Source organism: Rhinoderma darwinii, chromosome 2 (genome assembly GCF_050947455.1).
Source record: "Rhinoderma darwinii isolate aRhiDar2 chromosome 2, aRhiDar2.hap1, whole genome shotgun sequence".
Taxonomy (NCBI): Eukaryota; Metazoa; Chordata; class Amphibia; order Anura; family Rhinodermatidae; genus Rhinoderma; species Rhinoderma darwinii.
In genome coordinates this window covers 345469762-345541850 of record NC_134688.1, presented here as the reverse complement: position 1 = coordinate 345541850, position 72089 = coordinate 345469762, and positions in this window count along the sequence as shown.

Below are 72089 nucleotides of genomic sequence, written 5' to 3'. Positions count from 1 at the left end.
ACAGTAAATTTCCCATAGCCTAAGACCTCATCATCCAGGAAACCAGTCATTCCAGAATTCTTAAAAAAATAGTTTCAAATCCCTGCCTATGAGATATCACATACTACTCTGGGACAAATAAGTAGAGACTGGTGGCAAATTTAATCAAAAAACAAGTCCCTGTGGAGTCACTGGCTTCAAAGACTAAAATAACATAATGAACACAATCATGTAAAATAAACTCATATGACTTCCTAACAAGCAAATGGTGCCATACCACGACACCTACATGGAATTTTGAAAAAAAAATATGTCTCTATTCCCAATACCTTCCTATGGGAAACTTACTAGATAAAACTTTTGAACATAACAACACAAGAATTGTTATCTTCAAATAAAGGCCTCCTCCTCCCCTTCAGCCTTGCCTCTCCATCTCCAAAATTGGTGTCTTTACCAATCTTATGTGTCACTTATTGTAAATAGCAGCAAATACTAAAGTTCCTATAGCCTAGGACCTCATAATCCGGAAATCCAGTCAGTACAGAATTCTTAAAAAAATAATTTCAAACCCCTGGCTATCAGATATCACATACTACTCTGGTACACAGAAGTAGAGACTGGTGACAAATTTACCAAAACCAAGTCCCTGTGGAGTCACTAGTTTCAAAGACTAAAAAAAAAACAGTGAACACCATCACTAAAATCAAATCAGATGACTTCCTAACCAGCAAATGGCGCCATACTATGACACCTACACAGAATTTTGAAAAAAGCAGACCTCTTTATTCCCAATACCTTTTAAGGTTATTGGTCTGTGGTATTTCTCCAAAACAAACATGATACCATCTCAGACCACACAATTTTACCTTGAGAGAGAGGAGCAATAACATAAGCATTACATCTCTCTTTATTGCCTTGACCAAATCCAGCAAAAGGGACCTACCCTAAGTTATTCCACTTCGCATGAAGCACCAATATCCAAGGAGGGCCCAGCAACTGAACCAAACAAACCACTTCTGACCAGACATCTCCATTGGAAATTAGATGAACATAATGGAAATGACACAGTGATATGATAGCAATCTCACCATATTACCAATGTAACTACTATGATTTGAGGTACATCTAACTTCAATGTAACAGAATAACATATAAAATATAGTAAAATAATCTAGATAAAATCTCCATGATTATACACAGCCAATCAAAATCAAATGAGAGTACAACATTAACATGAAATGTGTGCAAGTATAAAACAAAATTGAAAACTATACCAAAAAATCCCAACTTTTTTACAGTAAACAGGAAAACAGAATTAATTCACCCAGAAGTGTATACCCCTTTACAAGCACTTTTTTTTTACAAAATGTATCGATTCTATAGTACAACACATGATAGCTATGCATTGGAAAACGTACAAGGTCTGGATATCCTAAGTCTACACAATTTATCATCACACAAAAGCTCTCAAAATCTGCTTCAGTCCTGGTTCTTTATCTAAACCTATGGCCCCACTACAGGCATTGGCTTTAAGCCCAATATACATATGAGTCTCCAACCATTTGTAAAACAGCTCTTGGAATATTAGGTGAGTAAATAATGCTACTTCAATTATATTTGTCAGATAGTGGGTACATGAAGAATTTGGAAAAAAAGATAGCGAGCTATGGGAAACTTACTAGATAAGACTTTTGAACATAACAACACAAGAATTGTTATCTTCAAATAAAGGCCTCCTCCTCCCCTTCAGCCTTTCCTCTCCAACTCCAAAATTGGTGTCTTTACCAATTCTTTGCGTTACTTATTATAAAAATCAGCCGACAGTAAATTTCCCATAGCCTAAGACCTCATCATCCAGGAAACCAGTCATTCCAGAATTCTTAAAAAAATAGTTTCAAATCCCTGCATATGAGATATCACATACTACTCTGGGACAAATAAGTAGAGACTGGTGGCAAATTTAATAAAAAAACAGTCCCTATGGAGTCACTGGCTTCAAAGACTAAAATAACATAATGAACACCATCATGTAAAATAAACTCATATGACTTCCTAACAAGCAAATGGTGCCATACCACGACACCTACATGGAATTTTGAAAAAAAAATATGTCTCTATTCCCAATACCTTCCTATGGGAAACTTACTAGATAAGACTTTTGAACATAACAACACAAGAATTGTTATCTTCAAATAAAGGCCTCCTCCTCCCCTTCAGCCTTGCCTCTCCATCTCCAAAATTGGTGTCTTTACCAATCTTATGTGTCACTTATTGTAAATAGCAGCAAATACTAAAGTTCCTATAGCCTAGGACCTGATAATCCGGAAATCCAGTCAGTACAGAATTCTTAAAAAAATAGTTTCAAACCCTTGGCTATCAGATATCACATACTACTCTGGTACACAGAAGTAGAGACTGGTGACAAATTTACCAAAACCAAGTCCCTGTGGAGTCACTGGTTTCAAAGACTAAAAAAAAACAGTGAACACCATCACTAAAATCAAATCAGATGACTTCCTAACCAGCAAATGGCGCCATACTATGACACCTACACAGAATTTTGAAAAAAGCAGACCTCTTTATTCCCAATACCTTTCAAGGTTATTGGTCTGTGGTATTTCTCAAAAACAAACATGATACCATCTCAGACCACACAATTTTACTTTGAGAGAGAGGAGCAATAACATAAGCATTACATCTCTCTTTATTGCCCTGACCAAATCCAGCTAAAGGGACCTACCCTAAGTTATTCCACTTCACATGAAGCACCAATATCCAAGGAGGTCCCAGCAACTGAACCAAACAAACCACTTCTGACCAGACATCTCCATTGGAAATTAGATGAACATAATGGAAATGACACAGTGATATGATAGCAATCTCACCATATTACCAATGTAACTATAATGATTTGAGGTACATCTAACTTCAATGTAACAGAATAACATATAAAATATAGTAAAATAATCTAGATAAAATCTCCATGATTATACACAGCCAATCAAAATCAAATGAGAGTACAACATTAACATGAAATGTGTGCAAGTATAAAACAAAATTGAAAACTATACCAAAAAATCCCAACTTTTTTACAGTAAACAGGAAAACACAGAATTAATTCACCCAGAAGTGTATACCCCTTTACAAGCACTTTTTTTTTTACAAAATGTATCGATTCTATAGTACAACACATGATAGCTATGCATTGGAAAACGTACAAGGTCTGGATATCCTAAGTCTACACAATTTATCATCACACAAAAGCTCTCAAAATCTGCTTCAGTCCTGGTTCTTTATCTAAACCTATGGCACCACTACAGGCATTGGCTATAAGCCCAATATACATATGAGTCTCCAACCATTTGTAAAACAGCTCTTGGTATATTAGGTGAGTAAATAATGCTACTTCAATTATATTTGTCAGATAGTGGGTACATGAAGAATTTGGAAAAAAAGATAGCGAGCTATGGGAAACTTACTAGATAAGACTTTTGAACATAACAGCACAAGAATTGTTATCTTCAAATAAAGGCCTCCTCCTCCCCTTCAGCCTTTCCTCTCCATCTCCAAAATTGGTGTCTTTACCAATTCTTTGCGTTACTTATTATAAAAATCAGCAGACAGTAAAGTTCCCATAGCCTAAGACCTCATCATCCAGGAAACCAGTCAGTCCAGAATTCTTAAAAAAATAGTTTCAAATCCCTGCCTATGAGATATCACATACTACTCTGGGACAAATAAGTAGAGACTGGTGGCAAATGTAATCAAAAAACAAGTCCCTATGGAGTCACTGGCTTCAAAGACTAAAATAACATAATGAACACCATCATGTAAAATAAACTCATATGACTTCCTAACAAGCAAATGGTGCCATACCACGACACCTACATGGAATTTTGAAAAAAAAATACGTCTCTATTCCCAATACCTTCCTATGGGAAACTTACTAGATAAGACTTTTGAACATAACAACACAAGAATTGTTATCTTCAAATAAAGGCCTCCTCCTCCCCTTCAGCCTTGCCTCTCCATCTCCAAAATTGGTGTCTTTACCAATCTTATGTGTCACTTATTGTAAATAGCAGCAAATACTAAAGTTCCTATAGCCTAGGACCTCATAATCCGGAAATCCAGTCAGTACAGAATTCTTAAAAAAATAGTTTCAAACCCTTGGCTATCAGATATCACATACTACTCTGGTACACAGAAGTAGAGACTGGTGACAAATTTACCAAAACCAAGTCCCTGTGGAGTCACTGGTTTCAAAGACTAAAAAAAACAGTGAACACCATCACTAAAATCAAATCAGATGACTTCCTAACCAGCAAATGGCGCCATACTATGACACCTACACAGCATTTTGAAAAAAGCAGACCTCTTTATTCCCAATACCTTTCAAGGTTATTGGTCTGTGGTATTTCTCAAAAACAAACATGATACCATCTCAGACCACACAATTTTACTTTGAGAGAAAGGAGCAATAACATAAGCATTACATCTCTCTTTATTGCCCTGACCAAATCCAGCAAAAGGGACCTACCCTAAGTAATTCCACATCACATGAAGCACCAATATCCAAGGAGGGCCCAGCAACTGAACCAAACAAACCACTTCTGACCAGACATCTCCATTGGAAATTAGATGAACATAATGGAAATGACACAGTGATATGATAGCAATCTCACCATATTACCAATGTAACTATAATGATTTGAGGTACATCTAACTTCAATGTAACAGAATAACATATAAAATATAGTAAAAGAATCTAGATAAAATCTCCATGATTATACACAGCCAATCAAAATCAAATGAGAGTACAACATTAACATGAAATGTGTGCAAGTATAAAACAAAATTTAAAACTATACCAAAAAATCCCAACTTTTTTACAGTAAACAGGAAAACAGAATTAATTCACCCAGAAGTGTATACCCCTTTACAAGCACTTTTTTTTTACAAAATGTATCGATTCTATAGTACAACACATGATAGCTATGCATTGGAAAACGTACAAGGTCTGGATATCCTAAGTCTACACAATTTATCATCACACAAAAGCTCTCAAAATCTGCTTCAGTCCTGGCTCTTTATCTAAACCTATGGCACCACTACAGGCACTGGCTATTAGCCCAATATACATATGAGTCTCCAACCATTTGTAAAACAGCTCTTGGTATATTAGGTGAGTAAATAATGCTACTTCAATTATATTTGTCAGATAGTGGGTACATGAAGAATTTGGAAAAAAAGATAGCGAGCTATGGGAAACTTACTAGATAAGACTTTTGAACATAACAACACAAGAATTGTTATCTTCAAATAAAGGCCTCCTCCTCCCCTTCAGCCTTTCCTCTCCATCTCCAAAATTGGTGTCTTTACCAATTCTTTGCGTTACTTATTATAAAAATCAGCAGACAGTAAAGTTCCCATAGCCTAAGACCTCATCATCCAGGAAACCAGTCAGTCCAGAATTCTTAAAAAAATAGTTTCAAATCCCTGCCTATGAGATATCACATACTACTCTGGGACAAATAAGTAGAGACTGGTGGCAAATTTAATCAAAAAACAAGTCCCTATGGAGTCACTGGCTTCAAAGACTAAAATAACATAATGAACACCATCATGTAAAATAAACTCATATGACTTCCTAACAAGCAAATGGTGCCATACCACGACACCTACATGGAATTTTGAAAAAAAAATATGTCTCTATTCCCAATACCTTCCTATGGGAAACTTACTAGATAAGACTTTTGAACATAACAACACAAGAATTGTTATCTTCAAATAAAGGCCTCCTCCTCCCCTTCAGCCTTGCCTCTCCATCTCCAAAATTGGTGTCTTTACCAATCTTATGTGTCACTTATTGTAAATAGCAGCAAATACTAAAGTTCCTATAGCCTAGGACCTCATAATCCGGAAATCCAGTCAGTACAGAATTCTTAAAAAAATAGTTTCAAACCCTTGGCTATCAGATATCACATACTACTCTGGTACACAGAAGTAGAGACTGGTGACAAATTTACCAAAACCAAGTCCCTGTGGAGTCACTGGTTTCAAAGACTAAAAAAAAACAGTGAACACCATCACTAAAATCAAATCAGATGACTTCCTAACCAGCAAATGGCGCCATACTATGACACCTACACAGAATTTTGAAAAAACCAGACCTCTTTATTCCCAATACCTATCAAGGTTATTGGTCTGTGGTATTTCTCAAAAACAAACATGATACCATCTCAGACCACACAATTTTACTTTGAGAGAAAGGAGCAATAACATAAGCATTACATCTCTCTTTATTGCCCTGACCAAATCCAGCAAAAGGGACCTACCCTAAGTTATTCCACATCACATGAAGCACCAATATCCAAGGAGGGCCCAGCAACTGAACCAAACAAACCACTTCTGACCAGACATCTCCATTGGAAATTAGATGAACATAATGGAAATGACACAGTGATATGATAGCAATCTCACCATATTACCAATGTAACTACTATGATTTGAGGTACATCTAACTTCAATGTAACAGAATAACATATAAAATATAGTAAAATAATCTAGATAAAATCTCCATGATTATACACAGCCAATCAAAATCAAATGAGAGTACAACATTAACATGAAATGTGTGCAAGTATAAAACAAAATTGAAAACTATACCAAAAAATGTCCAACTTTTTTACAATAAACAGGAAAACACAGAATTAATTCACCCAGAAGTGTATACCCCTTTACTAGTACTTTTTTTTTACAAAATGTATTGATTCTATAGTACAACACATGATAGCTACGCATTGGAAAACGTACAAGGTCTGGATATCCTAAGTCTACACAATTTATCATCACACAAAAGCTCTCAAAATCTGCTTCAGTCCTGGTTCTTTATCTAAACCTATGGCACCACTACAGGCATTGGCTTTAAGCCCAATATACATATGAGTCTCCAACCATTTGTAAAACAGCTCTTTGAATATTAGGTGAGTAAATAATGCTACTTCTATTATATTTGTCAGATAGTGGGTACAAGAAGAATTTGGAAAAAAAGATAGCGAGCTATGGGAAACTTACTAGATAAGACTTTTGAACATAACAACACAAGAATTGTTATCTTCAAATAAAGGCCTCCTCCTCCCCTTCAGCCTTTCCTCTCCATCTCCAAAATTGGTGTCTTTACCAATTCTTTGCGTTACTTATTATAAAAATCAGCAGACAGTAAAGTTCCCATAGCCTAAGACCTCATCATCAAGGAAACCAGTCAGTCCAGAATTCTTAAAAAAATAGTTTCAAATCCCTGCCTATGAGATATCACATACTACTCTGGAACAAATAAGTAGAGACTGGTGGCAAATTTAATCAAAAAACAAGTCCCTATGGAGTCACTGGCTTCAAAGACTAAAATAACATAATGAACACCATCATGTAAAATAAACTCATATGACTTCCTAACAAGCAAATGGTGCCATACCACGACACCTACATGGAATTTTGAAAATAAAAAAAGTGTCTCTATTCCCAATACCTTCCAATGGGAAACTTACTAGATAAGACTTTTGAACATAACAACACAAGAATTGTTATGTTCAAATAAAGGCCTCCTCCTCCCCTTCAGCCTTGCCTCTCCATCTAAAAAATTGGTGTCTTTACCAATCTTTTGTGTCACTTATTGTAAATAGCAGCAAATACTAAAGTTCCTATAGCCTAGGACCTCATAATCCGGAAATCCAGTCAGTACAGAAGTCTTAAAAAAATAGTTTCAAACCCCTAGCTATCAGGTATCACATTCTACTCTGGTACACAGAAGTAGAGACTGGTGACAAATTTTCCAAAACCAAGTCCCTGTGGAGTCACTGGTTTCAAAGACTATAAAAACACAGTGAACACCATCACTAAAATCAAATCAGATGACTTCCTAACCAGCAAATGGTGCCATACTATGACACCTACACAGAATTTTAAAAAAAGCAGACCTCTTTATGCCCAATACCTTTCAAGGTTATTGGTCTGTGGTATTTCTCCAAAACAAACATGATACCATCTCAGACCACACAATTTTACCTTGAGAGAGAGGAGCAATAACATAAGCATTGCATCTCTCTTTATTGCCCTGACCAAATCCAGCTAAAGGGACCTACCCTAAGTTGTTCCACTTCACATGAAGCACCAATATCCAAGGAGGGCCCAGCAACTGAACCAAACAAACCACTTCTGACCAGACATCTCCATTGGAAATTAGATGAACATAATGGAAATGACACAATGATATGATAGCAATCTCACCATATTACCAATGTAACTATAATGATTTGAGGTACATCTAACTTCAATGTAACAGAATAACATATAAAATATAGTAAAATAATCTAGATAAAATCTCCATGATTATACACAGCCAATCAAAATCAAATGAGAGTACAACATTAACATGAAATGTGTGTAAGTATAAAACAAAATTGAAAGCTATACCAAAAAATCTCAGCTTTTTTACAGTAAACAGGAAAACACAGAATTAATTCACCCAGAATTGTATACCCCTTTACAAGCACTTTTTTTTTTACAAAATGTATTGATTCTATAGTACAACACATGATAGCTATGCATTGGAAAACGTACAAGGTCTGGATATCCTAAGTCTACACAATTTATCATCACACAAAAGCTCTCAAAATCTGCTTCAGTCCTGGTTCTTTATCTAAACCTATGGCACCACTACAGGCATTGGCTTTAAGCCCAATATACATATGAGTCTCCAAACATTTGTAAAACAGCTCTTGGAATATTAGGTGAGTAAATAATGCTACTTCTATTATATTTGTCAGATAGTGGGTACATGAAGAATTTGGAAAAAAGATAGCGAGCTATGGGAAACTTACTAGATAAGACTTTTGAACATAACAACACAAGAATTGTTATCTTCAAATAAAGGCCTTCTCCTCCCCTTCAGCCTTTCCTCTCCATCTCCAAAATTGGTGTCTTTACCAATTCTTTGCGTTACTTATTATAAAAATCAGCAGACAGTAAAGTTCCCATAGCCTAAGACCTCATCATCCAGGAAACCAGTCAGTCCAGAATTCTTAAAAAAATAGTTTCAAATCCCTGCCTATGAGATATCACATACTACTCTGGGACAAATAAGTAGAGACTGGTGGCAAATTTAATAAAAAAACAAGTCCCTATGGAGTCACTGGCTTCAAAGACTAAAATAACATAATGAACACCATCATGTAAAATAAATTCATATGACTTCCTAACATGCAAATGGTGCCATACCACGACACCTACATGGAATTTTGAAAAAAATATATGTCTCTATTCCCAATACCTTCCTATGGGAAACTTGCTAGATAAGACTTTTGAACATAACAACACAAGAATAGTTATCTTCAAATAAAGGCCTCCTCCTCCCCTTCAGCCTTGCCTCTCCATCTCCAAAATTGGTGTCTTTACCAATTTTATGTGTCACTTATTGTAAATAGCAGCCAATACTAAAGTTCCTATAGCCTAGGACCTCATAATCCAGAAATCCAGTCAGTACAGAATTCTTAAAAAAATAGTTTCAAACCCCTGGCTATCAGATATCACATACTACTCTGGTACACAGAAGTAGAGACTGGTGACAAATTTACCAAAACCAAGTCCCTGTGGAGTCACTGGTTTCAAAGACTAAAAAAACACAGTGAACACCATCACTAAAATCAAATCAGATGACTTCCTAACCAGCAAATGGCGCCATACTATGACACCTACACAGAATTTTGAAAAAAGCAGACCTCTTTATTCCCAATACCTTTCAAGGTTATTGGTCTGTGGTATTTATCCAAAACAAACCTGATACCATCTCAGACCACACAATTTTACCTTGAGAGAGAGGAGCAATAACATAAGCATTACATCTCTCTTTATTGCCCTGATCAAATCCAGCTAAAGGCACCTACCCTAAGTTATTCCACTTCACATGAAGCACCAATATCCAAGGAGGGCCCAGCAACTGAACCAAACAAACCACTTCTGACCAGACATCTCCATTGGAAATTAGATGAACATAATGGAAATGACACAGTGATATGATAGCAATCTCACCATATTACCAATGTAACTATAATGATTTGAGGTACATCTAACTTCAATGTAACAGAATAACATATAACATATAGTAAAAGAATCTAGTTAAAATCTCCATGATTATACACAGCCAATCAAAATCAAATGAGAGTACAACATTAACATGAAATGTGTGCAAGTATAAAACAAAATTGAAAACTATACCAAAAAATCCCAACTTTTTTACAATAAACAGGAAAAACACAGAATTAATTCACCCAGAAGTGTATACCCCTTTACAAGCACATTTTTTTCCCAAAATGTATTGATTCTATAGTACAACACATGATAGCTATGCATTGGAAAACGTACAAGGTCTGGATATCCTAAGTCTACACAATTTATCATCACACAAAAGCTCTCAAAATCTGCTTCAGTCCTGGTTCTTTATCTAAACCTATGGCACCACTACAGGCATTGGCTTTAAGCCCAATATACATATGAGTCTCCAACCATTTGTAAAACAGCTCTTGGAATATTAGGTGAGTAAATAATGCTACTTCTATTATATTTGTCAGATAGTGGGTACATGAAGAATTTGGAAAAAAAGATAGCGAGCTATGGGAAACTTACTAGATAAGACTTTTGAACATAACAACACAAGAATTGTTATCTTCAAATAAAGGCCTCCTCCTCCCCTTCAGCCTTTCCTCTCCATCTCCAAAATTGGTGTCTTTACCAATTCTTTGCGTTACTTATTATAAAAATCAGCAGACAGTAAAGTTCCCATAGCCTAAGACCTCATCATCCAGGAAACCAGTCAGTCCAGAATTCTTAAAAAAATAGTTTCAAATCCCTGCCTATGAGATATCACATACTACTCTGGGACAAATAAGTAGAGACTGGTGACAAATTTTATCAAAAAACAAGTCCCTATGGAGTCACTGGCTTCAAAGACTAAAATAACATAATGAACACCATCATGTAAAATAAACTCATATGACTTCCTAACAAGCAAATGGTGCCATACCACGACACCTACATGGAATTTTGAAAAAAAAATATGTCTCTATTTCCAATACCTTCCTATGGGAAACTTACTAGGTAAGACTTTTGAACATAACAACACAAGAATTGTTATCTTCAAATAAAGGCCTCCTCCTCCCCTTCAGCCTTGCCTCTCCATCTCCAAAATTGGTGTCTTTACCAATCTTATGTGTCACTTATTGTAAATAGCAGCAAATACTAAAGTTCCTATAGCCTAGGACCTCATAATGCAGAAATCCAGTCAGTACAGTATTCTTAAAAAAATAGTTTCAAACCCCTGGCTATCAGATATTACATACTACTCTGGTACACAGAAGTAGAGACTGGTGATAAATTTACAAAAACCAAGTCCCTGTGGAGTCACTGGTTTCAAAGACTAAAAAAACACAGTGAAAACCATCGCTAAAATCAAATCAGATGACTTCCTAAGCAGCAAATGGCGCCATACTATGACACCTACACAGAATTTTGAAAAAAGCAGACGTCTTTATTCCCAATACCTTTCAAGGTTATTGGTCTGTGGTATTTCTCCAAAACAAACATGATACCATCTCAGACCACACAATTTTACCTTGAGAGAGAGGAGCAATAACATAAGCATTACATCTCTCTTTATTGCCCTGACCAAATCCAGCTAAAGGGTCCTACCCTAAGTTATTCCACTTCACATGAAGCACCAATATCCAAGGAGGGCCCAGCAACTGAACCAAACAAATCACTTCTGACCAGACATCTCCATTGGAAATTAGATGAACATAATGGAAATGACACAGTGATATGATAGCAATCTCACCATATTACCAATGTAACTATAATGATTTGAGGTACATCTAACTTCAATGTAACAGAATAACATATAAAATATAGTAAAAGAATCTAGATAAAATCTCCATGATTATACACAGCCAATCAAAATCAAATGAGAGTACAACATTAACATGAAATGTGTGCAAGTATAAAACAAAATTGAAAACTATACCAAAAAATCCCAACTTTTTTACAATAAACAGGAAAACACAGAATTAATTCACCCAGAAGTGTATAACCCTTTACAAGCACTTTTTTTTTCCAAAATGTATTGATTCTATAGTACAACACATGATAGCTACGCATTGGAAAATGTACAAGGTCTGGATATCCTAAGTCTACACAATTTATCATCACACAAAAGCTCTCAAAATCTGCTTCAGTCCTGGTTCTTTATCTTAACCTATGGCACCACTACAGGCATTGGCTTTAAGCCCAATATACATATGAGTCTCCAACCATTTGTAAAACAGCTCTTGAAATATTAGGTGAGTAAATAATGCTACTTCTATTATATTTGTCAGATAGTGGGTACATGAAGAATTTGGAAAAAAAGATAGCGAGCTATGAGAAACTTACTAGATAAGACTTTTGAACATAACAACACAAGAATTGTTATCTTCAAATAAAGGCCTCCTCCTCCCCTTCAGCCTTTCCTCTCCATCTCTAAAATTGGTGTCTTTACCAATTCTTTGCGTTACTTATTATAAAAATCAGCAGACAGTAAAGTTCCCATAGCCTAAGACCTCATCATCAAGGAAACCAGTCAGTCCAGAATTCTTTAAAAAATAGTTTCAAATCCCTGCCTATGAGATATCACATACTACTCTGGAACAAATAAGTAGAGACTGGTGGCAAATTTAATCAAAAAACAAGTCCCTATGGAGTCACTGGCTTCAAAGACTAAAATAACATAATGAACACCATCATGTAAAATAAACTCATATGACTTCCTAACAAGCAAATGGTGCCATACCACGACACCTACATGGAATTTTGAAAATAAAAAAAAGTGTCTCTATTCCCAATACCTTCCTATGGGAAACTTACTAGATAAGACTTTTGAACATAACAACACAAGAATTGTTATCTTCAAATAAAGGCCTCCTCCTCCCCTTCAGCCTTGCCTCTCCATCTCCAAAATTGGTGTCTTTACCAATCTTATGTGTCACTTATTGTAAATAGCAGCAAATACTAAAGTTCCTATAGCCTAGGACCTCATAATCCGGAAATCCAGTCAGTACAGAATTCTTAAAAAAATAGTTTCAAACCCCTGGCTATCAGATATCACATACTTCTCTGGTACACAGAAGTAGAGACTGGTGACAAATTTACCAAAACCAAGTCCCTGTGGAGTCACTGGTTTCAAAGACTAAAAAAACACAGTGAACACCATCACTAAAATCAAATCAGATGACTTCCTAACCAGCAAGTGGCGCCATACTATGACACCTACACAGAATTTTGAAAAAAGCAGACCTCTTTATTCCCAATACTTTTCAAGGTTATTGGTCTGTGGTATTTCTCCAAAACAAACATGATACCATCTGAGACCACACAATTTTACCTTGAGAGAGAGGAGCAATAACATAAGCATTACATCTCCTCGTTACTGCCCTGACCAAATCCAGCTAAAAGGACCTACCCTAAGTTATTCCACTTCACATGAAGCACCAATATCCAAGGAGGGCCCAGCAACTGAACCAAACAAACCACTTCTGACCAGACATCTCCATTGGAAATTAGATGAACATAATGGAAATGACACAGTGATATGATAGCAATCTCACCATATTACCAATGTAACTATAATGATTTGAGGTACATCTAACTTCAATGTAACAGAATAACATATAAAATATAGTAAAAGAATCTAGATAAAATCTCCATGATTATACACAGCCAATCAAAATCAAATGAGAGTACAACATTAACATGAAATGTGTGTAAGTATAAAACAAAATTGAAAACTATACCAAAAAATCCCAACTTTTTTACAGTAAACAGGAAAACACAGAATTAATTCACCCAGAAGTGTATACCCCTTTACAAGCACTTTTTTTTTTACAAAATGTATTGATTCTATAGTACAACACATGATAGCTATGCATTGGAAAACGTACAAGGTCTGGATATCCTAAGTCTACACAATTTATCATCACACAAAAGCTCTCAAAATCTGCTTCAGTCCTGGTTCTTTATCTAAACCTATGGCACCACTACAGGCATTGGCTTTAAGCCCAATATTCATATGAGTCTCCAACCATTTGTAAAACAGCTTTTGGTATATTAGGTGAGTAAATAATGCTACTTCTATTATATTTGTCAGATAGTGGGTACATGAAAAATTTGGAAAAAAAGATAGCCAGCTATGGGAAACTTACTAGATAAGACTTTTGAACATAACAACACAAGAATAGTTATCTTCAAATAAAGGCCTCCTCCTCCCCTTCAGCCTTTCCTCTCCGTCTCCAAAATTGGTGTCTTTACCAAATCTTTGCGTTACTTATTATAAAAATCAGCAGACAGTAAAGTTCCCATAGCCTAAGACCTCATCATCCAGGAAACCAGTCAGTCCAGAATTCTTAAAAAAATAGTTTCAAATCCCTGCCTATGAGATATCACATACTACTCTGGGACAAATAAGTAGAGACTGGTGGCAAATTTAATCAAAAAACACGTCCCTATGGAGTCACTGGCTTCAAAGACTAAAATAACATAATGAACACCATCATGTAAAATAAACTCATATGACTTCCTAACAAGCAAATGGTGCCATACCTCGACACCTACATGGAATTTTGAAAAAAAAATATGTCTCTATTCCCAATACCTTCCTATGGGAAACTTACTAGATAAGACTTTTGAACATAACAACACAAGAATTGTTATCTTCAAATAAAGGCCTCCTCCTCCCCTTCAGCCTTGCCTGTCCATCTCCAAAATTGGTGTCTTTACCAATCTTATGTGTCACTTACTGTAAATAGCAGCAAATACTAAAGTTCCTATAGCCTAGAACCTCATAATCCGGAAATCCAGTCAGAACAGAATTCTTAAAAAAATAGTTTCAAACCCCTGGCTATCAGATATCACATACTACTCTGGTACACAGAAGTAGAGACTGGTGACAAATTTACCACAAGTAAGTACCTGTGGAGTCACTGGTTTCAAAGACTAAAAAAACACAGTGAACACCATCACTAAAATCAAATCAGATGACTTCCTAACCAGCAAATGGCGCCATACTATGACATCTACACAGAATTTTGAAAAAAGCAGAAATCTTTATTCCCAATACCTTTCAAGGTTATTGGTCTGTGGTATTTCTCCAAAACAAACCTGATACCATCTCAGACCACACAATTTTACCTTGAGAGAGAGGAGCAATAACATAAGCATTACATCTCTCTTTATTGCCCTGACCAAATCCAGCTAAAGGGACCTACCCTTAGGTTATTCCACTTCACATGAAGCACCAATATCCAAGGAGGGCCCAGCAACTGAACCAAACAAACCACTTCTGACCAGACATCTCCATTGGAAATTAGATGAACATAATGGAAATGACACAGTGATATGATAGCAATCTCACCATATTACCAATGTAACTATAATGAATTAAGGTGCGTCTAACTTCAATCTAACAGAATAACATATAAAATATAGTAAAATAATCTAGATAAAATCTCCATGATTATACACAGCCAATCAAAATCAAATGAGAGTACAACATTAACATGAAATGTGTGCAAGTATAAAACAAAATTGAAAACTATACCAAAAAATCCCAACTTTTTTACAATAAACAGGAAAACACAGAATTAATTCACCCAGAAGTGTATACCCCTTTACAAGCACTTTTTTTTCCAAAATGTATTGATTCTATAGTACAACACATGATAGCTACACATTGGAAAACGTACAAGGTCTGGATATCCTAAGTCTACACAATTTATCATCACACAATAGCTCTCAAAATCTGCTTCAGTCCTGGTTCTTTATCTAAACCTATGGCACCACTACAGGCATTGGATTTAAGCTCAATATACATATGAGTCTCCAACCATTTGTAAAACAGCTCTTGGTATATTAGGTGAGTAAATAATGCTACTTCTATTATATTTGTCAGATAGTGGGTACATGAAGAATTTGGAAAAAAAGATAGCGAGCTATGGGAAACTTACTAGATAAGACTTTTGAACATAACAACACAAGAATTGTTATCTTCAAATAAAGGCCTCCTCCTTTCCTTCAGCCTTTAATCTCCATCTCCAAAATTGGTGTCTTTACCAATTCTTTGCGTTACTTATTATAAAAATCAGCAGACAGTAAAGTTCCCATAGCCTAAGACCTCATCATCCAGGAAACCAGTCAGTCCAGAATTCTTAAAAAAATAGTTTCAAATCCCTGCCTATGAGATATCACATACTACTCTGGGACAAATAAGTAGAGACTGGTGGCAAATTTAATCAAAAAACAAGTCCCTATGGAGTCACTGGCTTCAAAGACTAAAATAACATAATGAACACCATCATGTAAAATAAATTCATATGACTTCCTAACATGCAAATGGTGCCATACCAAGACACCTACATGGAATTTTGAAAAACAAATATGTCTCTATTCCCAATACGTTCCTATGGGAAACTTACTAGATAAGACTTTTGAACATAACAACACAAGAATTGTTATCTTCAAATAAAGGCCTCCTCCTCCCCTTCAGCCTTGCCTCTCCATCTCCAAAATTGGTGTCTTTTCCAATCTTATGTGTCACTTATTGTAAATAGCAGCAAATACTAAAGTTCCTATAGCCTAGGACCTCATAATCCGGAAATCCAGTCAGTACAGAATTCTTAAAAAAATAGTTTCAAACCCCTGGCTATCAGATATCACATACTACTCTGGTACACAGAAGTAGAGACTGGTGACAAATTTACCAAAACCAAGTCCCTGTGGAATCACTGGTTTCAAAGACTAAAAAAACACAGTGAACACCATCGCTAAAATCAAATCAGATGACTTCCTAACCAGCAAATGGCGCCATACTATGACACCTACACAGAATTTTGAAAAAAGCAGACCTCTTTATGCCCTATACCTTTCAAGGTTATTGGTCTGTGGTATTTCTCCAAAACAAACATGATACCATTTCAGACCACACAATTTTACCTTGAGAGAGAGGAGCAATAACATAAGCATTACATCTCTCTTTATTGCCCTGACCAAATCCAGCTAAAGGGACCTACCCTAAGTTATTCCACTTCACATGAAGCACCAATATCCAAGGAGGGCCCAGCAACTGAACCAAACAAACCACTTCTGACCAGACATCTCCATTGGAAATTAGATGAACATAATGGAAATGACACAGTGATATGATAGCAATCTCACCATATTACCAATGTAACTATAATGATTTGAGGTACATCTAACTTCAATGTAACAGAATAACATATAAAATATAGTAAAAGAATCTAGATAAAATCTCCATGATTATACACAGCCAATCAAAATCAAATGAGAGTACAACATTAACATGAAATGTGTGCAAGTATAAAACAAAATTGAAAACTATACCAAAAAATCCCAACTTTTTTACAGTAAACAGGAAAACACAGAATTAATTCACCCAGAAGTGTATACCCCTTTACAAGCACTTTTTTTTTACAAAATGTATTGATTCTATAGTACAACACATGATAGCTATGCATTGGAAAAAGTACAAGGTCTGGATATCCTAAGTCTACACAATTTATCATCACACAAAAGCTCTCAAAATCTGCTTCAGTCCTGGTTCTTTATCTAAACCTATGGCACCACTACAGGCATTGGCTTTAAGCCCAATATACATATGAGTCTCCAACCATTTGTAAAACAGCTCTTGGTATATTAGGTGAGTAAATAATGCTACTTCTATTATATTTGTCAGATAGTGGGTACATGAAGAATTTGGAAAAAAAGATAGCGAGCTATGGGAAACTTACTAGATAAGACTTTTGAACATAACAACACAAGAATTGTTATCTTCAAATAAAGGCCTCCTCCTCCCCTTCAGCCTTTCCTCTCCATCTCCAAAACTGGTGTCTTTACCAATTATTTGCGTTACTTATTATAAAAATCAGCAGACAGTAAAGTTCCCATAGCCTAAGACCTCATCATCCAGGAAACCAGTCAGTCCAGAATTCATAAAAAAAATAGTTTCAAATCCCTGCCTATGAGATATCACATACTACTCTGGGACAAATAAGTAGAGACTGGTGGCAAATTTAATCAAAAAACAAGTCCCTATGGAGTCACTGGCTTCAAAGACTAAAATAACATAATGAACACCATCATGTAAAATAAACTCATATGACTTCCTAACAAGCAAATGGTGCCATACCACGACACCTACATGGAATTTTGAAAATAAAAAAAAGTGTCTCTATTCCCAATACCTTCCTATGGGAAACTTACTAGATAAGACTTTTGAACATAACAACACAAGAATTGTTATGTTCAAATAAAGGCCTCCTCCTCCCCTTCAGCCTTGCCTCTCCATCTAAAAAATTGGTGTCTTTACCAATCTTTTGTGTCACTTATTGTAAATAGCAGCAAATACTAAAGTTCCTATAGCCTAGGACCTCATAATCCGGAAATCCAGTCAGTACAGAATTCTTAAAAAAATAGTTTCAAACCCCTAGCTATCAGGTATCACATTCTACTCTGGTACACAGAAGTAGAGACTGGTGACAAATTTTCCAAAACCAAGTCCCTGTGGAGTCACTGGTTTCAAAGACTAAAAAAACACAGTGAACACCATCACTAAAATCAAATCAGATGACTTCCTAACCAGCAAATGGTGCCATACTATGACACCTACACAGAATTTTTAAAAAAACAGACCTCTTTATGCCCAATACCTTTCAAGGTTATTGGTCTGTGGTATTTCTCCAAAACAAACATGATACCATCTCAGACCACACAATTTTACCTTGAGAGAGAGGAGCAATAACATAAGCATTACATCTCTCTTTATTGCCCTGACCAAATCCAGCTAAAGGGACCTACCCTAAGTTGTTCCACTTCACATGAAGCACCAATATCCAAGGAGGGCCCAGCAACTGAACCAAACAAACCACTTCTGACCAGACATCTCCATTGGAAATTAGATGAACATAATGGAAATGACACAGTGATATGATAGCAATCTCACCATATTACCAATGTAACTATAATGATTTGAGGTACATCTAACTTCAATGTAACAGAATAACAAATAACATATAGTAAAAGAATCTAGATAAAATCTCCATGATTATACACAGCCAATCAAAATCAAATGAGAGTACAACATTAACATGAAATGTGTGCAAGTATAAAACAAAATTGAAAACTATACCAAAAAATCCCAACTTTTTTACAATAAACAGGAAAAACACAGAATTAATTCACCCAGAAGTGTATACCCCTTTACAAGCACATTTTTTTCCCAAAATGTATTGATTCTATAGTACAACACATGATAGCTATGCATTGGAAAACGTACAAGGTCTGTATATCCTAAGTCTACACAATTTATCATCACACAAAAGCTCTCAAAATCTGCTTCAGTCCTGGTTCTTTATCTAAACCTATGGCACCACTACAGGCATTGGCTTTAAGCCCAATATACATATGAGTCTCCAACCATTTGTAAAACAGCTCTTGGAATATTAGGTGAGTAAATAATGCTACTTCTATTATATTTGTCAGATAGTGGGTACATGAAGAATTTGGAAAAAAGATAGCGAGCTATGGGAAACTTACTAGATAAGACTTTTGAACATAACAACACAAGAATTGTTATCTTCAAATAAAGGCCTTCTCCTCCCCTTCAGCCTTTCCTCTCCATCTCCAAAATTGGTGTCTTTACCAATTCTTTGCGTTACTTATTATAAAAATCAGCAGACAGTAAAGTTCCCATAGCCTAAGACCTCATCATCCAGGAAACCAGTCAGTCCAGAATTCTTAAAAAAATAGTTTCAAATCCCTGCCTATGAGATATCACATACTACTCTGGGACAAATAAGTAGAGACTGGTGGCAAATTTAATAAAAAAACAAGTCCCTATGGAGTCACTGGCTTCAAAGACTAAAATAACATAATGAACACCATCATGTAAAATAAATTCATATGACTTCCTAACATGCAAATGGTGCCATACCACGACACCTACATGGAATTTTGAAAAAAACATATGTCTCTATTCCCAATACCTTCCTATGGGAAACTTACTAGATAAGACTTTTGAACATAACAACACAAGAATAGTTATCTTCAAATAAAGGCCTCCTCCTCCCCTTCAGCCTTGCCTCTCCATCTCCAAAATTGGTGTCTTTACCAATTTTATGTGTCACTTATTGTAAATAGCAGCCAATACTAAAGTTCCTATAGCCTAGGACCTCATAATCCAGAAATCCAGTCAGTACAGAATTCTTAAAAAAATAGTTTCAAACCCCTGGCTATCAGATATCACATACTACTCTGGTACACAGAAGTAGAGACTGGTGACAAATTTACCAAAACCAAGTCCCTGTGGAGTCACTGGTTTCAAAGACTAAAAAAACACAGTGAACACCATCACTAAAATCAAATCAGATGACTTCCTAACCAGCAAATGGTGCCATACTATGACACCTACACAGAATTTTGAAAAAAGCAGACCTCTTTATTCCCAATACCTTTCAAGGTTATTGGTCTGTGGTATTTCTCCAAAACAAACATGATACCATCTCAGACCACACAATTTTACCTTGAGAGAGAGGAGCAATAACATAAGCATTACATCTCTCTTTATTTCCCTGATCAAATCCAGCTAAAGGCACCTACCCTAAGTTATTCCACTTCACATGAAGCACCAATATCCAAGGAGGGCCCAGCAACTGAACCAAACAAACCACTTCTGACCAGACATCTCCATTGGAAATTAGATGAACATAATGGAAATGACACAGTGATATGATAGCAATCTCACCATATTACCAATGTAACTATAATGATTTGAGGTACATCTAACTTCAATGTAACAGAATAACATATAACATATAGTAAAAGAATCTAGATAAAATCTCCATGATTATACACAGCCAATCAAAATCAAATGAGAGTACAACATTAACATGAAATGTGTGCAAGTATAAAACAAAATTGAAAACTATACCAAAAAATCCCAACTTTTTTACAATAAACAGGAAAAACACAGAATTAATTCACCCAGAAGTGTATACCCCTTTACAAGCACATTTTTTTCCCAAAATGTATTGATTCTATAGTACAACACATGATAGCTATGCATTGGAAAACGTACAAGGTCTGTATATCCTAAGTCTACACAATTTATCATCACACAAAAGCTCTCAAAATCTGCTTCAGCCCTGGTTCTTTATCTAAACCTATGGCACCACTACAGGCATTGGCTTTAAGCCCAATATACATATGAGTCTCCAACCATTTGTAAAACAGCTCTTGGAATATTAGGTGAGTAAATAATGCTACTTCTATTATATTTGTCAGATAGTGGGTACATGAAGAATTTGGAAAAAAAGATAGCGAGCTATGGGAAACTTACTAGATAAGACTTTTGAACATAACAACACAAGAATTGTTATCTTCAAATAAAGGCCTCCTCCTCCCCTTCAGCCTTTCCTCTCCATCTCCAAAATTGGTGTCTTTACCAATTCTTTGCGTTACTTATTATAAAAATCAGCAGACAGTAAAGTTCCCATAGCCTAAGACCTCATCATCCAGGAAACCAGTCAGTCCAGAATTCTTAATAAAATAGTTTCAAATCCCTGCCTATGAGATATCACATACTACTCTGGGACAAATAAGTAGAGACTGGTGACAAATTTTATCAAAAAACAAGTCCCTATGGAGTCACTGGCTTCAAAGACTAAAATAACATAATGAACACCATCATGTAAAATAAACTCATATGACTTCCTAACAAGCAAATGGTGCCATACCAGGACACCTACATGGAATTTTGAAAAAAAAATATGTCTCTATTTCCAATACCTTCCTATGGGAAACTTACTAGGTAAGACTTTTGAACATAACAACACAAGAATTGTTATCTTCAAATAAAGGCCTCCTCCTCCCCTTCAGCCTTGCCTCTCCATCTCCAAAATTGGTGTCTTTACCAATCTTATGTGTCACTTATTGTAAATAGCAGCAAATATTAAAGTTCCTATAGCCTAGGACCTCATAATGCGGAAATCCAGTCAGTACAGTATTCTTAAAAAAATAGTTTCAAACCCCTGGCTATCAGATATTACATACTACTCTGGTACACAGAAGTAGAGACTGGTGATAAATTTACAAAAACCAAGTCCCTGTGGAGTCACTGGTTTCAAAGACTAAAAAAACACAGTGAAAACCATCGCTAAAATCAAATCAGATGACTTCCTAAGCAGCAAATGGCGCCATACTATGACACCTACACAGAATTTTGAAAAAAGCAGACGTCTTTATTCCCAATACCTTTCAAGGTTATTGGTCTGTGGTATTTCTCCAAAACAAACATGATACCATCTCAGACCACACAATTTTACCTTGAGAGAGAGGAGCAATAACATAAGCATTACATCTCTCTTTATTGCCCTGACCAAATCCAGCTAAAGGGTCCTACCCTAAGTTATTCCACTTCACATGAAGCACCAATATCCAAGGAGGGCCCAGCAACTGAACCAAACAAATCACTTCTGACCAGACATCTCCATTGGAAATTAGATGAACATAATGGAAATGACACAGTGATATGATAGCAATCTCACCATATTACCAATGTAACTATAATGATTTGAGGTACATCTAACTTCAATGTAACAGAATAACATATAAAATATAGTAAAAGAATCTAGATAAAATCTCCATGATTATACACAGCCAATCAAAATCAAATGAGAGTACAACATTAACATGAAATGTGTGCAAGTATAAAACAAAATTGAAAACTATACCAAAAAATCCCAACTTTTTTACAATAAACAGGAAAACACAGAATTAATTCACCCAGAAGTGTATAACCCTTTACAAGCACTTTTTTTTCCCAAAATGTATTGATTCTATAGTACAACACATGATAGCTACGCATTGGAAAATGTACAAGGTCTGGATATCCTAAGTCTACACAATTTATCATCACACAAAAGCTCTCAAAATCTGCTTCAGTCCTGGTTCTTTATCTAAACCTATGGCACCACTACAGGCATTGGCTTTAAGCCCAATATACATATGAGTCTCCAACCATTTGTAAAACAGCTCTTGAAATATTAGGTGAGTAAATAATGCTACTTCTATTATATTTGTCAGATAGTGGGTACATGAAGAATTTGGAAAAAAAGATAGCGAGCTATGAGAAACTTACTAGATAAGACTTTTGAACATAACAACACAAGAATTGTTATCTTCAAATAAAGGCCTCCTCCTCCCCTTCAGCCTTTCCTCTCCATCTCCAAAATTGGTGTCTTTACCAATTCTTTGCGTTACTTATTATAAAAATCAGCAGACAGTAAAGTTCCCATAGCCTAAGACCTCATCATCAAGGAAACCAGTCAGTCCAGAATTCTTTAAAAAATAGTTTCAAATCCCTGCCTATGAGATATCACATACTACTCTGGAACAAATAAGTAGAGACTGGTGGCAAATTTAATCAAAATACAAGTCCCTATGGAGTCACTGGCTTCAAAGACTAAAATAACATAATGAACACCATCATGTAAAATAAACTCATATGACTTCCTAACAAGCAAATGGTGCCATACCACGACACCTACATGGAATTTTGAAAATAAAAAAAAGTGTCTCTATTCCCAATACCTTCCTATGGGAAACTTACTAGATAAGACTTTTGAACATAACAACACAAGAATTGTTATCTTCAAATAAAGGCCTCCTCCTCCCCTTCAGCCTTGCCTCTCCATCTCCAAAATTGGTGTCTTTACCAATCTTATGTGTCACTTATTGTAAATAGCAGCAAATACTAAAGTTCCTATAGCCTAGGACCTCATAATCCGGAAATCCAGTCAGTACAGAATTCTTAAAAAAATAGTTTCAAACCCCTGGCTATCAGATATCACATACTTCTCTGGTACACAGAAGTAGAGACTGGTGACAAATTTACCAAAACCAAGTCCCTGTGGAGTCACTGGTTTCAAAGACTAAAAAAACACAGTGAACACCATCACTGAAATCAAATCAGATGACTTCCTAACCAGCAAGTGGCGCCATACTATGACACCTACACAGAATTTTGAAAAAAGCAGACCTCTTTATTCCCAATACTTTTCAAGGTTATTGGTCTGTGGTATTTCTCCAAAACAAACATGATACCATCTGAGACCACACAATTTTACCTTGAGAGAGAGGAGCAATAACATAAGCATTACATCTCCTCTTTACTGCCCTGACCAAATCCAGCTAAAAGGACCTACCCTAAGTTATTCCACTTCACATGAAGCACCAATATCCAAGGAGGGCCCAGCAACTGAACCAAACAAACCACTTCTGACCAGACATCTCCATTGGAAATTAGATGAACATAATGGAAATGACACAGTGATATGATAGCAATCTCACCATATTACCAATGTAACTATAATAATTTGAGGTGCATCTAACTTCAATGTAACAGAATAACATATAAAATATAGTAAAATAATCTAGATAAAATCTCCATGATTATACACAGCCAATCAAAATCAAATGAGAGTACAACATTAACATGAAATGTGTGCAAGTATAAAACAAAATTGAAAACTATACCAAAAAATGTCCAACTTTTTTACAGTAAACAGGAAAACACAGAATTAATTCACCCAGAAGTGTATACCCCTTTACAAGCACTTTTTTTTTTACAAAATGTATTGATTCTATAGTACAACACATGATGGCTATGCATTGGAAAACGTACAAGGTCTGGATATCCTAAGTCTACACAATTTATCATCACACAAAAGCTCTCAAAATCTGCTTCAGTCCTGGTTCTTTATCTAAACCTATGGCACCACTACAGGCATTGGCTTTAATCCCAATATACATATGAGTCTCCAACCATTTGTAAAACAGCTCTTGGAATATTAGGTGAGTAAATAATGCTACTTCTATTATATTTGTCAGATAGTGGGTACATGAAGAATTTGGAAAAAAAGATAGCGAGCTATGGGAAACTTACTAGATAAGACTTTTGAACATAACAACACAAGAATTGTTATCTTCAAATAAAGGCCTCCTCCTCCCCTTCAGCCTTTCCTCTCCATCTCCAAAATTGGTGACTTTACCAATTCTTTGCATTACTTATTATAAAAATCAGCAGACAGTAAATTTCCCATAGCCTAAGAACTCATCATCCAGGAAACCAGTCAGTCCATAATTCTTAAAAAAATAGTTTCAAATCCCTGCCTATGAGATATCACATACTACTCTGGGACAAATAAGTAGAGACTGGTGGCAAATTTAATCAAAAAACAAGTCCCTATGGAGTCACTGGCTTCAAAGACTAAAATAACATAATGAACACCATCATGTAAAATAAACTCATATGACTTCCTAACAAGCAAATGGTGCCATACCACGACACCTACATGGAATTTTGAAAATAAAAAAAAGTGTCTCTATTCCCAATACCTTCCTATGGGAAACTTACTAGATAAGACTTTTGAACATAACAACACAAGAATTGTTATCTTCAAATAAAGGCCTCCTCCTCCCCTTCAGCCTTGCCTCTCCATCTCCAAAATTGGTGTCTTTACCAATCTTATGTGTCACTTATTGTAAATAGCAGCAAATACTAAAGTTCCTATAGCCTAGGACCTCATAATCCGGAAATCCAGTCAGTACAGAATTCTTAAAAAAATAGTTTCAAACCCCTGGCTATCAGATATCACATACTACTCTGGTACACAGAAGTAGAGACTGGTGACAAATTTACCAAAACCAAGTCCCTGTGGAGTCACTGGTTTCAAAGACTAAAAAAACACAGTGAACACCATCACTAAAATCAAATCAGATGACTTCCTAACCAGCAAGTGGCGCCATACTATGACACCTACACAGAATTTTGAAAAAAGCAGACCTCTTTATTCCCAATACCTTTCAAGGTTATTGGTCTGTGGTATTTCTCCAAAACAAACATGATACCATCTCAGACCACACAATTTTACCTTGAGAGAGAGGAGCAATAACATAAGCATTACATCTCTCTTTATTGCCCTGACCAAATCCAGCTAAAGGGACCTACCCTAAGTTATTCCACTTCACATGAAGCCCCCATATCCAAGGAGGGCCCAGCAACTGAACCAAACAAACCACTTCTGACCAGACATCTCCATTGGAAATTAGATGAACATAATGGAAATTACACAGTGATATGATAGCAATCTCACCATATTACCAATGTAACTATAATGATTTGAGGTACATCTAACTTCAATGTAACAGAATAACATATAAAATATAGTAAAAGAATCTAGATAAAATCTCCATGATTATACACAGCCAATCAAAATCAAATGAGAGTACAACATTAACATGAAATGTGTGTAAGTATAAAACAAAATTGAAAACTATACCAAAAAATCCCAACTTTTTTACAGTAAACAGGAAAACACAGAATTAATTCACCCAGAAGTGTATACCCCTTTACAAGCACTTTTTTTTTACAAAATGTATTGATTCTATAGTACAATACATGATAGCTATGCATTGGAAAACGTACAAGGTCTGGATATCCTAAGTCTACACAATTTATCATCACACAAAAGCTCTCAAAATCTGCTTCAGTCCTGGTTCTTTATCTAAACCTATGGCACCACTACAGGCATTGGCTTTAAGCCCAATATACATATGAGTCTCCAACCATTTGTAAAACAGCTCTTGGTATATTAGGTGAGTAAATAATGCTACTTCTATTATATTTGTCAGATAGTGGGTACATGAAGAATTTGGAAAAAAAGATAGCGAGCTATGGGAAACTTACTAGATAAGACTTTTGAACATAACAACACAAGAATTGTTATCTTCAAATAAAGGCCTCCTCCTCCCCTTCAGCCTTTCCTCTCCATCTCCAAAATTGGTGTCTTTACCAATTCTTTGCGTTACTTATTATAAAAATGAGCAGACAGTAAAGTTCCCATAGCCTAAGACCTCATCATCCAGGAAACCAGTCAGTCCAGAATTCATAAAAAAAATAGCTTCAAATCCCTGCCTATGAGATATCACATACTACTCTGGGACAAATAAGTAGAGACTGGTGGCAAATTTAATCAAAAAACAAGTCCCTATGGAGTCACTGGCTTCAAAGACTAAAATAACATAATGAACACCATCATGTAAAATAAACTCATATGACTTCCTAACAAGCAAATGGTGCCATACCACGACACCTACATGGAATTTTGAAAAAAATATATGTCTCTATTCCCAATACCTTCCTATGGGAAACTTACTAAATAAGACTTTTGAACATAACAACACAAGAATTGTTATCTTCAAATAAAGGCCTCCTCCTCCCCTTCAGCCTTTCCTCTCCATCTCCAAAATTGGTGTCTTTACCAATCTTATGTGTCACTTATTGTAAATAGCAGCAAATACTAAAGTTCCTATAGCCTAGGACCTCATAATCCGGAAATCCAGTCAGTACAGAATTCTTAAAAAAATAGTTTCAAACCCCTGGCTATCAGATATCACATACTACTCTGGTACACAGAAGTAGAGACTGGTGACAAATTTACCAAAAGTAAGTACCTGTGGAGTCACTGGTTTCAAAGACTAAAAAAACACAGTGAACACCATCACTAAAATCAAATCAGATGACTTCCTAACCAGCAAATGGTGCCATACTATGACACCTACACAGAATTTTGAAAAAAGCAGACCTCTTTATGCCCAATACCTTTCAAGGTTATTGGTCTGTGGTATTTCTCCAAAACAAACATGATACCATCTCAGACCACACAATTTTACCTTGAGAGAGAGGAGCAATAACATAAGCATTACATCTCTCTTTATTGCCCTGACCAAATCCAGCTAAAGTGACCTACCCTAAGTTATTCCACTTCACATAAAGCACCAATATCCAAGGAGGGCCCAGCAACTGAACCAAACAAACCACTTCTGACCAGACATCTCCATTGGAAATTAGATGAACATAATGGAAATGACACAGTGATATGATAGCAATCTCACCATATTACCAATGTAACTATAATGATTTGAGGTACATCTAACTTCAATGTAACAGAATAACATATAAAATATAGTAAAAGAATCTAGATAAAATCTCCATGATTATACACAGCCAATCAAAATCAAATGAGAGTACAACATTAACATGAAATGTGTGTAAGTATAAAACAAAATTGAAAACTATACCAAAAAATCCCAACTTTTTTACAGTAAACAGGAAAACACAGAATTAATTCACCCAGAAGTGTATACCCCTTTACAAGCACTTTTTTTTTTACAAAATGTATTGATTCTATAGTACAACACATGATAGCTATGCATTGGAAAACGTACAAGGTCTGGATATCCTAAGTCTACACAATTTATCATCACACAAAAGCTCTCAAAATCTGCTTCAGTCCTGGTTCTTTATCTAAACCTATGGCACCACTACAGGCATTGGCTTTAAGCCCAATATACATATGAGTCTCCAACCATTTGTAAAACAGCTTTTGGTATATTAGGTGAGTAAATAATGCTACTTCTATTATATTTGTCAGATAGTGGGTACATGAAAAATTTGGAAAAAAAGATAGCCAGCTATGGGAAACTTACTAGATAAGACTTTTGAACATAACAACACAAGAATAGTTATCTTCAAATAAAGGCCTCCTCCTCCCCTTCAGCCTTTCCTCTCCGTCTCCAAAATTGGTGTCTTTACCAAATCTTTGCGTTACTTATTATAAAAATCAGCAGACAGTAAAGTTCCCATAGCCTAAGACCTCATCATCCAGGAAACCAGTCAGTCCAGAATTCTTAAAAAAATAGTTTCAAATCCATGCCTATGAGATATCACATACTACTCTGGGACAAATAAGTAGAGACTGGTGGCATATTTAATCAAAAAACACGTCCCTATGGAGTCACTGGCTTCAAAGACTAAAATAACATAATGAACACCATCATGTAAAATAAACTCATATGACTTCCTAACAAGCAAATGGTGCCATACCACGACACCTACATGGAATTCTGAAAAAAAAATATGTCTCTATTCCCAATACCTTCCTATGGGAAACTTACTAGATAAGACTTTTGAACATAACAACACAAGAATTGTTATCTTCAAATAAAGGCCTCCTCCTCCCCTTCAGCCTTGCCTGTCCATCTCCAAAATTGGTGTCTTTACCAATCTTATGTGTCACTTACTGTAAATAGCAGCAAATACTAAAGTTCCTATAGCCTAGGACCTCATAATCCGGAAATCCAGTCAGAACAGAATTCTTAAAAAAATAGTTTCAAACCCCTGGCTATCAGATATCACATACTACTCTGGTACACAGAAGTAGAGACTGGTGACAAATTTACCAAAAGTAAGTACCTGTGGAGTCACTGGTTTCAAAGACTAAAAAAACACAGTGAACACCATCACTAAAATCAAATCAGATGACTTCCTAACCAGCAAATGGTGCCATACTATGACACCTACACAGAATTTTGAAAAAAGCAGACCTCTTTATGCCCAATACCTTTCAAGGTTATTGGTCTGTGGTATTTCTCCAAAACAAACATGATACCATCTCAGACCACACAATTTTACCTTGAGAGAGAGGAGCAATAACATAAGCATTACATCTCTCTTTATTGCCCTGACCAAATCCAGCTAAAGTGACCTACCCTAAGTTATTCCACTTCACATAAAGCACCAATATCCAAGGAGGGCCCAGCAACTGAACCAAACAAACCACTTCTGACCAGACATCTCCATTGGAAATTAGATGAACATAATGGAAATGACACAGTGATATGATAGCAATCTCACCATATTACCAATGTAACTATAATGATTTGAGGTACATCTAACTTCAATGTAACAGAATAACATATAAAATATAGTAAAAGAATCTAGATAAAATCTCCATGATTATACACAGCCAATCAAAATCAAATGAGAGTACAACATTAACATGAAATGTGTGTAAGTATAAAACAAAATTGAAAACTATACCAAAAAATCCCAACTTTTTTACAGTAAACAGGAAAACACAGAATTAATTCACCCAGAAGTGTATACCCCTTTACAAGCACTTTTTTTTTACAAAATGTATTGATTCTATAGTACAACACATGATAGCTATGCATTGGAAAACGTACAAGGTCTGGATATCCTAAGTCTACACAATTTATCATCACACAAAAGCTCTCAAAATCTGCTTCAGTCCTGGTTCTTTATCTAAACCTATGGCACCACTACAGGCATTGGCTTTAAGCCCAATATACATATGAGTCTCCAACCATTTGTAAAACAGCTTTTGGTATATTAGGTGAGTAAATAATGCTACTTCTATTATATTTGTCAGATAGTGGGTACATGAAAAATTTGGAAAAAAAGATAGCCAGCTATGGGAAACTTACTAGATAAGACTTTTGAACATAACAACACAAGAATAGTTATCTTCAAATAAAGGCCTCCTCCTCCCCTTCAGCCTTTCCTCTCCGTCTCCAAAATTGGTGTATTTACCAAATCTTTGCGTTACTTATTATAAAAATCAGCAGACAGTAAAGTTCCCATAGCCTAAGACCTCATCATCCAGGAAACCAGTCAGTCCAGAATTCTTAAAAAAATAGTTTCAAATCCCTGCCTATGAGATATCACATACTACTCTGGGACAAATAAGTAGAGACTGGTGGCAAATTTAATCAAAAAACATGTCCCTATGGAGTCACTGGCTTCAAAGACTAAAATAACATAATGAACACCATCATGTAAAATAAACTCATATGACTTCCTAACAAGCAAATGGTGCCATACCACGACACCTACATGGAATTCTGAAAAAAAAATATGTCTCTATTCCCAATACCTTCCTATGGGAAACTTACTAGATAAGACTTTTGAACATAACAACACAAGAATTGTTATCTTCAAATAAAGGCCTCCTCCTCCCCTTCAGCCTTGCCTGTCCATCTCCAAAATTGGTGTCTTTACCAATCTTATGTGTCACTTACTGTAAATAGCAGCAAATACTAAAGTTCCTATAGCCTAGGACCTCATAATCCGGAAATCCAGTCAGAACAGAATTCTTAAAAAAATAGTTTCAAACCCCTGGCTATCAGATATCACATACTACTCTGGTACACAGAAGTAGAGACTGGTGACAAATTTACCAAAAGTAAGTACCTGTGGAGTCACTGGTTTCAAAGACTAAAAAAACACAGTGAACACCATCACTAAAATCAAATCAGATGACTTCCTAACCAGCAAATGGTGCCATACTATGACACCTACACAGAATTTTGAAAAAAGCAGACCTCTTTATGCCCAATACCTTTCAAGGTTATTGGTCTGTGGTATTTCTCCAAAACAAACATGATACCATCTCAGACCACACAATTTTACCTTGAGAGAGAGGAGCAATAACATAAGCATTACATCTCTCTTTATTGCCCTGACCAAATCCAGCTAAAGTGACCTACCCTAAGTTATTCCACTTCACATAAAGCACCAATATCCAAGGAGGGCCCAGCAACTGAACCAAACAAACCACTTCTGACCAGACATCTCCATTGGAAATTAGATGAACATAATGGAAATGACACAGTGATATGATAGCAATCTCACCATATTACCAATGTAACTATAATGATTTGAGGTACATCTAACTTCAATGTAACAGAATAACATATAAAATATAGTAAAAGAATCTAGATAAAATCTCCATGATTATACACAGCCAATCAAAATCAAATGAGAGTACAACATTAACATGAAATGTGTGTAAGTATAAAACAAAATTGAAAACTATACCAAAAAATCCCAACTTTTTTACAGTAAACAGGAAAACACAGAATTAATTCACCCAGAAGTGTATACCCCTTTACAAGCACTTTTTTTTTACAAAATGTATTGATTCTATAGTACAACACATGATAGCTATGCATTGGAAAACGTACAAGGTCTGGATATCCTAAGTCTACACAATTTATCATCACACAAAAGCTCTCAAAATCTGCTTCAGTCCTGGTTCTTTATCTAAACCTATGGCACCACTACAGGCATTGGCTTTAAGCCCAATATACATATGAGTCTCCAACCATTTGTAAAACAGCTTTTGGTATATTAGGTGAGTAAATAATGCTACTTCTATTATATTTGTCAGATAGTGGGTACATGAAAAATTTGGAAAAAAAGATAGCCAGCTATGGGAAACTTACTAGATAAGACTTTTGAACATAACAACACAAGAATAGTTATCTTCAAATAAAGGCCTCCTCCTCCCCTTCAGCCTTTCCTCTCCGTCTCCAAAATTGGTGTATTTACCAAATCTTTGCGTTACTTATTATAAAAATCAGCAGACAGTAAAGTTCCCATAGCCTAAGACCTCATCATCCAGGAAACCAGTCAGTCCAGAATTCTTAAAAAAATAGTTTCAAATCCCTGCCTATGAGATATCACATACTACTCTGGGACAAATAAGTAGAGACTGGTGGCAAATTTAATCAAAAAACATGTCCCTATGGAGTCACTGGCTTCAAAGACTAAAATAACATAATGAACACCATCATGTAAAATAAACTCATATGACTTCCTAACAAGCAAATGGTGCCATACCAAGACACCTACATGGAATTTTGAAAAACAAATATGTCTCTATTCCCAATACCTTCCTATGGGAAACTTACTAGATAAGACTTTTGAACATAACAACACAAGAATTGTTATCTTCAAATAAAGGCCTCCTCCTCCCCTTCAGCCTTGCCTCTCCATCTCCAAAATTGGTGTCTTTACCAATCTTATGTGTCACTTATTGTAAATAGCAGCAAATACTAAAGTTCCTATAGCCTAGGACATCATAATCCGGAAATCCAGTCAGTACAGAATTCTTAAAAGAATAGTTTCAAACCCCTGGCTATCAGATATCACATACTACTCTGGTACACAGAAGTAGAGACTGGTGACAAATTTACCAAAACCAAGTCCCTGTGGAGTCACTGGTTTCAAAGACTAAAAAAAACACAGTGAACACCATCGCTAAAATCAAATCAGATGACTTCCTAACCAGCAAATGGCGCCATACTATGACACCTACACAGAATTTTGAAAAAAGCAGACCTCTTTACGCCCAATACCTTTCAAGGTTATTGGTCTGTGGTATTTCTCCAAAACAAACATGATACCATCTCAGACCACACAATTTTACCTTGAGAGAGAGGAGCAATAACATAAGCATTACATCTCTCTTTATTGCCCTGACCAAATCCAGCTAAAGGGACCTACCCTAAGTTATTCCACTTCACATGAAGCACCAATATCCAAGGAGGGCCCAGCAACTGAACCAAACAAACCACTTCTGACCAGACATCTCCATTGGAAATTAGATGAACATAATGGAAATGACACAGTGATATGATAGCAATCTCACCATATTACCAATGTAACTATAATGATTTGAGGTACATCTAACTTCAATGTAACAGAATAACATATAAAATATAGTAAAAGAATCTAGATAAAATCTTCATGATTATACACAGCCAATCAAAATCAAATGAGAGTACAACATTTACATGAAATGTGTGTAAGTATAAAACAAAATTGAAAACTATACCAAAAAATCCCAACTTTTTTACAGTAAACAGGAAAACACAGAATTAATTCACCCAGAAGTGTATACCCCTTTACAAGCACTTTTTTTTACAAAATGTATTGATTCTATAGTACAACACATGATAGCTACGCATTGGAAAACGTACAAGGTCTGGATATCCTAAGTCTACACAATTTATCATCACACAAAAGCTCTCAAAATCTGCTTCAGTCCTGGTTCTTTATCTAAGCCTATGGCACCACTACAGGCATTGGCTTAAGCCCAATATACATATGAGTCTCCAACCATTTGTAAAACAGCTTTTGGTATATTAGGTGAGTAAATAATGCTACTTCTATTATATTTGTCAGATAGTGGGTACATGAAGAATTTGGAAAAAAAGATAGCGACCTATGGGAAACTTACTAGATAAGACTTTTGAACATAACAACACAAGAATTGTTATCTTCAAATAAAGGCCTCCTCCTCCCCTTCAGCCTTTCCTCTCCATCTCCAAAATTGGTGTTTTTACCAATTTTTTGCGTTACTTATTATAAAAATCAGCAGACAGTAAAGTTCCCATAGCCTAAGACCTCATCATCCAGGAAACCAGTCAGTCCAGAATTCTTAAAAAAATAGTTTCAAATCCCTGCCTATGAGATATCACATACTACTCTGGGACAAATAAGTAGAGACTGGTGGCAAATTTAATCAAAAAACAAGTCCCTATGGAGTCACTGGCTTCAAAGACTAAAATAACATAATGAACACCATCATGTAAAATAAACTCATATGACTTCCTAACAAGCAAATGGTGCCATACCACGACACCTACATGGAATTTTGAAAAAAATATTTGTCTCTATTCCCAATACCTTCCTATGGGAAACTTACTAGATAAGACTTTTGAACATAACAACACAAGAATTGTTATCTTCAAATAAAGGCCTCCTCCTCCCCTTCAGCCTTGCCTCTCCATCTCCAAAATTGGTGTCTTTACCAATCTTATGTGTCACTTATTGTAAATAGCAGCAAATACTAAAGTTCCTATAGCCTAGGACCTCATAATCCGGAAATCCAGTCAGTACAGAATTCTTAAAAAAATAGTTTCAAACCCCTGGCTATCAGATATCACATACTACTCTGGTACACAGAAGTAGAGACTGGTGACAAATTTACCAAAACCAAGTTCCTGCGGAGTCACTGGTTTCAAAGACTAAAAAAACACAGTGAACACCATCACTAAAATCAAATCAGATGACTTCCTAACCAGCAAATGGCGCCATACTATGACACCTACACAGAATTTTGAAAAAAGCAGACCTCTTAATTCCCAATACCTTTTAAGGTTATTGGTCTGTGGTATTTCTCCAAAACAAACCTGATACCATCTCAGACCACACAATTTTACCTTGAGAGAGAGGAGCAATAACATAAGCATTACATCTCTCTTTATTGCCCTGACCAAATCCAGCAAAAGGGACCTACCCTAAGTTATTCCACTTCACATGAAGCACCAATATCCAAGGAGGGCCCAGCAACTGAACCAAACAAACCACTTCTGACCAGACATCTCCATTGGAAATTAGATGAACATAATGGAAATGACACAGTGATATGATAGCAATCTCACCATATTACCAATGTAACTATAATGATTTAAGGTGCGTCTAACTTCAATGTAACAGAATAACATATAAAATATAGTAAAAGAATCTAGATAAAATCTCCATGATTATACACAGCCAATCAAAATCAAATGAGAGTACAACATTAACATGAAATGTGTGCAAGTATAAAACAAAATTGAAAACTATACCAAAAAATCCCAACTTTTTTACAATAAACAGGAAAACACAGAATTAATTCACCCAGAAGTGTATACCCCTTTACAAGCACTTTTTTTTTTCCAAAATATATTGATTCTATAGTACAACACATGATAGCTACACATTGGAAAACGTACAAGGTCTGGATATCCTAAGTCTACACAATTTATCATCACACAAAAGCTCTCAAAATCTGCTTCAGTCCTGGTTCTTTATCTAAACCTATGGCACCACTACAGGCATTGGCTTTAAGCCCAATATACATATGAGTCTTCAACCATTTGTAAAACAGCTCTTGGAATATTAGGTGAGTAAATAATGCTACTTCTATTATATTTGTCAGATAGTGGGTACATGAAGAATTTGGAAAAAAAGATAGCGAGCTATGGGAAACTAACTAGATAAGACTTTTGAACATAACAACACAAGAATTGTTATCTTCAAATAAAGGCCTCCTCCTCCCCTTCAGCCTTTCCTCTCCATCTCCAAAATTGGTGTCTTTACCAATTCTTTGCGTTACTTATTATAAAAATCAGCAGACAGTAAAGTTCCCATAGCCTAAGACCTCATCATCCAGGAAACCAGTCAGTCCAGAATTCTTAAAAAAATAGTTTCAAATCCCTGCCTATGAGATATCACATACTACTCTGGGACAAATAAGTAGAGACTGGTGGCAAATTTAATCAAAAAACAAGTCCCTATGGAGTCACTGGCTTCAAAGACTAAAATAACATAATGAACACCATCATGTAAAATAAACTCATATGACTTCCTAACAAGCAAATGGTGCCATACCACGACACCTACATGGAATTTTGAAAAAAAAATATGTCTCTATTCCCAATACCTTCCTATGGGAAACTTACTAGATAAGACTTTTGAACATAACAACACAAGAATTGTTATCTTCAAATAAAGGCCTCCTCCTCCCCTTCAGCCTTGCCTCTCCATCTCCAAAATTGGTGTCTTTACCAATCTTATGTGTCACTTATTGTAAATAGCAGCAAATACTAAAGTTCCTATAGCCTAGGACCTCATAATTCGGAAATCCAGTCAGTACAGAATTCTTAAAAAAATAGTTTCAAACCCCTGGCTATCAGATATCACATACTACTCTGGTACACAGAAGTAGAGACTGGTGACAAATTTACCAAAACCAAGTCCCTGTGGAGTCACTGGTTTCAAAGACTAAAAAAAAACAGTGAACACCATCACTAAAATCAAATCAGATGACTTCCTAACCAGCAAATGGCGCCATACTATGACACCTACACAGAATTTTGAAAAAAGCAGACCTCTTAATTCCCAATACCTTTTAAGGTTATTGGTCTGTGGTATTTCTCCAAAACAAACCTGATACCATCTCAGACCACACAATTTTACCTTGAGAGAGAGGAGCAATAACATAAGCATTACATCTCTCTTTATTGTCCTGACCAAATCCAGCTTAAGGGACCTACCCTAAGTTTTTCCACTTCACATGAAGCACCAATAACCAAGGAGGGCCCAGCAACTGAACCAAACAAACCACTTCTGACCAGACATCTCCATTGGAAATTAGATGAACATAATGGAAATGACACAGTGATATGATAGCAATCTCACCATATTACCAATGTAACTATAATGATTTGAGGTACATCTAACTTCAATGTAACAGAATAACATATAAAATATAGTAAAATAATCTAGATAAAATCTCCATGATTATACACAGCCAATCAAAATCAAATGAGAGTACAACATTAACATGAAATGTGTGCAAGTATATAACAAAATTGAAAACTATACCAAAAAATCCCAACTTTTTTACAATAAACAGGAAAACACAGAATTAATTCACCCAGAAGTGTATACCCCTTTACAAGCACTTTTTTTTTCCAAAATGTATTGATTCTATAGTACAACACATGATAGCTACGCATTGAAAAACTTACAAGGTCTGGATATCGTAAGTCTACACAATTTATCATCACACAAAAGCTCTCAAAATCTGCTTCAGTCCTGGTTCTTTATCTAAACCTATGGCACCACTACAGGCATTGGCTTTAAGCCCAATATACATATGAGTCTCCAACCATTTGTAAAACAGCTCTTGGAATATTAGGTGAGTAAATAATGCTACTTCTATTATATTTGTCAGATAGTGGGTACATGAAGAATTTGGAAAAAAAGATAGCGAGCTATGGGAAACTTACTAGATAAGACTTTTGAACATAACAACACAAGAATTGTTATCTTCAAATAAAGGCCTCCTCCTCCCCTTCAGCCTTTCCTCTCCATCTCCAAAATTGGTGTCTTTACCAATTCTTTGCGTTACTTATTATAAAAATCAGCAGATAGTAAAGTTCCCATAGCCTAAGAACTCATCATCCAGGAAACCAGTCAGTCCAGAATTCTTAAAAAAATAGTTTCAAATCCCTGCCTATGAGATATCACTTACTACTCTGGGACAAATAAGTAGAGACTGGTGGCAAATTTAATCAAAAAACAAGTCCCTATGGAGTCTCTGGCTTCAAAGACTAAAATAACATAATGAACACCATCATGTAAAATAAACTTATATGACTTCCTAACAAGCAAATGGTGCCATACCACGACACCTATATGGAATTTTGAAAAGAAATATGTCTCTATTCCCAATACCTTCCTATGGGAAACTTACTAGATAAGACTTTTGAACATAACAACACAAGAATTGTTATCTTCAAATAAAGGCCTCCTCCTCCCCTTCAGCCTTGCCTCTCCATCTCCAAAATTGGTGTCCTTACCAATCTTATGTGTCACTTATTGTAAATAGCAGCAAATACTAAAGTTCCTATAGCCTAGGACCTCATAATCCGGAAATCCAGTCAGTACAGAATTCTTAAAAAAAATAGTTTCAAACCCCTGGCTATCAGATATCACATACTACTCTGGTACACAGAAGTAGAGACTGGTGACAAATTTACCAAAACCAAGTCCCTGTGGAGTCACTGGTTTCAAAGACTAAAAAAACACAGTGAACACCATCACTAAAATCAAATCAGATGAATTCCTAACCAGCAAATGGCGCCATACTATGACACCTACACAGAATTTTGAATAAAGCAGACCTCTTTATTCCCAATACCTTTAAGGTTATTGGTCTGTGGTATTTCTACAAAACAAACATGATACCATCTCAGACCACACAATTTTACCTTGAGAGAGAGGAGCAATAACATAAGCATTACATCTCTCTTTATTGCCCTGATCAAATCCAGCTAAAGGGACCTACCCTAAGTTATTCCACTTCACATGAAGCACCAATATCCAAGGAGGGCCCAGCAACTGAACCAAACAAACCACGTCTGACCAGACATCTCCATTGGAAATTAGATGAACATAATGGAAATGACACAGTGATATGATAGCAATCTCACCATATTACCAATGTAACTATAATGATTTGAGGTACATCTAACTTCAATGTAACAGAATAACATATAAAATATAGTAAAATAATCTAGATTAAATCTCCATGATTATACACAGCCAATCAAAATCAAATGAGAGTACAACATTAACATGAAATGTGTGCAAGTATAAAACAAAATTGAAAACGATACCAAAAAATCCCAACTTTTTTACAGTAAACAGGAAAACACAGAATTAATTCACCCAGAAGTGTATACCCATTTACAAGCACTTTTTTTTTTACAAAATTTATTGATTCTATAGTACAACACATGATAGCTACGCATTGGAAAACGTACAAGGTCTGGATATCCTAAGTCTACACAATTTATCATCACACAAAAGCTCTCAAAATCTGCTTCAGTCATGGTTCTTTATCTAAACCTATGGCACCACTACAGGCATTGGCTTTAAGCCCAATATACATATGAGTCTCCAACCATTTGTAAAACAGCTCTTGGAATATTAGGTGAGTAAATAATGCTACTTCTATTATATTTGTCAGATAGTGGGTACATGAAGAATTTGGAAAAAAAGATAGCGAGCTATGGGAAACTTACTAGATAAGACTTTTGAACATAACAACACAAGAATTGTTATCTTCAAATAAAGGCCTCCTCCTCCCCATCAGCCTTTCCTCTCCATCTCCAAAATTGGTGTCTTTACCAATTCTTTGCGTTACTTATTATAAAAATCAGCAGACAGTAAAGTTCCCATAGCCTAAGACCTCATCATCCAGGAAACCAGTCAGTCCAGAATTCTTAAAAAAATAGTTTCAAATCCCTGCCTATGAGATATCACATACTACTCTGGGACAAATAAGTAGAGACTGGTGGCAAATTTAATCAAAAAACATGTCCCTATGGAGTCACTGGCTTCAAAGACTAAAATAACATAATGAACACCATCATGTAAAATAAACTCATATGACTTCCTAACAAGCAAATGGTGCCATACCAAGACACCTACATGGAATTTTGAAAAACAAATATGTCTCTATTCCCAATACCTTCCTATGGGAAACTTACTAGATAAGACTTTTGAACATAACAACACAAGAATTGTTATCTTCAAATAAAGGCCTCCTCCTCCCCTTCAGCCTTGCCTCTCCATCTCCAAAATTGGTGTCTTTACCAATCTTATGTGTCACTTATTGTAAATAGCAGCAAATACTAAAGTTCCTATAGCCTAGGACATCATAATCCGGAAATCCAGTCAGTACAGAATTCTTAAAAGAATAGTTTCAAACCCCTGGCTATCAGATATCACATACTACTCTGGTACACAGAAGTAGAGACTGGTGACAAATTTACCAAAACCAAGTCCCTGTGGAGTCACTGGTTTCAAAGACTAAAAAAAACACAGTGAACACCATCGCTAAAATCAAATCAGATGACTTCCTAACCAGCAAATGGCGCCATACTATGACACCTACACAGAATTTTGAAAAAAGCAGACCTCTTTATGCCCAATACCTTTCAAGGTTATTGGTCTGTGGTATTTCTCCAAAACAAACATGATACCATCTCAGACCACACAATTTTACCTTGAGAGAGAGGAGCAATAACATAAGCATTACATCTCTCTTTATTGCCCTGACCAAATCCAGCTAAAGGGACCTACCCTAAGTTATTCCACTTCACATGAAGCACCAATATCCAAGGAGGGCCCAGCAACTGAACCAAACAAACCACTTCTGACCAGACATCTCCATTGGAAATTAGATGAACATAATGGAAATGACACAGTGATATGATAGCAATCTCACCATATTACCAATGTAACTATAATGATTTGAGGTACATCTAACTTCAATGTAACAGAATAACATATAAAATATAGTAAAAGAATCTAGATAAAATCTTCATGATTATACACAGCCAATCAAAATCAAATGAGAGTACAACATTTACATGAAATGTGTGTAAGTATAAAACAAAATTGAAAACTATACCAAAAAATCCCAACTTTTTTACAGTAAACAGGAAAACACAGAATTAATTCACCCAGAAGTGTATACCCCTTTACAAGCACTTTTTTTTACAAAATGTATTGATTCTATAGTACAACACATGATAGCTACGCATTGGAAAACGTACAAGGTCTGGATATCCTAAGTCTACACAATTTATCATCACACAAAAGCTCTCAAAATCTGCTTCAGTCCTGGTTCTTTATCTAAGCCTATGGCACCACTACAGGCATTGGCTTAAGCCCAATATACATATGAGTCTCCAACCATTTGTAAAACAGCTTTTGGTATATTAGGTGAGTAAATAATGCTACTTCTATTATATTTGTCAGATAGTGGGTACATGAAGAATTTGGAAAAAAAGATAGCGACCTATGGGAAACTTACTAGATAAGACTTTTGAACATAACAACACAAGAATTGTTATCTTCAAATAAAGGCCTCCTCCTCCCCTTCAGCCTTTCCTCTCCATCTCCAAAATTGGTGTTTTTACCAATTTTTTGCGTTACTTATTATAAAAATCAGCAGACAGTAAAGTTCCCATAGCCTAAGACCTCATCATCCAGGAAACCAGTCAGTCCAGAATTCTTAAAAAAATAGTTTCAAATCCCTGCCTATGAGATATCACATACTACTCTGGGACAAATAAGTAGAGACTGGTGGCAAATTTAATCAAAAAACAAGTCCCTATGGAGTCACTGGCTTCAAAGACTAAAATAACATAATGAACACCATCATGTAAAATAAACTCATATGACTTCCTAACAAGCAAATGGTGCCATACCACGACACCTACATGGAATTTTGAAAAAAATATTTGTCTCTATTCCCAATACCTTCCTATGGGAAACTTACTAGATAAGACTTTTGAACATAACAACACAAGAATTGTTATCTTCAAATAAAGGCCTCCTCCTCCCCTTCAGCCTTGCCTCTCCATCTCCAAAATTGGTGTCTTTACCAATCTTATGTGTCACTTATTGTAAATAGCAGCAAATACTAAAGTTCCTATAGCCTAGGACCTCATAATCCGGAAATCCAGTCAGTACAGAATTCTTAAAAAAATAGTTTCAAACCCCTGGCTATCAGATATCACATACTACTCTGGTACACAGAAGTAGAGACTGGTGACAAATTTACCAAAACCAAGTTCCTGCGGAGTCACTGGTTTCAAAGACTAAAAAAACACAGTGAACACCATCACTAAAATCAAATCAGATGACTTCCTAACCAGCAAATGGCGCCATACTATGACACCTACACAGAATTTTGAAAAAAGCAGACCTCTTAATTCCCAATACCTTTTAAGGTTATTGGTCTGTGGTATTTCTCCAAAACAAACCTGATACCATCTCAGACCACACAATTTTACCTTGAGAGAGAGGAGCAATAACATAAGCATTACATCTCTCTTTATTGCCCTGACCAAATCCAGCAAAAGGGACCTACCCTAAGTTATTCCACTTCACATGAAGCACCAATATCCAAGGAGGGCCCAGCAACTGAACCAAACAAACCACTTCTGACCAGACATCTCCATTGGAAATTAGATGAACATAATGGAAATGACACAGTGATATGATAGCAATCTCACCATATTACCAATGTAACTATAATGATTTGAGGTACATCTAACTTCAATGTAACAGAATAACATATAAAATATAGTAAAATAATCTAGATTAAATCTCCATGATTATACACAGCCAATCAAAATCAAATGAGAGTACAACATTAACATGAAATGTGTGCAAGTATAAAACAAAATTGAAAACAATACCAAAAAATCCCAACTTTTTTACAGTAAACAGGAAAACACAGAATTAATTCACCCAGAAGTGTATACCCCTTTACAAGCACTTTTTTTTTTACAAAATGTATTGATTCTATAGTACAACACATGATAGCTACGCATTGGAAAACGTACAAGGTCTGGATATCCTAAGTCTACACAATTTATCATCACACAAAAGCTCTCAAAATCTGCTTCAGTCATGGTTCTTTATCTAAACCTATGGCACCACTACAGGCATTGGCTTTAAGCCCAATATACATATGAGTCTCCAACCATTTGTAAAACAGCTCTTGGAATATTAGGTGAGTAAATAATGCTACTTCTATTATATTTGTCAGATAGTGGGTACATGAAGAATTTGGAAAAAAAGATAGCGAGCTATGGGAAACTTACTAGATAAGACTTTTGAACATAACAACACAAGAATTGTTATCTTCAAATAAAGGCCTCCTCCTCCCCATCAGCCTTTCCTCTCCATCTCCAAAATTGGTGTCTTTACCAATTCTTTGCGTTACTTATTATAAAAATCAGCAGACAGTAAAGTTCCCATAGCCTAAGACCTCATCATCCAGGAAACCAGTCAGTCCAGAATTCTTAAAAAAATAGTTTCAAATCCCTGCCTATGAGATATCACATACTACTCTGGGACAAATAAGTAGAGTCTGGTGGCAAATTTAATCAAAAAACAAGTCCCTATGGAGTCACTGGCTTCAAAGACTAAAATAACATAATGAATACAATCATGTAAAATAAACTCATATGACTTCCTAACAAGCAAATGGTGCCATACCACGACACCTACATGGAATTTTGAAAAAAAAATATGTCTCCATTCCCAATACCTTCCTATGGGAAACTTACTAGATAAGACTTTTGAACATAACAACACAAGAATTGTTATGTTCAAATAAAGGCCTCCTCCTCCCCTTCAGCCTTTCCTCTCCATCTCCAAAATTGGTGTCTTTACCAATCTTTTGTGTCACTTATTGTAAATAGCAGCAAATACTAAAGTTCCTATAGCCTAGGACCTCATAATCCGGAAATCCAGTCAGTACAGAATTCTTAAAAAAAATAGTTTCAAACCCCTGGCTATCAGATATCACATACTACTCTGGTACACAGAAGTAGAGACTGGTGAAAAATTTACCAAAACCAAGTCCCTGTGGAGTCACTGGTTTCAAAGACTAAAAAAACACAGTGAACACCATCACTAAAATCAAATCAGATGACTTCCTAACCAGCAAATGGCGCCATACTATGACACCTACACAGAATTTTGAAAAAAGCAGACCTCTTTATTCCCAATACCTTTAAGGTTATTGGTCTGTGGTATTTCTACAAAACAAACCTGATACCATCTCAGACCACAAAATTTTACCTTGAGAGAGAGGAGCAATAACATAAGCATTACATCTCTCTTTATTGCCCTGATCAAATCCAGCTAAAGGGACCTACCCTAAGTTATTCCACTTCACATGAAGCACCAATATCCAAGGAGGGCCCAGCAACTGAACCAAACAAACCACTTCTGACCAGACATCTGCATTGGAAATTAGATGAACATAATGGAAATGACACAGTGATATGATAGCAATCTCACCATATTACCAATGTAACTATAATGATTTGAGGTACATCTAACTTCAATGTAACAGAATAACATATAAAATATAGTAAAAGAATCTAGATAAAATCTCCATGATTATACACAGCCAATCAAAATCAAATGAGAGTACAACATTATCATGAAATGTGTGCAAGTATAAAACAAAATTGAAAACGATACCAAAAAATCCCAACTTTTTTACAGTAAACAGGAAAACACAGAATTAATTCACCCAGAAGTGTATACCCATTTACAAGCACTTTTTTTTTTACAAAATTTATTGATTCTATAGTACAACACATGATAGCTACGCATTGGAAAACGTACAAGGTCTGGATATCCTAAGTCTACACAATTTATCATCACACAAAAGCTCTCAAAATCTGCTTCAGTCATGGTTCTTTATCTAAACCTATGGCACCACTACAGGCATTGGCTTTAAGCCCAATATACATATGAGTCTCCAACCATTTGTAAAACAGCTCTTGGAATATTAGGTGAGTAAATAATGCTACTTCTATTATATTTGTCAGATAGTGGGTACATGAAGAATTTGGAAAAAAAGATAGCGAGCTATGGGAAACTTACTAGATAAGACTTTTGAACATAACAACACAAGAATTGTTATCTTCAAATAAAGGCCTCCTCCTCCCCATCAGCCTTTCCTCTCCATCTCCAAAATTGGTGTCTTTACCAATTCTTTGCGTTACTTATTATAAAAATCAGCAGACAGTAAAGTTCCCATAGCCTAAGACCTCATCATCCAGGAAACCAGTCAGTCCAGAATTCTTAAAAAAATAGTTTCAAATCCCTGCCTATGAGATATCACATACTACTCTGGGACAAATAAGTAGAGACTGGTGGCAAATTTAATCAAAAAACATGTCCCTATGGAGTCACTGGCTTCAAAGACTAAAATAACATAATGAACACCATCATGTAAAATAAACTCATATGACTTCCTAACAAGCAAATGGTGCCATACCAAGACACCTACATGGAATTTTGAAAAACAAATATGTCTCTATTCCCAATACCTTCCTATGGGAAACTTACTAGATAAGACTTTTGAACATAACAACACAAGAATTGTTATCTTCAAATAAAGGCCTCCTCCTCCCCTTCAGCCTTGCCTCTCCATCTCCAAAATTGGTGTCTTTACCAATCTTATGTGTCACTTATTGTAAATAGCAGCAAATACTAAAGTTCCTATAGCCTAGGACATCATAATCCGGAAATCCAGTCAGTACAGAATTCTTAAAAGAATAGTTTCAAACCCCTGGCTATCAGATATCACATACTACTCTGGTACACAGAAGTAGAGACTGGTGACAAATTTACCAAAACCAAGTCCCTGTGGAGTCACTGGTTTCAAAGACTAAAAAAAACACAGTGAACACCATCGCTAAAATCAAATCAGATGACTTCCTAACCAGCAAATGGCGCCATACTATGACACCTACACAGAATTTTGAAAAAAGCAGACCTCTTTATGCCCAATACCTTTCAAGGTTATTGGTCTGTGGTATTTCTCCAAAACAAACATGATACCATCTCAGACCACACAATTTTACCTTGAGAGAGAGGAGCAATAACATAAGCATTACATCTCTCTTTATTGCCCTGACCAAATCCAGCTAAAGGGACCTACCCTAAGTTATTCCACTTCACATGAAGCACCAATATCCAAGGAGGGCCCAGCAACTGAACCAAACAAACCACTTCTGACCAGACATCTCCATTGGAAATTAGATGAACATAATGGAAATGACACAGTGATATGATAGCAATCTCACCATATTACCAATGTAACTATAATGATTTGAGGTACATCTAACTTCAATGTAACAGAATAACATATAAAATATAGTAAAAGAATCTAGATAAAATCTTCATGATTATACACAGCCAATCAAAATCAAATGAGAGTACAACATTTACATGAAATGTGTGTAAGTATAAAACAAAATTGAAAACTATACCAAAAAATCCCAACTTTTTTACAGTAAACAGGAAAACACAGAATTAATTCACCCAGAAGTGTATACCCCTTTACAAGCACTTTTTTTTACAAAATGTATTGATTCTATAGTACAACACATGATAGCTACGCATTGGAAAACGTACAAGGTCTGGATATCCTAAGTCTACACAATTTATCATCACACAAAAGCTCTCAAAATCTGCTTCAGTCCTGGTTCTTTATCTAAGCCTATGGCACCACTACAGGCATTGGCTTAAGCCCAATATACATATGAGTCTCCAACCATTTGTAAAACAGCTTTTGGTATATTAGGTGAGTAAATAATGCTACTTCTATTATATTTGTCAGATAGTGGGTACATGAAGAATTTGGAAAAAAAGATAGCGACCTATGGGAAACTTACTAGATAAGACTTTTGAACATAACAACACAAGAATTGTTATCTTCAAATAAAGGCCTCCTCCTCCCCTTCAGCCTTTCCTCTCCATCTCCAAAATTGGTGTTTTTACCAATTTTTTGCGTTACTTATTATAAAAATCAGCAGACAGTAAAGTTCCCATAGCCTAAGACCTCATCATCCAGGAAACCAGTCAGTCCAGAATTCTTAAAAAAATAGTTTCAAATCCCTGCCTATGAGATATCACATACTACTCTGGGACAAATAAGTAGAGACTGGTGGCAAATTTAATCAAAAAACAAGTCCCTATGGAGTCACTGGCTTCAAAGACTAAAATAACATAATGAACACCATCATGTAAAATAAACTCATATGACTTCCTAACAAGCAAATGGTGCCATACCACGACACCTACATGGAATTTTGAAAAAAATATTTGTCTCTATTCCCAATACCTTCCTATGGGAAACTTACTAGATAAGACTTTTGAACATAACAACACAAGAATTGTTATCTTCAAATAAAGGCCTCCTCCTCCCCTTCAGCCTTGCCTCTCCATCTCCAAAATTGGTGTCTTTACCAATCTTATGTGTCACTTATTGTAAATAGCAGCAAATACTAAAGTTCCTATAGCCTAGGACCTCATAATCCGGAAATCCAGTCAGTACAGAATTCTTAAAAAAATAGTTTCAAACCCCTGGCTATCAGATATCACATACTACTCTGGTACACAGAAGTAGAGACTGGTGACAAATTTACCAAAACCAAGTTCCTGCGGAGTCACTGGTTTCAAAGACTAAAAAAACACAGTGAACACCATCACTAAAATCAAATCAGATGACTTCCTAACCAGCAAATGGCGCCATACTATGACACCTACACAGAATTTTGAAAAAAGCAGACCTCTTAATTCCCAATACCTTTTAAGGTTATTGGTCTGTGGTATTTCTCCAAAACAAACCTGATACCATCTCAGACCACACAATTTTACCTTGAGAGAGAGGAGCAATAACATAAGCATTACATCTCTCTTTATTGCCCTGACCAAATCCAGCAAAAGGGACCTACCCTAAGTTATTCCACTTCACATGAAGCACCAATATCCAAGGAGGGCCCAGCAACTGAACCAAACAAACCACTTCTGACCAGACATCTCCATTGGAAATTAGATGAACATAATGGAAATGACACAGTGATATGATAGCAATCTCACCATATTACCAATGTAACTATAATGATTTAAGGTGCGTCTAACTTCAATGTAACAGAATAACATATAAAATATAGTAAAAGAATCTAGATAAAATCTCCATGATTATACACAGCCAATCAAAATCAAATGAGAGTACAACATTAACATGAAATGTGTGCAAGTATAAAACAAAATTGAAAACTATACCAAAAAATCCCAACTTTTTTACAATAAACAGGAAAACACAGAATTAATTCACCCAGAAGTGTATACCCCTTTACAAGCACTTTTTTTTTTCCAAAATATATTGATTCTATAGTACAACACATGATAGCTACACATTGGAAAACGTACAAGGTCTGGATATCCTAAGTCTACACAATTTATCATCACACAAAAGCTCTCAAAATCTGCTTCAGTCCTGGTTCTTTATCTAAACCTATGGCACCACTACAGGCATTGGCTTTAAGCCCAATATACATATGAGTCTTCAACCATTTGTAAAACAGCTCTTGGAATATTAGGTGAGTAAATAATGCTACTTCTATTATATTTGTCAGATAGTGGGTACATGAAGAATTTGGAAAAAAAGATAGCGAGCTATGGGAAACTAACTAGATAAGACTTTTGAACATAACAACACAAGAATTGTTATCTTCAAATAAAGGCCTCCTCCTCCCCTTCAGCCTTTCCTCTCCATCTCCAAAATTGGTGTCTTTACCAATTCTTTGCGTTACTTATTATAAAAATCAGCAGACAGTAAAGTTCCCATAGCCTAAGACCTCATCATCCAGGAAACCAGTCAGTCCAGAATTCTTAAAAAAATAGTTTCAAATCCCTGCCTATGAGATATCACATACTACTCTGGGACAAATAAGTAGAGACTGGTGGCAAATTTAATCAAAAAACAAGTCCCTATGGAGTCACTGGCTTCAAAGACTAAAATAACATAATGAACACCATCATGTAAAATAAACTCATATGACTTCCTAACAAGCAAATGGTGCCATACCACGACACCTACATGGAATTTTGAAAAAAAAATATGTCTCTATTCCCAATACCTTCCTATGGGAAACTTACTAGATAAGACTTTTGAACATAACAACACAAGAATTGTTATCTTCAAATAAAGGCCTCCTCCTCCCCTTCAGCCTTGCCTCTCCATCTCCAAAATTGGTGTCTTTACCAATCTTATGTGTCACTTATTGTAAATAGCAGCAAATACTAAAGTTCCTATAGCCTAGGACCTCATAATTCGGAAATCCAGTCAGTACAGAATTCTTAAAAAAATAGTTTCAAACCCCTGGCTATCAGATATCACATACTACTCTGGTACACAGAAGTAGAGACTGGTGACAAATTTACCAAAACCAAGTCCCTGTGGAGTCACTGGTTTCAAAGACTAAAAAAAAACAGTGAACACCATCACTAAAATCAAATCAGATGACTTCCTAACCAGCAAATGGCGCCATACTATGACACCTACACAGAATTTTGAAAAAAGCAGACCTCTTAATTCCCAATACCTTTTAAGGTTATTGGTCTGTGGTATTTCTCCAAAACAAACCTGATACCATCTCAGACCACACAATTTTACCTTGAGAGAGAGGAGCAATAACATAAGCATTACATCTCTCTTTATTGTCCTGACCAAATCCAGCTTAAGGGACCTACCCTAAGTTTTTCCACTTCACATGAAGCACCAATAACCAAGGAGGGCCCAGCAACTGAACCAAACAAACCACTTCTGACCAGACATCTCCATTGGAAATTAGATGAACATAATGGAAATGACACAGTGATATGATAGCAATCTCACCATATTACCAATGTAACTATAATGATTTGAGGTACATCTAACTTCAATGTAACAGAATAACATATAAAATATAGTAAAATAATCTAGATAAAATCTCCATGATTATACACAGCCAATCAAAATCAAATGAGAGTACAACATTAACATGAAATGTGTGCAAGTATATAACAAAATTGAAAACTATACCAAAAAATCCCAACTTTTTTACAATAAACAGGAAAACACAGAATTAATTCACCCAGAAGTGTATACCCCTTTACAAGCACTTTTTTTTCTCCAAAATGTATTGATTCTATAGTACAACACATGATAGCTACGCATTGAAAAACTTACAAGGTCTGGATATCGTAAGTCTACACAATTTATCATCACACAAAAGCTCTCAAAATCTGCTTCAGTCCTGGTTCTTTATCTAAACCTATGGCACCACTACAGGCATTGGCTTTAAGCCCAATATACATATGAGTCTCCAACCATTTGTAAAACAGCTCTTGGAATATTAGGTGAGTAAATAATGCTACTTCTATTATATTTGTCAGATAGTGGGTACATGAAGAATTTGGAAAAAAAGATAGCGAGCTATGGGAAACTTACTAGATAAGACTTTTGAACATAACAACACAAGAATTGTTATCTTCAAATAAAGGCCTCCTCCTCCCCTTCAGCCTTTCCTCTCCATCTCCAAAATTGGTGTCTTTACCAATTCTTTGCGTTACTTATTATAAAAATCAGCAGATAGTAAAGTTCCCATAGCCTAAGACCTCATCATCCAGGAAACCAGTCAGTCCAGAATTCTTAAAAAAATAGTTTCAAATCCCTGCCTATGAGATATCACTTACTACTCTGGGACAAATAAGTAGAGACTGGTGGCAAATTTAATCAAAAAACAAGTCCCTATGGAGTCTCTGGCTTCAAAGACTAAAATAACATAATGAACACCATCATGTAAAATAAACTTATATGACTTCCTAACAAGCAAATGGTGCCATACCACGACACCTATATGGAATTTTGAAAAAAAAATATGTCTCTATTCCCAATACCTTCCTATGGGAAACTTACTAGATAAGACTTTTGAACATAACAACACAAGAATTGTTATCTTCAAATAAAGGCCTCCTCCTCCCCTTCAGCCTTGCCTCTCCATCTCCAAAATTGGTGTCCTTACCAATCTTATGTGTCACTTATTGTAAATAGCAGCAAATACTAAAGTTCCTATAGCCTAGGACCTCATAATCCGGAAATCCAGTCAGTACAGAATTCTTAAAAAAAATAGTTTCAAACCCCTGGCTATCAGATATCACATACTACTCTGGTACACAGAAGTAGAGACTGGTGACAAATTTACCAAAACCAAGTCCCTGTGGAGTCACTGGTTTCAAAGACTAAAAAAACACAGTGAACACCATCACTAAAATCAAATCAGATGAATTCCTAACCAGCAAATGGCGCCATACTATGACACCTACACAGAATTTTGAATAAAGCAGACCTCTTTATTCCCAATACCTTTAAGGTTATTGGTCTGTGGTATTTCTACAAAACAAACATGATACCATCTCAGACCACACAATTTTACCTTGAGAGAGAGGAGCAATAACATAAGCATTACATCTCTCTTTATTGCCCTGATCAAATCCAGCTAAAGGGACCTACCCTAAGTTATTCCACTTCACATGAAGCACCAATATCCAAGGAGGGCCCAGCAACTGAACCAAACAAACCACGTCTGACCAGACATCTCCATTGGAAATTAGATGAACATAATGGAAATGACACAGTGATATGATAGCAATCTCACCATATTACCAATGTAACTATAATGATTTGAGGTACATCTAACTTCAATGTAACAGAATAACATATAAAATATAGTAAAATAATCTAGATTAAATCTCCATGATTATACACAGCCAATCAAAATCAAATGAGAGTACAACATTAACATGAAATGTGTGCAAGTATAAAACAAAATTGAAAACAATACCAAAAAATCCCAACTTTTTTACAGTAAACAGGAAAACACAGAATTAATTCACCCAGAAGTGTATACCCCTTTACAAGCACTTTTTTTTTTACAAAATGTATTGATTCTATAGTACAACACATGATAGCTACGCATTGGAAAACGTACAAGGTCTGGATATCCTAAGTCTACACAATTTATCATCACACAAAAGCTCTCAAAATCTGCTTCAGTCATGGTTCTTTATCTAAACCTATGGCACCACTACAGGCATTGGCTTTAAGCCCAATATACATATGAGTCTCCAACCATTTGTAAAACAGCTCTTGGAATATTAGGAGAGTAAATAATGCTACTTCTATTATATTTGTCAGATAGTGGGTACATGAAGAATTTGGAAAAAAAGATAGCGAGCTATGGGAAACTTACTAGATAAGACTTTTGAACATAACAACACAAGAATTGTTATCTTCAAATAAAGGCCTCCTCCTCCCCATCAGCCTTTCCTCTCCATCTCCAAAATTGGTGTCTTTACCAATTCTTTGCGTTACTTATTATAAAAATCAGCAGACAGTAAAGTTCCCATAGCCTAAGACCTCATCATCCAGGAAACCAGTCAGTCCAGAATTCTTAAAAAAATAGTTTCAAATCCCTGCCTATGAGATATCACATACTACTCTGGGACAAATAAGTAGAGTCTGGTGGCAAATTTAATCAAAAAACAAGTCCCTATGGAGTCACTGGCTTCAAAGACTAAAATAACATAATGAATACAATCATGTAAAATAAACTCATATGACTTCCTAACAAGCAAATGGTGCCATACCACGACACCTACATGGAATTTTGAAAAAAAAATATGTCTCCATTCCCAATACCTTCCTATGGGAAACTTACTAGATAAGACTTTTGAACATAACAACACAAGAATTGTTATGTTCAAATAAAGGCCTCCTCCTCCCCTTCAGCCTTTCCTCTCCATCTCCAAAATTGGTGTCTTTACCAATCTTTTGTGTCACTTATTGTAAATAGCAGCAAATACTAAAGTTCCTATAGCCTAGGACCTCATAATCCGGAAATCCAGTCAGTACAGAATTCTTAAAAAAAATAGTTTCAAACCCCTGGCTATCAGATATCACATACTACTCTGGTACACAGAAGTAGAGACTGGTGAAAAATTTACCAAAACCAAGTCCCTGTGGAGTCACTGGTTTCAAAGACTAAAAAAACACAGTGAACACCATCACTAAAATCAAATCAGATGACTTCCTAACCAGCAAATGGCGCCATACTATGACACCTACACAGAATTTTGAAAAAAGCAGACCTCTTTATTCCCAATACCTTTAAGGTTATTGGTCTGTGGTATTTCTACAAAACAAACCTGATACCATCTCAGACCACAAAATTTTACCTTGAGAGAGAGGAGCAATAACATAAGCATTACATCTCTCTTTATTGCCCTGATCAAATCCAGCTAAAGGGACCTACCCTAAGTTATTCCACTTCACATGAAGCACCAATATCCAAGGAGGGCCCAGCAACTGAACCAAACAAACCACTTCTGACCAGACATCTGCATTGGAAATTAGATGAACATAATGGAAATGACACAGTGATATGATAGCAATCTCACCATATTACCAATGTAACTATAATGATTTGAGGTACATCTAACTTCAATGTAACAGAATAACATATAAAATATAGTAAAAGAATCTAGATAAAATCTCCATGATTATACACAGCCAATCAAAATCAAATGAGAGTACAACATTATCATGAAATGTGTGCAAGTATAAAACAAAATTGAAAACGATACCAAAAAATCCCAACTTTTTTACAGTAAACAGGAAAACACAGAATTAATTCACCCAGAAGTGTATACCCATTTACAAGCACTTTTTTTTTTACAAAATTTATTGATTCTATAGTACAACACATGATAGCTACGCATTGGAAAACGTACAAGGTCTGGATATCCTAAGTCTACACAATTTATCATCACACAAAAGCTCTCAAAATCTGCTTCAGTCATGGTTCTTTATCTAAACCTATGGCACCACTACAGGCATTGGCTTTAAGCCCAATATACATATGAGTCTCCAACCATTTGTAAAACAGCTCTTGGAATATTAGGTGAGTAAATAATGCTACTTCTATTATATTTGTCAGATAGTGGGTACATGAAGAATTTGGAAAAAAAGATAGCGAGCTATGGGAAACTTACTAGATAAGACTTTTGAACATAACAACACAAGAATTGTTATCTTCAAATAAAGGCCTCCTCCTCCCCATCAGCCTTTCCTCTCCATCTCCAAAATTGGTGTCTTTACCAATTCTTTGCGTTACTTATTATAAAAATCAGCAGACAGTAAAGTTCCCATAGCCTAAGACCTCATCATCCAGGAAACCAGTCAGTCCAGAATTCTTAAAAAAATAGTTTCAAATCCCTGCCTATGAGATATCACATACTACTCTGGGACAAATAAGTAGAGACTGGTGGCAAATTTAATCAAAAAACAAGTCCCTATGGAGTCACTGGCTTCAAAGACTAAAATAACATAATGAACACAATCATGTAAAATAAACTCATATGACTTCCTAACAAGCAAATGGTGCCATACCATGACACCTACATGGAATTTTGAAAAAAAAATATGTCTCCATTCCCAATACCTTCCTATGGGAAACTTACTAGATAAGACTTTTGAACATAACAACACAAGAATTGTTATGTTCAAATAAAGGCCTCCTCCTCCCCTTCAGCCTTTCCTCTCCATCTCCAAAATTGGTGTCTTTACCAATCTTTTGTGTCACTTATTGTAAATAGCAGCAAATACTAAAGTTCCTATAGCCTAGGACCTCATAATCCGGAAATCCAGTCAGTACAGAATTCTTAAAAAAATAGTTTCAAACCCCTGGCTATCAGATATCACAATACTACTATGGTACACAGAAGTAGAGACTGGTGACAAATTTACCAAAACCAAGTCCCTGTGGAGTCACTGGTTTCAAAGACTAAAAAAACACAGTGAACACCATCACTAAAATCAAATCAGGTGACTTCCTAAGCAGCAAATGGCGCCATACTATGACACCTACACAGAATTTTGAAAAAAGCAGACCTCTTTATTCCCAATACCTTTAAGGTTATTGGTCTGTGGTATTTCTACAAAACAAACCTGATACCATCTCAGACCACACAATTTTACCTTGAGAGAGAGGAGCAATAACATAAGCATTACATCTCTCTTTATTGCCCTGATCAAATCCAGCTAAAGGGACCTACCCTAAGTTATTCCACTTCACATGAAGCACCAATATCCAAGGAGGGCCCAGCAACTGAACCAAACAAACCACTTCTGACCAGACATCTGCATTGGAAATTAGATGAACATAATGGAAATGACACAGTGATATGATAGCAATCTCACCATATTACCAATGTAACTATAATGATTTGAGGTACATCTAACTTCAATGTAACAGAATAACATATAAAATATAGTAAAAGAATCTAGATAAAATCTCCATGATTATACACAGCCAATCAAAATCAAATGAGAGTACAACATTATCATGAAATGTGTGCAAGTATAAAACAAAATTGAAAACGATACCAAAAAATCCCAACTTTTTTACAGTAAACAGGAAAACACAGAATTAATTCACCCAGAAGTGTATACCCCTTTACAAGCACTTTTTTTTTTACAAAATGTATTGATTCTATAGTACAACACATGATAGCTACGCATTGGAAAACGTACAAGGTCTGGATATCCTAAGTCTACACAATTTATCATCACACAAAAGCTCTCAAAATCTGCTTCAGTCCTGGTTCTTTATCTAAACCTATGGCACCACTACAGGCATTGGCTTTAAGCCCAATATACATATGAGTCTCCAACCATTTGTAAAACAGCTCTTGGAATATTAGGTGAGTAAATAATGCTACTTCTATTATATTTGTCAGATAGTGGGTACATGAAGAATTTGGAAAAAAAGATAGCGAGCTATGGGAAACTTACTAGATAAGACTTTTGAACATAACAACACAAGAATTGTTATCTTCAAATAAAGGCCTCCTCCTCCCCTTCAGCCTTTCCTCTCCATCTCCAAAATTGGTGTCTTTACCAATTCTTTGCGTTACTTATTATAAAAATCAGCAGATAGTAAAGTTCCCATAGCCTAAGACCTCATCATCCAGGAAACCAGTCAGTCCAGAATTCTTAAAAAAATAGTTTCAAATCCCTGCCTATGAGATATCACTTACTACTCTGGGACAAATAAGTAGAGACTGGTGGCAAATTTAATCAAAAAACAAGTCCCTATGGAGTCTCTGGCTTCAAAGACTAAAATAACATAATGAACACCATCATGTAAAATAAACTCATATGACTTCCTAACAAGCAAATGGTGCCATACCACGACACCTATATGGAATTTTGAAAAAAAAATATGTCTCTATTCCCAATACCTTCCTATGGGAAACTTACAAGATAAGACTTTTGAACATAACAACACAAGAATTGTTATCTTCAAATAAAGGCCTCCTCCTCCCCTTCAGCCTTGCCTCTCCATCTCCAAAATTGGTGTCCTTACCAATCTTATGTGTCACTTATTGTAAATAGCAGCAAATACTAAAGTTCCTATAGCCTAGGACCTCATAATCCGGAAATCCAGTCAGTACAGAATTCTTAAAAAAATAGTTTCAAACCCCTGGCTATCAGAAATCACATACTACTCTGGTACACAGAAGTAGAGACTGGCGACAAATTTACCAAAACCAAGTCCCTGTGGAGTCACTGGTTTCAAAGACTAAAAAAACACAGTGAACACCATCACTAAAATCAAATCAGATGACTTCCTAACCAGCAAATGGTGCCATACTATGACACCTACACAGAATTTTGAAAAAAGCAGACCTCTTTATTCCCAATACCTTTCAAGGTTATTGGTCTGTGGTATTTCTCCAAAACAAACATGATACCATCTCAGACCACACAATTTTACCTTGAGAGAGAGGAACAATAACATAAGCATTACATCTCCTCTTTACTGCCCTGACCAAATCCAGCTAAAGGGACCTACCCTAAGTTATTCCACTTCACATGAAGCACCAATATCCAAGGAGGGCCCAGCAACTGAACCAAACAAACCACTTCTGACCAGACATCTCCATTGGAAATTAGATGAACATAATGGAAATGACACAGTGATATGATAGCAATCTCACCATATTACCAATGTAACTATAATGATTTGAGGTACATCTAACTTCAATGTAACAGAATAACATATAAAATATAGTAAAAGAATCTAGATAAAATCTCCATGATTATACACAGCCAATCAAAATCAAATGAGAGTACAACATTAACATGAAATGTGTGCAAGTATAAAACAAAATTGAAAACTATACCAAAAAATCCCAACTTTTTTACAGTAAACAGGAAAACACAGAATTAATTCACCCAGAAGTGTATACCTCTTTACAAGCACTTTTTTTTACAAAATGTATTGATTCTATAGTACAACACATGATAGCTACGCATTGGAAAACGTACAAGGTCTGGATATCCTAAGTCTACACAATTTATCATCACACAAAAGCTCTCAAAATCTGCTTCAGTCCTGGTTCTTTATCTAAACCTATGGCACCACTACAGGCATTGGCTTTAAGCCCAATATACATATGAGTCTCCAACCATTTGTAAAACAGCTCTTGGAATATTAGGTGAGTAAATAATGCTACTTCTATTATATTTGTCAGATAGTGGGTACATGAAGAATTTGGAAAAAAAGATAGCGAGCTATGGGAAACTTAATAGATAAGACATTTGAACATAACAACACAAGAATTGTTATCTTCAAATAAAGGCCTCCTCCTCCCCTTCAGCCTTTCCTCTCCATCTCCAAAATTGGTGTCTTTACCAATTCTTTGCGTTACTTATTATAAAAATCAGCAGACAGTAAAGTTCCCATAGCCTAAGACCTCATTATCCAGGAAATCAGTCAGTCCAGAATTCTTAAAAAAATTGTTTCAAATCCCTGCCTATGAGATATCACATTCTACTCTGGGACAAATTAGTAGAGACTGGTGGCAAATTTAATCAGAAAACAAGTCCCTATGGAGTCACTGGCTTCAAAGACTAAAATAACATAATGAACACCATCATGTAAAATAAACTCATATGACTTCCTAACAAGCAAATGGTGCCATACCACGACACCTACATGGAATTTTGAAAAAAAAATATGTCTCTATTCCCAATACCTTCCTATGGGAAACTTACTAGATAAGACTTTTGAACATAACAACACAAGAATTGTTATCTTCAGATAAAGGCCTCCTCCTCCCCTTCAGCCTTGCCTCTCCATCTCCAAAATTGGTGTCTTTACCAATCTTATGTGTCACTTATTGTAAATAGCAGCAAATACTATAGTTCCTATAGCCTAGGACCTTATAATCCTGAAATCCAGTCAGTACAGAATTCTTAAAAAAATAGTTTCAAACCCCTGGCTATCAGATATCACATACTACTCTGGTACATAGAAGTAGAGACTGGTGACAAATTTACCAAAATCAAGTCCCTGTGGAGTCACTGGTTTCAAAGACTAAAAAAACACAGTGAACACCATCACTAAAATCAAATCAGATGACTTCCTAACCAGCAAATGGCGCCATACTATGACACCTACACAGAATTTTGAAAAAAGCAGACCTCTTTATTCCCTATACCTTTCAAGGTTATTGGTCTGTGGCATTTCTCCAAAACAAACATGATACCATCTCAGACCACACAATTTTACCTTGAGAGAGAGGAGCAATAACATAAGCATTACATCTCTCTTTACTGCCATGACCAAATCCAGCTAAAGGGACCTACCCTAAGTTATTCCACTTCACATGAAGCACCAATATCCAAGGAGGGCCCAGCAACTGAACCAAACAACCACTTCTGACCAGACATCTCCATTGGAAATTAGATGAACATAATGGAAATGACACAGTAATATGATAGCAATCTCACCATATTACCAATGTAACTATAATGATTTGAGGTACATCTAACTTCAATGTAACAGAATAACATATAAAATATAGTAAAAGAATCTAGATAAAGTCTCCATGATTATACACAGCCAATCAAAATCAAATTAGAGTACAACATTAACATCAAATGTGTGCAAGTATAAAACAAAATTGAAAACTATACCAAAAAATTTCCAACTTTTTTACAATAAACAGGAAAACACAGAATTAATTCACCCAGAAGTGTATACCCCTTTACAAGCACTTTTTTTTACAAAATGTATTGATTCTATAGTACAACACATGATAGCTACGCATTGGAAAACATACAAGGTGTGGATTTCCTAAGTCTACACAATTTATCATCACACAAAAGCTCTCAAAATCTGCTTCAGTCCTGGTTCTTTATCTGAACCTATGGCACCACTACAGGCATAGGCTTTAAGCCCAATATACATATGAGTCTCCAAACATTTGTAAAACAGCTCTTGGAATATTAGGTGAGTAAATAATGCTACTTCTATTATATTTGTCAGATAGTGGGTACATGAAGAATTTGGAAAAAAAGATAGCGAGCTATGGGAAACTTACTAGATAAGACTTTTGAACATAACAACACAAGAATTGTTATCTTCAAATAAAGGCCTCCTCCTCCCCTTCAGCCTTTCCTCTCCATCTCCAAAATTGGTGTCTTTACCAATTCTTTGCGTTACTTATTATAAAAATCAGCAGACAGTAAAGTTCCCATAGCCTAAGACCTCATCATCCAGGAAACCAGTCAGTCCAGAATTCTTAAAAAAATTGTTTCAAATCCCTGCCTATGAGATATCACATACTACTCTGGGACAAATAAGTAGAGACTGGTGGCAAATTTAATCAAAAAACAAGCCCCTATGGAGTCACTGGCTTCAAAGACTAAAATAACATAATGAACACCATCATGTAAAATAAACTCATATGACTTCCTAACAAGCAAATGGTGCCATACCACGACACCTACATGGAATTTTGAAAAAAAAATATGTCTCTATTCCCAATACCTTCCTATGGGAAACTTACTAGATAAGACTTTTGAACATAACAACACAAGAATTGTTATCTTCAAATAAAGGCCTCCTCCTCCCCTTCAGCCTTGCCTCTCCATCTCCAAAATTGGTGTCTTTACCAATCTTATGTGTCACTTATTGTAAATAGCAGCAAATACTAAAGTTCCTATAGCCTAGGACTTCATAATCCGGAAATCCAGTCAGTACAGAATTCTTAAAAAAATAGTTTCAAACCCCTGGCTATCAGATATCACATACTACTCTGGTACACAGAAGTAGAGACTGGTGACAAATTTACCAAAACCAAGTCCCTGTGGAGTCACTGGTTTCAAAGACTAAAAAAACACAGTGAGCATCATCACTAAAATCAAATCAGATGACTTCCTAACCAGCAAATGGCGCCATACTATGACACCTACACAGAATTTTGAAAAAAGCAGACCTCTTTATTCCCAATACCTTTAAAGGTTATTGGTCTGTGGTATTTCTCCAAAACAAACATGATACCATCTCAGATCACACAATTTTACCTTGAGAGAGAGGAGCAATAACATAAGCATTACATCTCTCTTTATTGCCCTGACCAAATCCAGCTAAAGGGACCTACCCTAAGTTATTCCACTTCACATGAAGCACCAATATCCAAGGAGGGCCCAGCAACTGAACCAAACAAAAGACTTCTGACCAGACATCTCCATTGGAAATTAGATGAACATAATGGAAATGACACAGTGATATGATAGCAATCTCACCATATTACCAATGTAACTATAATGATTTGAGGTACATCTAACTTCAATGTAACAGAATAACATATAAACTATAGTAAAAGAATCTAGATAAAATCTCCATGATTATACACAGCCAATCAAAATCAAATGAGAGTACAACATTATCATGAAATGTGTGCAAGTATAAAACAAAATTGAAAACGATACCAAAAAATCCCAACTATTTTACAGTAAACAGGAAAACACAGAATTAATTCACCCAGAAGTGTATACCCCTTTACAAGCACTTTTTTTTTTACAAAATGTATTGATTCTATAGTACAACACATGATAGCTACGCATTGGAAAACGTACAAGGTCTGGATATCCTAAGTCTACACAATTTATCATCACACAAAAGCTCTCAAAATCTGCTTCAGTCCTGGTTCTTTATCTAAACCTATGGCACCACTACAGGCATTGGCTTTAAGCCCAATATACATATGAGTCTCCAACCATTTGTAAAACAGCTCTTGGTATATTAGGTGAGTAAATAATGCTACTTCAATTATATTTGTCAGATAGTGGGTACATGAAGAATTTGGAAAAAAAGATAGCGAGCTATGGGAAACTTACTAGATAAGACTTTTGAACATAACAACACGAGAATTGTTATCTTCAAATAAAGGCCTCCTCCTCCCCTTCAGCCTTTCCTCTCCATCTCCAAAATTGGTGTCTTTACCAATTCTTTGCGTTACTTATTATAAAAATCAGCAGACAGTAAAGTTCCGATAGCCTAAGACCTCATCATCCAGGAAACTAGTCAGTCCAGAATTCTTAAAAAAATAGTTTCAAATCCCTGCCTATGAGATATCACATACTACTCTGGGACAAATAAGTAGAGACTGGTGGCAAATTTAATCAAAACACAAGTCCCTATGGAGTCACTGGCTTCAAAGACTAAAATAACATAATGAACACCATCATGTAAAATAAACTCATATGACTTCCTAACAAGCAAATGGTGCCATACCACGACACCTACATGGAATTTTGAAAAAAAAAATATGTTTCTATTCCCAATACCTTCCTATGGGAAACTTACTACATAAGACTTTTGAACATAACAACACAAGAATTGTTATCTTCAAATAAAGGCCTCCTCCTCCCCTTCAGCCTTGCCTCTCCATCTCCAAAATTGGTGTCTTTACCAATCTTATGTGTCACTTATTGTAAATAGCAGCAAATACTAAAGTTCCTATAGCCTAGGACCTCATAATCCGGAAATCCAGTCAGTACAGAATTCTTAAAAAAATTGTTTCAAACCCCTGGCTATCAGATATCACATACTACTCTGGTACACAGAAGTAGAGACTGGTGACAAATTTACCAAAACCAAGTCCCTGTGGAGTCACTGGTTTCAAAGACTAAAAAAACACAGTGAACACCATCACTAAAATCAAATCAGATGACTTCCTAACCAGCAAATGGCGCCATACTATGACACCTACACAGAATTTTGAAAAAAGCAGACCTCTTTATTCCCAATACCTTTCAAGGTTATTGGTCTGTGGTATTTCTCCAAAACAAACATGATACCATCTCAGACCACAACATTTTACCTTGAGAGAGAGGAGCAATAACATAAGCATTACATCTCTCTTTATTACCCTGACCAAATCCAGCTAAAGGGACCTACCCTAAGTTATTCCACTTCACATGAAGCACCAATATCCAAGGAGGGCCCAGCAACTGAACCAAACAAACCACTTCTGACCAGACATCTCCATTGGAAATTAGATGAACATAATGGAAATGACACAGTGATATGATAGCAATCTCACCATATTACCAATGTAACTATAATGATTTGAGGTACATCTAACTTCAATGTAACAGAATAACATATAAAATATAGTAAAAGAATCTAGATAAAATCTCCATGATTATACACAGCCAATCAAAATCAAATAAGAGTACAACATTAAAATGAAATGTGTGTAAGCATAAAACAAAATTGAAAACTATACCAAAAAATCCCAACTTTTTTACAGTAAACAGGAAAACACAGAATTAATTCACCCAGAAGTGTATACCCCTTTACAAGCACTTTTTTTTAACAAAATGTATTGATTCTATAGTACAACACATGATAGCTACGCATTGGAAAACGTACAAGGTCTGGATATCCTAAGTCTACACAATTTATCATCACACAAAAGCTCTCAAAATCTGCTTCAGTCCTGGTTCTTTATCTAAACCTATGGCACCACTACAGGCATTGGCTTTAAGCACAATATACATATGAGTCTCCAACCATTTGTAAAACAGCTCTTGGTATATTAGGTGAGTAAATAATGCTACTTCAATTAAATTTGTAAGATAGTGGGTACATGAAGTATTTGGAAAAAAAGATAGCGAGCTATGGGAAACTTACTAGATAAGACTTTTGAACATAACAACACAAGAATTGTTATCTTCAAATAAAGGCCTCCTCCCCCCCTTCAGCCTTTCCTCTCCATCTCCAAAATTGGTGTCTTTACCAATTCTTTGCGTTACTTATTATAAAAATCAGCAGACAGTAAATTTCCCATCGCCTAAGACCTCATCATCCAGGAAACCAGTCAGTCCAGAATTCTTAAAAAAATAGTTTCAAATCCCTGCCTATGAGATATCACATACTACTCTGGGACAAATAAGTAGAGACTGGTGGCAAATTTAATAAAAAAACAAGTCCCTATGGAGTCACTGGCTTCAAAGACTAAAATAACATAATGAACACAATCATGTAAAATAAACTCATATGACTTCCTAACAAGCAAATGGTGCCATACCACGACACCTCCATGGAATTTTGAAAAAAAAATATGTCTCTATTCCCAATACCTTCCTATGGGAAACTTACTAGATAAGACTTTTGAACATAACAACACAAGAATTGTTATGTTCAAATAAAGGCCTCCTCCTCCCCTTCAGCCTTGCCTCTCCATCTCCAAAATTGGTGTCTTTACCAATCTTATGTGTCACTTATTGTAAATAGCAGCAAATACTAAAGTTCCTATAGCCTAGGACCTCATAATCCGGAAATCCAGTCAGTACAGAATTCTTAAAAAAATAGTTTCAAACCCCTGGCTATCAGATATCACATACTACTCTGGTACACAGAAGTAGAGACTGGTGACAAATTTACCAAAACCAAGTCCCTGTGGAGTCACTAGTTTCAAAGACTAAAAAAAAACCAGTGAACACCATCACTAAAATAAAAACAGATGACTTCCTAACCAGCAAATGGCGCCATACTATGACACCTACACAGAATTTTGAAAAAAGCAGACCTCTTTATTCCCAATACCTTTTAAGGTTATTGGTCTGTGGTATTTCTCCAAAACAAACATGATACCATCTCAGACCACACAATTTTACCTTCAGAGAGCGGAGCAATAACATAAGCATTACATCTCTCTTTATTGTCCTGACCAAATCCAGCAAAAGGGACCTACCCTAAGTTATTCCACTTCACATGAAGCACCAATATCCAAGGAGGGCCCAGCAACTGAACCAAACAAACCACTTCTGACCAGACATCTCCATTGGAAATTAGATGAACATAATGGAAATGACACAGTGATATGATAGCAATCTCACCATATTACCAATGTAACTACTATGATTTGAGGTACATCTAACTTCAATGTAACAGAATAACATATAAAATATAGTAAAATAATCTAGATAAAATCTCCATGATTATACACAGCCAATCAAAATCAAATGAGAGTACAACATTAACATGAAATGTGTGCAAGTATAAAACAAAATTGAAAACTATACCAAAAAATGTCCAACTTTTTTACAATAAACAGGAAAACACAGAATTAATTCACCCAGAAGTGTATACCCCTTTACAAGCACTTTTTTTTACAAAATGTATTGATTCTATAGTACAACACATGATAGCTACGCATTGGAAAACGTACAAGGTCTGGATATCCTAAGTCTACACAATTTATCATCACACAAAAGCTCTCAAAATCTGCTTCAGTCCTGGTTCTTTATCTAAACCTATGGCACCACTACAGGCATTGGCTTTAAGCCCAATATACATATGAGTCTCCAACCATTTGTAAAACAGCTCTTGGTATATTAGGTGAGTAAATAATGCTACTTCAATTATATTTGTCAGATAGTGGGTACATGAAGAATTTGGAAAAAAAGATAGCGAGCTATGGGAAACTTACTAGATAAGACTTTTGAACATAACAACACAAGAATTGTTATCTTCAAATAAAGGCCTCCTCCTCCCCTTCAGCCTTGCCTCTCCATCTCCAAAATTGGTGTCTTTACCAATCTTATGTGTCACTTATTGTAAATAGCAGCAAATACTAAAGTTCCTATAGCCTAGGACCTCATAATCCGGAAATCCAGTCAGTACAGAATTCTTTAAAAAATTGTTTCAAACCCCTGGCTATCAGATATCACATACTACTCTGGTACACAGAAGTAGAGACTGGTGACAAATTTACCAAAACCAAGTCCCTGTGGAGTCACTGGTTTCAAAGACTAAAAGAACACAGTGAACACCATCACTAAAATCAAATCAGATGACTTCCTAACCAGCAAATGGCGCCATACTATGACACCTACACAGAATTTTGAAAAAAAACAGACCTCTTTATTCCCAATACCTTTCAAGGTTATTGGTCTGTGGTATTTCTCCAAAACAAACATGATACCATCTCAGACCACACAATTTTACCTTGAGAGAGAGGAGTAATAACATAGGCATTACATCTCTCTTTATTGCCCTGACCAAATCCAGCTAAAGGGACCTACCCTAAGTTATTCCACTTCACATGAAGCACCAATATCCAAGGAGGGCCCAGCAACTGAACCAAACAAACCACTTCTGACCAGACATCTCCATTGGAAATTAGATGAACATAATGGAAATGACACAGTGATATGATAGCAATCTCACCATATTACCAATGTAACTATAATGATTTGAGGTACATCTAACTTCAATGTAACAGAATAACATATAAAAAATAGTAAAATAATCTAGATAAAATCTCCATGATTATACATAGCCAATCAAAATCAAATGAGAGTTCAACATTAACATGAAATGTGTGCAAGTATAAAACAAAATTGAAAACTATACCAAAAAATCCCAACTTTTTTACAATAAACAGGAAAACACAGAATTAATTCACCCAGAAGTGTATACCGTTATACAAGCACTTTTTTTTTTCCAAAATGTATTGATTCTATAGTACAACACATGATAGCTACGCATTGGAAAACGTACAAGGTCTGGATATCCTAAGTCTACACAATTTATCATCACACAAAAGCTCTCAAAATCTGCTTCAGTCCTGGTTCTTTATCTAAACCTATGGCACCACTACAGGCATTGGCTTTAAGCCCAATATACATATGAGTCTCCAACCATTTGTAAAACAGCTCTTGGAATATTAGGTGAGTAAATAATGCTACTTCTATTATATTTGTCAGATAGTGGGTACATGAAGAATTTGGAAATAAAGATAGCGAGCTATGGGAAACTTACTAGATAAGACTTTTAAACATAACAACACAAGAATTGTTATCTTCAAATAAAGGCCTCCTCCTCCCCTTCAGCATTTCCTCTCCATCTCCAAAATTGGTGTCTTTACCAATTCTTTGCGTTACTTATTATAAAAATCAGCAGACAGTAAAGTTCCCATAGCCTAAGACCTCATCATCCAGGAAACCAGTCAGTCCAGAATTCTTAAAAAAATAGTTTCAAATCCCTGCCTATGAGATATCACATACTACTCTGGGACAAATAAGTAGAGACTGGTGGAAATTTAATCAAAAAACAAGTCCCTATGGAGTCACTGGCTTCAAAGACTAAAATAACATAATGAACACCATCATGTAAAATAAACTCATATGACTTCCTAACAAGCAAATGGTGCCATACCATGACACCTACATGGAATTTTGAAAAAAAAATATGTCTCTATTCCCAATACCTTCCTATAGGAAACTTACTAGATAAGACTTTTGAACATAACAACACAAGAATTGTTATGTTCAAATAAAGGCCTCCTCCTCCCCTTCAGCCTTGCCTCTCCATCTCCAAAATTTGTGTCTTTACCAATTTTTTGTGTCACTTATTGTAAATAGCAGCAAATACTAAAGTTCCTATAGCCTAGGACCTCATAATCCGGAAATCCAGTCAGTACAGAATTCTTAAAAAAATAGTTTCAAACCCCTGGCTATCAGATATCACATACTACTCTGGTACACAGAAGTAGAGACTGGTGACAAATTTACCAAAACCAAGTCCCTGTGGAGTCACTGGTTTCAAAGACTAAAAAAACACAGTGAACACCATCACTAAAATCAAATCAGGTGACTTCCTAACCAGCAAATGGCGCCATACTATGACACCTACACAGAATTTTGAAAAAAGCAGACCTCTTTATTCCCAATACGTTTCAAGGTTATTGGTCTGTGGTATTTCTCCAAAACAAACCTGATACCATCTCAGACCACACAATTTTACCTTGAGAGAGAGGAGCAATAACATAAGCATTACATCTCTCTTTATTGCCCTGACCAAATCCAGCTAAAGGGACCTACCCTAAGTTATTCCACTTCACATGAAGCACCAATATCCAAGGAGGGCCCAGCAACTGAACCAAACAAACCACTTCTGACCAGACATCTCCATTGGAAATTAGATGAACATAATGGAAATGACACAGTGATATGATAGCAATCTCACCATATTACCAATGTAACTATAATGATTTGAGGTACATCTAACTTCAATGTAACAGAATAACATATAAAATATAGTAAAATAATCTAGATAAAATCTCCATGATTATACATAGCCAATCAAAATCAAATGAGAGTTCAACATTAACATGAAATGTGTGCAAGTATAAAACAAAATTGAAAACTATACCAAAAAATCCCAACTTTTTTACAATAAACAGGAAAACACAGAATTAATTCACCCAGAAGTGTATACCCATATACAAGCACTTTTTTTTTTCCAAAATGTATTGATTCTATAGTACAACACATGATAGCTACGCATTGGAAAACGTACAAGGTCTGGATATCCTAAGTCTACACAATTTATCATCACACAAAAGCTCTCAAAATCTGCTTCAGTCCTGGTTCTTTATCTAAACCTATGGCACCACTACAGGCATTGGCTTTAAGCCCAATATACATATGAGTCTCCAACCATTTGTAAAACAGCTCTTGGAATATTAGGTGAGTAAATAATGCTACTTCTATTATATTTGTCAGATAGTGGGTACATGAAGAATTTGGAAATAAAGATAGCGAGCTATGGGAAACTTACTAGATAAGACTTTTAAACATAACAACACAAGAATTGTTATCTTCAAATAAAGGCCTCCTCCTCCCCTTCAGCCTTTCCTCTCCATCTCCAAAATTGGTGTCTTTACCAATTCTTTGCGTTACTTATTATAAAAATCAGCAGACAGTAAAGTTCCCATAGCCTAAGACCTCACCATGGAGGAAACCAGTCAGTCCAGAATTCTTAAAAAAATAGTTTCAAATCCCTGCCTATGAGATATCACATACTACTCTGGGACAAATAAGTATAGACTGGTGGAAATTTAATCAAAAAACAAGTCCCTATGGAGTCACTGGCTTCAAAGACTAAAATAACATAATGAACACCATCATGTAAAATAAACTCATATGACTTCCTAACAAGCAAATGGTGCCATACCACGACACCTACATGGAATTTTGAAAAAAAAATATGTCTCTATTCCCAATACCTTCCTATAGGAAACTTACTAGATAAGACTTTTGAACATAACAACACAAGAATTGTTATGTTCAAATAAAGGCCTCCTCCTCCCCTTCAGCCTTGCCTCTCCATCTCCAAAATTTGTGTCTTTACCAATTTTTTGTGTCACTTATTGTAAATAGCAGCAAATACTAAAGTTCCTATAGCCTAGGACCTCATAATCCGGAAATCCAGTCAGTACAGAATTCTTAAAAAAATAGTTTCAAACCCCTGGCTATCAGATATCACATACTACTCTGGTACACAGAAGTAGAGACTGGTGACAAATTTACCAAAACCAAGTCCCTGTGGAGTCACTGGTTTCAAAGACTAAAAAAACACAGTGAACACCATCACTAAAATCAAATCAGGTGACTTCCTAACCAGCAAATGGCGCCATACCATGACACCTACACAGAATTTTGAAAAAAGCAGACCTCTTTATTCCCAATACCTTTCAAGGTTATTGGTCTGTGGTATTTCTCCAAAACAAACCTGATACCATCTCAGACCACACAATTTTACCTTGAGAGAGAGGAGCAATAACATAAGCATTACATCTCTCTTTATTGCCCTGACCAAATCCAGCTAAAGGGACCTACCCTAAGTTATTCCACTTCACATGAAGCACCAATATCCAAGGAGGGCCCAGCAACTGAACCAAACAAACCACTTCTGACCAGACATCTCCATTGGAAATTAGATGAACATAATGGAAATGACACAGTGATATGATAGCAATCTCACCATATTACCAATGTAACTATAATGATGTGAGGTACATCTAACTTCAATGTAACAGAATAACATATAAAATATAGTAAAATAATCTAGATAAAATCTCCATGATTATACACAGCCAATCAAAATCAAATGAGAGTACAACATTAACATGAAATGTGTGCAAGTATAAAACAAAATTGAAAACTATACCAAAAAATCCCAACTTTTTTACAGTAAACAGGAAAACACAGAATTAATTCACCCAGAAGTGTATACCCCTTTACAAGCACTTTTTTTTTAATAAAATGTATTGATTCTATAGTACAACACATGATAGCTACGCATTGGAAAACGTACAAGGTCTGGATATCCTAAGTCTACACAATTTATCATCACACAAAAGCTCTCAAAATCTGCTTCAGTCCTGGTTCTTTATCTAAACCTATGGCACCACTACAGGCATTGGCTATAAGCCCAATATACATATGAGTCTCCAACCATTTGTAAAACAGCTCTTGGTATATTAGGTGAGTAAATAATGCTACTTCTATTATATTTGTCAGATAGTGGGTACATGAAGAATTTGAAAAAAAATATAGCGAGCTATGGGAAACTTACTAGATAAGACTTTTGAACATAACACAAGAATTGTTATCTTCAAATAAAGGCCTCCTACTCCCCTTCAGCCTTTCCTCTCCATCTCCAAAATTGGTGTCTTTACCAATTCTTTGCGTTACTTATTATAAAAATCAGCAGACAGTAAAGTTCCCATAGCCTAAGACCTCATCATCCAGGAAACCAGTCAGTCCAGAATTCTTAAAAAAATAGTTTCAAATCCCTGCCTATGAGATATCACATACTACTCTGGGACAAATAAGTAGAGACTGGTGGCAAATGTAATCAAAAAACAAGTCCCTATGGAGTCACTGGCTTCAGAGACTAAAATAACATAATGAACACCATCATGTAAAATAAACTTATATGACTTCCTAACAAGCAAATGGTGCCATACCACGACACCTACATGGAATTTTGAAAAAAAAAATATGTCTCTATTCCCAATACCTTTCTATGGGAAACTTACTAGATAAGACTTTTGAACATACCAACACAAGAATTGTTGTCTTCAAATAAAGGCCTCCTCCTCCCCTTCAGCCTTGCCTCTCCATCTCCAAAATTGGTGTCTTTATCAATCTTATGTGTCACTTATTGTAAATAGCAGCAAATACTAAAGTTCCTATAGCCTAGGACCTCATAATCCGGAAATCCAGTCAGTACAGAATTCTTAAAAAAATAGTTTCAAACCCCTGGCTATCAGATATCACATACTACTCTGGTACACAGAAGTAGAGACTGGTGACAAATTTACCAAAACCAAGTCCCTGTGGAGTCACTAGTTTCAAAGACTAAAAAAACACAGTGAACACCATCACTAAAATCAAATCAGATGACTTCCTAACCAGCAAATGGCGCCATACTATGACACCTACACAGAATTTTGAAAAAAGCAGACCTCTTTATTCCCAATACCTTTCAAGGTTATTGGTCTGTGGTATTTCTCCAAAACAAACATGATACCATCTCAGATCACACAATTTTACCTTGAGAGAGAGGAGCAATAACATAAGCATTACATCTCTCTTTATTGCCCTGACCAAATCCAGCTAAAGGGACCTACCCTAAGTTATTGCACTTCACATGAAGCACCAATATCCAAGGAGGGCCCAGCAACTGAACCAAACAAACCACTTCTGACCAGACATCTCCATTGGAAATTAGATGAACATAATGGAAATGACACAGTGATATGATAGCAATCTCACCATATTACCAATGTAACTATAATGATTTGAGGTACATCTAACTTCAATGTAACAGAATAACATATAAAATATAGTAAAAGAATCTAGATAAAATCTCCATTATTATACACAGCCAATCAAAATCAAATGAGAGTACAACATTAACATGAAATGTGTGCAAGTATAAAACAAAATTGAAAAGTATACCAAAAAATGTCCAACTTTTTTACAATAAACAGGAAAACACAGAATTAATTCACCCAGAAGTGTATACCCCTTTACAAGCACTTTTTTTTTACAAAATGTATTGATTCTATAGTACAACACATGATAGCTACGCATTGGAAAACGTACAAGGTCTGGATATCCTAAGTCTACACAATTTATCATCACACAAAAGCTCTCAAAATCTGCTTCAGTCCTGGTTCTTTATCTAAACCTATGGCACCACTACAGGCATTGGCTTTAACCCCTTAATGACCGGGCCATTTTGCACGTTAATGACCAAGGATTATTTTTTGTTTTTTCACGGTCGCATTCCAAGAGTCGTAACTCTTTTTTTATTCCGTCGACATAGCCGTATAAGGGCTTGTTTTTTGCGGGACGAGTTGTATTTTGTAATTGTACCATTTTTAGATGCATATAACATATTGATTAACTTTTATTAACTTTATTTTAGGAGAGAATTGAAAATAAGCAGCTATTCCAGCATTAATTTTCACGTTATAAATTTACGCCGTTTACTATGCAGCGTAAATAACATGTTAACTTTATTCTATGGGTCGGCACGATTACAGGGATACCAAATGTGTAAAGGTTTTATATGTTTTTTCTACGTTTGCACAATAAAAACCCTTTTAGAAAAAAATTACTTGTTTTTGCATCGCCGCGTTCCAAGAGGCGTAATTTTTTTATTTTTCCGTCGATGTGGCCGTACGTGGGATTGATTTTTGTGGGACAATGTGTAGTTTTCATTAGTACTATTTTGGGGTACATAGGACTTATAGATGAACTTTATTTTATTTTTTATGGGGGGAATGGGAGAAAAGAGAGAATTTTGCCGTTGTTTTTTGCGTTTTCTTTGGACGCCGTTCATCCGGCGGTTTAATTAATGTGTTCATTTTATTGGTCAAGTTGTTACGATCGCGTGGATACCATATATGTGTATGTGTGATTTGTTTTGACCGTTTAATTAAATAAAACCACTTTTTGGGGCAAAAAAGTAGTTTTATTTGACTTTGACTGTAATTTTTTTTATTTTTTTTTTCACAAACTTTATTTAAC